Source organism: Salmo salar, chromosome 02, assembly GCF_965601325.2.
Source record: "Salmo salar chromosome 02, fSalSal1, whole genome shotgun sequence".
Classification (NCBI taxonomy): domain Eukaryota; kingdom Metazoa; phylum Chordata; class Actinopteri; order Salmoniformes; family Salmonidae; genus Salmo; species Salmo salar.
The window spans coordinates 91,045,912-91,118,000 of NC_138292.1; the positions used below are offsets into that span (position 1 = coordinate 91,045,912).

At 41.9% G+C, this 72,089-nt stretch overlaps 3 protein-coding genes across 3 annotated transcripts; 1 reads left to right on the plus strand and 2 right to left on the minus strand.

Annotated features, from left to right (window-relative positions):
- Positions 1 to 3,624: 3,624 nt before the first annotated feature.
- LOC145864043 (uncharacterized) lies at positions 3,625 to 11,756 on the minus strand. The gene is made up of 2 exons (XM_082969018.1): positions 11,205 to 11,756; positions 3,625 to 6,915 (listed from the first exon to the last, which is right to left on the minus strand). Exons 1-2 carry the CDS (start codon positions 11,530 to 11,532, stop codon positions 6,095 to 6,097), a joined length of 1,149 nt encoding a protein of 382 aa, XP_082825144.1. The 5' UTR covers positions 11,533 to 11,756; the 3' UTR covers positions 3,625 to 6,094.
- Positions 11,757 to 13,436: 1,680 nt separating this feature from the next.
- LOC123738739 (uncharacterized) lies at positions 13,437 to 30,649 on the plus strand. Its single transcript, XM_082969045.1, has 2 exons — positions 13,437 to 14,047; positions 27,283 to 30,649. Exons 1-2 carry the CDS (start codon positions 13,639 to 13,641, stop codon positions 27,918 to 27,920), a joined length of 1,047 nt encoding a protein of 348 aa, XP_082825171.1. The 5' UTR covers positions 13,437 to 13,638; the 3' UTR covers positions 27,921 to 30,649.
- A 10,713-nt stretch (positions 30,650 to 41,362) lies between these two features.
- LOC145864026 (uncharacterized) lies at positions 41,363 to 54,590 on the minus strand. Its single transcript, XM_082968930.1, has 2 exons — positions 54,080 to 54,590; positions 41,363 to 45,050 (listed from the first exon to the last, which is right to left on the minus strand). The coding sequence occupies exons 1-2, from the start codon at positions 54,333 to 54,335 to the stop codon at positions 43,912 to 43,914; spliced, it is 1,395 nt and encodes a 464-aa protein (XP_082825056.1). The 5' UTR covers positions 54,336 to 54,590; the 3' UTR covers positions 41,363 to 43,911.
- Positions 54,591 to 72,089: the final 17,499 nt, after the last annotated feature.

The window sequence follows — 72,089 nt, forward strand, 5'->3', positions numbered from 1 at the left end:
CTTCAAATGCAGCTGTCCTACAACATATCTGTACCTTCTTCTTGATCCCAATTGCATTGTGTCCATGTTCTGTCCTAAAAGAATTTCAAAGGAAGATAAAATGTGTCAAAGAATAGTCTTACAAGCATTAAACCATATATATATATATATATATATATATTAAATAAATATTGAAAGATAAATGGCATCGACATACAATGTAAAATAGAAGAACATATTGGAGAAAGCACTAGCCAATACAGTACTGCCATACAGTAACAGTACTGCCATACAGGCCTAATATCACATTTCAAGATATCTTTGTACACAAATTGTTCAATATTTTATCAGGCTGACTTGAAAGATTATATGCAACATTTTGCTGCGTGGCAATACTGTGTTTGGATTCTGAAGGGCTTTTATACAAAAGAGGTAGTCTAGACACTGTATTAGTACCATTATGCATTTGAATCCCATCTACAGCTACCATCTAAGATATTAATTTCCCTCCACAAGGGGGCGGACATGTAACGTTTCCAAAATGGGATAGTATTGTACATGTAACGTTTCCAAAATGGGGTAGTATTGTACATGTAACGTTTCCAAAATGGGATAGTATTGTACATGTAACGTTTCCAAAATCTGAGAACAACTCCAGTTGAACCCTTAATTTTTAGAGTGTAGTCGGCTCTATTTACTCTCAGATTCAAACATGATGATTGGTATCAACGATCAAATCAGCTGCTGCTGCTCCAATACAGTATGAGGTGAGACGGTGAACTGATGTTGAACTGGGCAGTCAGCTGCTGCTGCTCCAATACAGTATGAGGTGAGACGGTGAACTGATGTTGAACTGGGCAGTCAGCTGCTGCTGCTCCAATACAGTATGAGGTGAGACGGTGAACTGATGTTGAACTGGGCAGTCAGCTGCTGCTGCTCCAATACAGTATGAGGTGAGACGGTGAACTGATGTTGAACTGGGCAGTCAGCTGCTGCTGCTCCAATACAGTATGAGGTGAGACGGTGAACTGATGTTGAATCATAATGATTAAGTTAATTAAAATTAAATAGTGAAACTGTTAAAAAGTAGTATATGGCATATTAAATATATTAGGCTATTATCATATAGAAACATAATGGAATATTGTACATCATATTAGCATCAACATACATTATTGTTTCATTCAATTTCACATAATAAGGATATTTCATATTTTCAAGTACAGAAGTCAAAATTCATCACCTGCTACAGTGGGGGGAAAAAGTACTTGATCCCCTGCTGATTTTGTATGTTTTCCCACTGGCAAAGAAAGGATCAGTCTATAATTTTAATGGTAGGTTTATTTGAACAGTGAGAGACAGAATAACAACAAAAATATCCAGAAAAACGCATGTCAAAAATGTTATAAATTGATTTTCATTTTAATGAGGGAAATAAGTATTTGACCCCCTCTCAATCAGAAAGATTTCTGGCTCCCAGGTGTCTTTTATACAGGTAACAAACTGAGATTAGGAGCACACTCTTAAAGGGAGTGCTCCTAACCGCAGCTTGTTACCTGTAAAAAAGACACCTGTTCACAGAAGCAATCAATCAATCAGATTCCAAACTCTCCACCATGGCCAAAACCAAAGAGCTGTCCAAGGATGTCAGGGACAAGATTGTAGACCTACACAAGGCTGGAATGGGCTACAAGACCATCGCCAAGCAGCTTGGTGAGAAGGTGACATTTGGTGCGATTATTCGCAAATGGAAGAAACCCAAAAGAACTGTCAATATCCCTCGGCCTGGGGCTCTATGCAAGATCTCACCTCTTGGAGTTGCAATGATCATGAGAACTGTGAGGAATCAGCCCAGAACTACACGGGAGGATCTTGTCAATGATCTCAAGGCAGCTGGGACCATAGTCACCAAGAAAACAATTGGTAACACACTACACCGTGAAGGACTGAAATCCTGCTGCGCCCGCAAGGTCCCCCTGCTGAAGAATACATATACATGCCCGTCTGAAGTTTGCCAATGAACATCTGAATGACTCAGAGGACAACTGGTGAAAGTGTTGTGGTCAGATGAGACCAAAATGGAGCTCTTTGACATCAACTCAACTCGCCATGTTTGGAGGAGGAGGAATGCTGCTTATGACCCCAAGAACACCATCTCCACCGTCAAACATGGAGGTGGAAACATTATGCTTTGGGGGTGTTTTTTGCTAAGGGGACAGGACAACTTCACCGCATCAAAGGGACGATGGACGGGGCCATGTACCGTCAAATCTTGGGTGAAAACCTCCTACCCTCAGCCAGGGCATTGAAAATGGGTTGTGGATGGGTATTCCAGCATGACAATGACCCAAAACACACGGCCAAGGTAACAAAGGAGTGGCTCAAGAAGAAGCACATTAAGGTCCTGGAGTGGCCTAGCCAGTCTCCAGACCTTAATCCCATAAAAAATCTGTGGAGGGAGCTGAAGGTTCGAGTTGCCAAACGTGAGCCTCGAAACCTTAATGACTTGGAGAAGATCTGCAAAGAGGAGTGGGACAAAGTCCCTCCTGAGATGTGTGCAAACCTGGTGGCCAACTACAAGAATCGTCTGACATCTGTGATTGCGTTTTTTATTTAAAATTTTTTTTGTTATTCTGTCTCTCACTGTTCAAATAAACCTACCATTAAAATTATAGACAGATCATTTCTTTGTAAGTGGGCAAACACACAAAATCAGCAGAGGATCAAATACTTTTTTCCCCCCACTGTATAAATGTGTGCAAATGATCTTTTCAGATCTTCTCAGAAATTAATCAAGTCCATGGAATGTATATAGACAAAGAGAATTCAAGGACTATCAGCGGTAGAGAGGCGAGGCAGGGGTGAGGACATCATCCTGCTATTTTGACAGTCCCTGAAGGACAATACAGAAGAGGGATTTGCTCTAATTCCTTCCCTTTCTCTAATGTATTTTGTAATAAAATTAGCAAGTGTAGTAAGATCATTGCTTTACTTTACTAGGACTGGAGACCACAGCAGCGATTCTGCTCTTGCCCTACCTCTTCAATGAGGACCCGAGTGGCCTTTATGTCCATGACAAGGTATGTCTATACACCAATCATCTGTTTCTTCATTAACATAGGTGTGCATGCTTATATAAAACTACAGCTGAACATTTGTTATGTTCTTTGTTAATTGTATGTGTATTAATCTTTTCTTACTTTTGTTGACACAGATTTCACCGCTCTTCACTCCTTTACTGCACATCGTTGGAAATCCATTTCACGTTGAGGCCTTAAGGGCAGTTTTATTTCAAATGTAGTACCCGGATGGAGAAAATCCAATAAGCGTTTTATAGTTACATCGTTAGGGTAACTTACCCTAAAGTGGACACACTCCCATCAGTTTCTGAGACAACTGCCCAGAATTTGTAGACTGTTTATCTTTATCAAATGATCCATTAAAGATACCAACTCAAAGCCTATGTTTGTCTACATATGGGTTGTTTAAATTGTATCTAATTATATTCCCAGTATTACTTTATCAAATCTCTAGTAATCGATTATAGATCCAATTCATCACAATTTATCATATCATACATCCCCAAATGTGGTGGTTAATTTCTTTAATATCAAATGAGAGACAAACTTATCACACAAGTCAGAGTTAATCTTAAACTAAATCTTTATTCACTTATTAATAAGGGAGCAGGTCAATACAACACACACATAAAGTGAATCAATTGAGTGCTCAACGATAATGATGGCTGGTCGACGAATCACCCCCAGATGATTCGTTGAGAGCCACGAGATGTAAAGGCCTTTTACAGCCAAGATACACCCCTTTCATCCTACATGACGAACAGATGTATAGAACGGGTCACAAGGTTAAGATTTGTGTGAAAGATACTTATAATTCTCAGCAGACAGTATCTGCTGTAAAAACAGTACTCTTTGTGTAGAGACCAGGGTCTGGCCCTGGGGTCATCTCTCCCTAGTACCATATAGAACAGAAACATTAACTCATGCTCTGGAATGCAGTCTCTTTAGGTTTTATCACCCAAAAGACATTGTAAATCTCCTGTCAGTGTTTTCTCCCAGAGGCCCATCCTCAGTAGAACACACAGACACAATAGTTATAAGAACCCTCTATTCTGTTGCATAAAACAACCATTTGATGCAATAAAAGTATTATAACATAATCTTGCTCTGTGTCCACTGAAAGTTGACTAGTAACAACAACTGGGACCTAAAAGACACCCACCATGAGACCCACTAAATCTGCCCAAGAAGAGACAAACAAAAGAAAAACCCACACCAAACTTAAAGACAGGAAGCAAACCAAAAAGGTGGCGCAACTAAAGGTGTTGACTCTCCACATGTATCAAGACAACTGGAGCACTGGGCCAGACACTCTTAAATAGAACCTGGACCAGCTCAGGTGAAACACCTTCCCACTAACGAGATGGACAAGCCAGCACAGGTGTAACACATACTAACGAGGTGACACCAATCAGTGCGTCCTACGTGCTAACGAGCTAGACGTGCTAACGAGCTATACGTGCTAACGAGCTATACGTGCTAACGAGCTAACGAGCTATACGTGCTAACGAGCTATACGTGCTAACGAGCTATACGTGCTAACGAGCTATACGTGCTAACGAGCTATACGTGCTAACGAGCTATACGTGCTAACGAGCTATACGTGCTAAAGTCCAACCTCAAAACATAAAATGGAAAAACCAAAGACTAACACCTTAAAGGTTTGCTCACCATCAACAGAAAACAACTTCCATTTCACATTATAATCAACTACAATGCTTCACCTTCACCAATATAAACATGGTGTCTACTGGCTGTCAACAATTAAAAACAAGAAAAAACATTTTCCCCCACTAGCTTCTAAAACTCTCGTCTTCCTAAAACTCACTAGCTTCTAGAACTCTCGTCCCCTTGGAACGAGCCCAAACAAAACTCATCTCCAATAAGGAAAAACGTGCAGTCAAAATAAATTGTGATCCATGGCAACTCAATGGCTAAACGCAAATCAAAACTTTTTGACTGCCCACCCATGTGAGAATTAACCCTGATATTCTAAAAGCAGGGCAACAATGTCAATGTAATTGTACAAAAAAATTGTCAGTTGGTTGCATATATAATTATCATAACTAAATGTTACATGAAATGTCAATATGAAATATTTGGTTGCATAGTCTTATTTTCAAAGTATTTTCAATTACATTTTGCTAGGTGGGATATCCCCAATGTCAAAACACAGTTTTAACGTGTCCAAATCAATAACCAACATGCAGAAACAGTTTGGGATAAATTGAAAACCTAAACATAAAATGTGCAATAAACACAAACATCTGCCACAATAATCATATTACTTGTATTTTTTAAAACAAGTATCTTATAAACTGCACAAGCACCAAAAACGCTGTTGTTTTGACAAGTAGCAATAAATCACTGATATCAATTAGGGGGAAATCAGGTTGTACGTGCTGTTGAAACTAACACAACAAAAAAAAAACACATGGAAATGGGAGATATATTTTACCTCACTGGTTAGAGGACAACCTGCAGAAGACAGTCAGCTACATTTTGGAGTGATACATTTAAATGTAGGGGTCACTAAACAAAGGAATGCAACACTTATTTGTCATAACGCATCGATATCATGTTGAAATCAATTGTGCCGAGAGGAGGGAGATGAGGTTGCACGTCCTGTTAAAACTAACAGCTCAAAAACCACACGGAATCTGGGAATAATGTGTACATCCCTGGTTAGAGGACAATTTGTAGAAAACAGATCGCTACATTTTGAAGTTTTGCATTTTGATTCAAGTGGGTCACCAACATGGTAAGTGTAACACAGCTCTTTTTGAGTTAGTCACTTTTTGTTAAATCACATAAATAGTACTCTTTCAATTCAGAGCCTGGATTTCCCCCCTGAGGCTAATATCCATATCATGTTGAAATAAATAGAACAGGGGGCAAACGTTCTACATTGTGACATCATTAAAATACTCCTACTACAATGTTAAAACATTCTACATTGTGACATTAATTCATTGATATCATGAAACAACTCCTTCATGTATTTTCTGATATTTAACCAGAGATCTTTTATCAGATTATCTCTGGTCACAGCTATGAGGTTTCTCTCCTGTGTGTGTTCTCTGGTGTCTTGTCAGCTGGCCAGACTGAACAAAACTCTTCGCACATTGATCACAGCTATAAGGTTTCTCTCCTGTGTGTGTTCTCTGGTGTTGAGTCAGATGGCCAGATCTACCAAAACTCTTCCCACATTGGTCACAGCTATAAGGTTTCTTTCCTGTGTGTGTTCTCTGGTGTAGAGTCAGATTGCTAGATGCAGCAAAACTCTTTCCACATTGATCACAGCTATAAGGTTTATCACCTGTGTGTGTTCTCTGGTGTAATGTCAGATGGCCAGATTGAACAAAACTCTTCCCACATTGATCACAGCTATAAGATTTCTTTCCTGTGTGTGTTCTCTGGTGTAGAGTCAGATTGCTAGATGCAGCAAAACTCTTTCCACATTGATCACAGCTATAAGGTTTATCACCTGTGTGTGTTCTCTGGTGCACTGTCAGATGGCCAGATTGACCAAAACTCTTCCCACATTGGTCACAGCTATAAGGTTTCTTTCCTGTGTGTGTTCTCTGGTGTGATGTCAGATCCCTAGATTGACCAAAACTCTTCCCACATTCACCACAGCTATAGGGTTTCTCTCCTGTGTGTGTTCTCTGATGAATTGTAATGCCTGATGAGGTGAATCTCTTCCCACAGTCAGAGCAGCAGTGAGTTCTCTTCCCTGTGGATCTCTGCTGGTGTTTCTTGAGGTGTTCTGATCTGGAGAGACTCTTCTCTGCCTCGTCAGCATCATGAGGTTGTTGAGGCTCCCCAGAGGATCCACGACTGTCCGGCCTCTCTCCTGTGTGAACGACAAAGTCAGACAGACGGTTAAAGGCCCACAACAGCAGAAATCCATTGTTTATTTGAGGTAAAAGGTGATGCCCAGAGTGTACCCATGAAGTTGTACAACAATTGACGTCTTAAGTTATTTGACAATTAAGACAGTCAACTTAGCAACAATCATATGTTGTCTTGTTTACACATTAGTAGTAACTAGAAATAAGTTATTCATGTTGTTGACACTCTAAGCAGTGTGCCAGACGACTTCTGATCTCCAATATAGGCCCCTTTCTGTGTTTGCTAAAATTGCAGCACGAGGGCAATGCACACACAATTTGATTGGAGAAACTCCTCCCTGCTAATGAGGAAACCACTAGTTATGGATGTATTATATCTGCTAATGAGGAAACCACTAGTTATGGATGTAGTATATCTGGTAATGAGGAAACCACTAGTTATGGATGTAGTATATCTGGTAATGAGGAAACCACTAGTTATGGATGTAGTATATATGGTAATGAGGAAACCACTAGTTATGGATGTAGTATATCTGCTAATGAGGAAACCACTAGTTATGGATGTAGTATATCTGCTGATGAGGAAACCACTAGTTATGGATGTAGTATATCTGGTAATGAGGAAACCACTAGTTATGGATGTAGTATATCTGGTAATGAGGAAACCACTAGTTATGGATGTAGTATATCTGGTAATGAGGAAACCACTAGTTATGGATGTAGTATATCTGGTAATGAGGAAACCACTAGTTATGGATGTAGTATATCTGGTAATGAGGAAACCACTAGTTATGGATGTAGTATATCTGCGTGGAGCAAAAATGGTGGGCAAAGATTTTAGTTTTTCACGATGTATTCTGAATGTGAATGTTGGAAAACTCAGGGAAGTAACCTCCATTTCCAGGTTGCTTATGAGTACATTTCACACTACTTTGGATTATAATTGTAAGGCTCGCTTGAATGTCCTGCTTAATATAATGTTTGTGTCATCATCGCAAATCAACCGCGTTGTACTTAAAAAACACTTCAACCAGTAAAATGCTCTTTGGCTTTTCCATCAGCCTGACAATGAGGGTTTGTACACTGTTTGCCAAATTGGCCCATAACTTCACCTAACAATAACATAGACCTACTGTAGGACCCATAACATGCCCTAACAATAACATAGACCTACTGTAGGGCCCATAACTTCACCTAACAATAACATAGACCTACTGTAGGACCCACAACTTCACCTAACAATAACATAGACCTACTGTAGGACCCATAACATCACCTAACAATAACATAGACCTACTGTAGGGCCCATAACTTCACCTAACAACATAGACCTACTGTAGGACCCATAACATCACCTAACAACAACATAGACCTAGGATTATAAATAATTTTATATTTCAGGTGAAACATGGAACCTTCATAACCAGATAATTTTGTGAATAATCCCACTAGGCTACTCTGTAATGTGTTGTCATTCTAAATGTCCTGAATAAAGGAAAATAGCTCTGTGTGTTGTACAATAGCCTATCCATCAAGGAACAGTTTTCTACACATTATGAGCTAAGTATCTCTGTGTCCAAACAGACTAACAAGACCCTACAGTTAATCATACAGACAATAACATTGTAAACACCAATTTGTTAGGGATGTTGGATCCAACATGGAGCACGGCATAACTGTCTTTACCAGAGTAATGAATGAAGAAGCACTTTGGTTGTTGTTGCATGTCGTGATGTTTGTCATGTGACTGTCATTCAGAAAATGATTTCCTGGATCAGCTGATGATAGTTGAACATGTGACTGTAACTAAACAGCTACAGTATTAAGTATTATGTGTAATTATTGAAGAACCGTGTTAATGACAGTATCCATTTGGGTGTTGTCAATAAAGTTAACCTGTTAGGGCTAGGGGGCAGTATTTGCACGGCTGGATAAAAAAATGTACCCGATTTAATCTGGTTACTAATCCTACCCAGTAACTAGAATATGCATATACTTATTATATATGGATAGAAAACACTCTAAAGTTTCTAAAACTGTTTGAATGGTGTCTGTGAGTATAACAGAACTCATTTGGCAGGCAAAACCCTGAGACATTTTCTGACAGGAAGTGGATACCTGATGTGTTGTATTACCTTTAAACCTATGCCATTGAAAAACACAGGGGCTGAGGAATATTTTGGCACTTCCTATTGCTTCCACTAGATGTCACCAGCCTTTACAAAGTGTTTTGAGTCTTCTGGAGGGAGATCTGACCGAACAAGAGCCATGGAACGATGATGGCCCATTAGACACCTGGCGCACGAGTTCATGTTGGGTACCCTCGTTCCAATACGTTATAAAAGAGAATGCATTCGTCCACCTTGAATATTATTCATGTTCTGGTTAAAAAAGGCCCTAATGATTTATGCTATACAACGTTTGACATGTTTGAACGAACGTAAATATATTTTTTCCCCTCGTTCATGACGAGAAGTCCGGTTGGCTTAGATCATGTGCTAACAAGACGGAGATTTTTGGACATAAATTATGAGCTTTTTTGAACAAAACTACATTCGTTATGGACCTGTGATACCTGGAAGTGACATCTGATGAAGAGAATCAAAGGTAATGGATTATTTACATAGTATTTTCGATTTTAGATCTCCCCAACATGACGTCTAGTCTGTATCGCAACGCGTATTTTTCTGGGCGCAGTGCTCAGATTATTGCAAAGTGTGATTTCCCAGTAAGGTTATTTTTAAATCTGGCAAGTTGATTGCGTTCAAGAGATGTAAATCTATAATTCTTTAAATGACAATATAATATTTTACAAATGTTTTCTAATTTTAATTATTTAATTTGTGGTGCTGACTTGACTGCCGGTTATTGGAGGGAAACGATTTCCTCAACATCAATGCCATAGTAAAACGCTGTTTTTGGATATAAATATGAACTTGATAGAACTAAAAATGCATGCATTGTCTAACATAATGTCCTAGGAGTGTCATCTGATGGAGATTGTAAAAGGTTAGTGCATCATTTTAGCTGGTTTTATGGTTTTGGTGACCCTGTCTTTGAATCGACAAAACATTACACACAACTCTTGTAAATGTACTGTCCTAACATACTCTAAATTTATGCTTTCGCCGTAAAACCTTTTTGAAATCGTAAAACGTGGTTAGATTAAGGAGATGTTTATCTTTCAAAGGGTGTAAAATAGTTGTATGTTTGAAAAATTGGAATTTTGACATTTATTTGGATTCAAATTTGCCGCTCTTGAAATGCACCTGCTGTTGATGGAGTGCACCACGGGTGGGACTAGCCCATAGAGGTTAAGGTGACTCTTGGTTAGAACCATTGGATTTAGCAAACTCTGAAATGATTTAGGATTTCTGTGCCCATGAAAACTGTTTCCCAGCGTAACATAAGGAAATACTAAATGTTACGTAGGTAGAGTGTATTTCAGAGATCTGAATACAAAAAACTGTACTAACAGGACAATAACCTGAACCACAATAACCTGAACCAAATCTACACTGGAGGAGCTTACCAATATGACATTGAATGTTCCTGAGTGGCCTAGTTACAGTTCGGACTTAAATCATCTTGAAAGTCTATGGCAAGACTTGAAAATTGATTTCTAGCAATGATCAAAAACCAACTTGACAGAGCAGGAAGGATTTAAAAAAGAATAATGAATATTCACATGAAGATCAGTCTCCTATTGGATGACATCACGACTTCCCATCAAGCCAACTCCTTGAGGGCCTTACTATGACATCACTCCTTCTAGTTTGCAGTTGTCTAAAAAAACACTATTTTGTTCAAAACATTTATTTGTTTCCTTTTAGTGTGTTTATACTTCACTGTATTTATATATCACTTTTCAACAGGAAAAGTTTAAAAATCCCTGGAGGACGTCATGAACAATTCACACAGTACAAAAACATATTCAAGTGTAGAATGCCCTTTTAAAAATCACACAGTTCAACAACTGCAGAGTTTGTGCCTGTGTTTTATTAGATAGTACTCACTGTATTTACTGGCGTTAATCAGATCAATGTCCCTGTTTTATTAGATAGTACTCACTATATTTACTGGTGTTAATCAGATCAATGTTCCTGTTTTATAAGATAGTACTCACAGTATTTACTGGTGTTAATCAGATCAATGTCCCTGTTTTATTAGATAGTGCTCACTGTATTTACTGGTGTTAATCAGATCAATGTCCCTGTTTTATTAGAAAGTACTCACTGTATTTACTGGTGTTAATCAGATCAATGTCCCTGTTTTATAAGATAGTACTCACTGTATTTACTGGTGTTAATCAGTTCTCCGGTCTTCTCTTCTTCGTCCTCCTCTAATGTGACAGTAATCTCCCCCTCTTCATCCTTCATTCCAAAAACGTCTTCATCTTCCACTCCAAAAACGGCATATTCTTCCTCTTCTTTCACAGTAACATCCTCCTCCTCTTTCACTTTGAACGTGTCTTCCTCTTCTTTCACTGTAACAGCCTCACCCTCTACTTGTCTTTGTATTGTAACAGCCTCCTCTTCCTCCTCCTCTTTCACCAGTGCTTCTTTCTCCGTCCAGCAGACCTCTTCTTTAGCAGGAGGAGAGTAGCTTTGTGAACTCATGGTCGGGGATAATAGCTAGTTAGCATTAGCGACTAGACTAGTGCTAACTTAACCAGCCAGCTAGCTGACTTACAACGTAAATATTACATAAAATGGGGTAGCTAGTTCTTTCCACATAAGTATGTTTAAAGCAAAGTGGTAAATAAACCACGAAATTGTCTAAAGAACTTGAATGTTCCGACTTTGTCGCCTAGCGAGCTACCGAGGTGGCTGCAGTTGTTGAAGAAGCGTTCCGTCCACTAGATTATACGTCACACTAGAAACATCGGCTGAAAGACACATATCGCCATCTGCTGTCTGGAGGGAGGAAACGCAGTTGAGGAGGGAAAACTATTTTTATTCTTCATTGAATTATAATATTATAAAGCAGTTTAGGGAAACGTTTTTTTCCTCTCCATTAAATATGAATACTATATCAACACGTACAAAGAGCAACAAGTGTTGTTTGATTAGTTCAGATTTTTTATGCGAATTTACAACAATCTCTACATCTACTCCACATCAGTATTCCGGATTCAGTCAAATAACTAGATATCAAAATAAGCACCTAGTTATTGATACCCTTGATAAAGATGAGCTAAAATTACTGTATAAAATAAATAAATAAACTTTACCCACTACCAGGATATTTTAGCCCAAAACCTGGTTACCTCTCTGCTAGGAGGCTGAAACTTGGCCATATGTGGATCTTCCAGCAAGACACATCAACATCCACAAAGAAATGGTTAATTGGGCACAAAAATCAACATTTTCAATGGCCATCTCAGTCTTCGGACTTGAACTCCATTGAAAACCTGTGGTTTGAATTGAACAGGGCAGTCCATAAGACAGACTAAATAAATCAAGGACCTGGAGAGATTCTGTATGGAGGAATGGTCTAAGATCCTTACCAATGTGTTCTCTAATCTCATAAAACATTTCAGTGTCGTTATTCTCCCAAGGGGAGGGTGCTAGAATATTGAAAACATGGGTGGCAATAATTCAGACCCTGCCTATTGAGAATTACATGATGAACTAAATCTCTTTCTCTGAGCAATTGTATTAGTGTCAAATAATATAATTTCCCTTTATTTTACATACAATATAGCTCAGTATTTTAATTCTTTATTTTATAGAGTCGTTTTTGCTCATCTTTATCAAGGGTGTCAACAGTTTTGTCCCCCACTGTACCTCCATACTGCTGCTACATGGTGTAACAATACATCATGTAGATGTATATAATGAACAGACTAGGTCTATACTGCTCCTACATGGTGTAACAATACATCATGTAGATGTATATAATGAACAGACTAGGTCTATACTGCTCCTACATGGTGTAACAATACATCATGTAGATGTATATAATGAACAGACTAGGTCTATACTGCTCCTACATGGTGTAACAATACATCATGTAGATGTATATAATGAACAGACTAGGTCTATACTGCTCCTACATGGTGTAACAATACATCATGTAGATGTATATAATGAACAGACTAGGTCTATACTGCTCCTACATGGTGTAACAATACATCATGTAGATGTATATAATGAACAGACTAGGTCTATACTGCTCCTACATGGTGTAACAATACATCATGTAGATGTATATAATGAACAGACTAGGTCTACACTGCTCCTACATGGTGTAACAATACATCATGTAGATGTATATAATGAACAGACTAGGTCTATACTGCTTCTACAAACAGACTAGGTCTATACTGCTCCTACATGGTGTAACAATACATCATGTAGATGTATATAATGAACAGACTAGGTCTATACTGCTCCTACATGGAGTAACAATACATCATGTAGATGTATATAATGAACAGACTACATCATGTGGGGCTTTAAGGCGATGCTGTTGGTGTGACGTATAATGTAGTGGACGGAACGCTTCTTTCAACATTAGCAACAGTTATTCAGCCACCGCGGTAGCTTGCTAGACAAAATAGCCGAACCAATAAAGCTCTTTAGACGCTTTAGTGTATATTTGCCACTGTGTTTTAAACCCACTTCTGTCGTCTAGTTAGTTATCAGATTTAATTTCATATTTACAGTGGTGTTGTTATTGGTCAGCTAGCGGGCTGGTTAAGTTAGCTAACATTCCCGACCATGAGTTCACTAAGCTACTCTCCTGCTAAAGAAGAGGCCTGCTGGACGGAGAAAGAAGCTCTCGTCAAAGCGGAGGAAGAAGAGGAGGCTGTTTCAATACAAAAACAAGTAGATGGTGAAGCTGTTACTGTGAAAGAAGAAGAGAAAGACGTTACAGTGAAAGAAGAGGAAGATGCGTTCAGAGTGAAAGAAGAGGAGGATGTTACAGTAAAAGGAGAGGGGGAAGCATTTTTTGGAGTGAAAGAGGAGGAGGGGGAGATGACTGTCACATCCAAAAAGGAGGAGGGAGAAGAGGAGGAAACAGGATATCTGGGCCCGGTTTCCCAAGCGCATCTTAAGGCGTCCAATGGTTCTAATGATGAACTTAGCCATAAGATGATTTTGAGAAACCGTTCCCTGATTAACACTAGTAAGTACTGTCTTAAAAACAGAGGTACAAACTCTGCAGTTGTTGAATTGATGTGTGGTGTTAAAGGGGAAATCTGCAATTGCTACATCCATATTTAGACTGTATAATTATTTATTTATAGCCATTGATTCTTGAAGAATATAACGCATGCCTCATGAGCTTAGTTCAACTGTAATACCCCAGGCCTCCCGGGTGGCGCAATGGTCTAAGGCATCGCAGTGCTGGCTGTGCCACCAGAGATTCTGGGTTCGTGCCCAGGCTCTGTCGCAGCTGGCCACTACCGGGAGGCCCATGGGACCAGGTCGCCAGGTGTACGGTGTCCTCCGACACATTGGTGCGGCTGGCTTCCGGGTTGGATGTGCATTGTGTCAAGAAGCATGGCTTTGTTGGGTTGTGTTTCGGAGGAGGCATGGCTCTCGACTTTCGCCTCTCCCGAATCCGTAAGGGAGTTGCAGTGATGAGACAAGACTACTACCAATTGGATACCACGAAAAAGGGGTAAAATCTAAAAATAAAAAAAACTGTCATTCCCCATCAGAACCCCAAATAAGCATTTTTTTACTCCAATGTTTATAAACTGTCGTGGAAATATTCTGTCATTCCCCAAATAGACTTTATTACAAAGTAACAAGCCGAGCTGGTCCGTGGAACAACTGCCGGACTCAGTCTCAGTCCTATTATACAGTTTCATGCTTATACAAGTGTCATAGTCTTTATGCTAATAACCATATCCCTTCAGCTTTACTCCACCATTGTTTCCAAATCTAAGTTCGTCACTGTGGTCCCGTGTGGCTCAGTTGTTTGCAACGCCAGGGTTGTGGGTTGGATTCCCACGGGGGACCAGTACGGGGAAAAATGTATACATTCACTACTGTAAATCGCTCTGGATAAGAGCGTCTGCTAAATGACTAAAATGTAAAAAAAATAAAAATAAATGTAAATGTTTCCTCTAGGGGGGGGGGGGGGGGGGGGTTCCTTGGATCTAGTTCCTTGGATCAATTATATTGGTGGCCTATACATTATTTACAGAAAATAGTAAGTACAGATTACTATAGCCCATTATAATATTAGTACAGATTACTATAGGCCATTATAATATTAATACAGATTACTATAGGCCATTATAGGATTAAGTACAGATTACTATAGGCCATTATAAGATTGCTACATGCCATTATCAGACTAATATTACTACGGGCTATTATAGGGTTAAGTACAGATTACTATAGGCCATTATAGGATTAATACAGATTAATGTAGGCTATTATAATAATACAGATTACTATAGGCCATTATAATATGAATACAGATTACTGTAGGCCATTCTTGGATTAATACAGATGACTATTGGCTATTATAATATGAATACAGATGACTATAGGCCATTATAATATTAATACAGATTACTATAGGCCAATTATAGGATTAAATTGGGTCCTACAGTTGGTCTATGTTGATTTTTGATGAGGTTATGGGTCCTACAGTAGGTTTATGTTGTTAGGTGAAGATATGGGTCCTACAGTAGGTTTATGTTGTTAGTTGAAGTTATTGGTCCAACAGTCGGTCTGTGTTATTACTAGGTGAAGTTATGGGTCATACAGTAGGTCTATGTTGTTGTTAAATCAAATTTCATATCCAATCAAATGTATTTATGTAGCCCTTCTTACATCAGCTGATATCTCAAAGTGCTGTACAGAAACCCAGCCTAAATCCCCAAACAACAAGCAATGCAGGTGTAGAAGCACGGTGGCTAGCAAAAACTCCCGAGAAAGGCCAAAACCTAGGAAGAAACCTAGAGAGGAACCAGGGGTGGCCAGTCCTCTTCTGGCTGTGCCGGGTGGAGATTATAACAGAACATGGCCAAGATGTTCAAATGTTCATAAATGACCAGCATGGTCAAATAATAATAATCACAGTAGTTGTCGAGGTTGCAACAGGTCAGCACCTCAGGAGTAAATGTCAGTTGGCTTTTCATAGCCGATCATTGAGAGTATCTCTACCACTCCTGCTGTCTCTAGAGAGTTGAAAACAGCAGGTCTGGGACAGGTTGCACATCCGGTGAACAGGTCAGGATTCCATAGCCGCAGGCAGAACAGTTGAAACTGGAGCAGCAGCACAGCCATGTGGACTGGGGACAGCAAGGAGTCATCATGCCAGGTAGTCCTGAGGCATGGTCCCAGGGCTCAGGTCCTCTGAGAGAGAAAGAAAGAGAATTAGAGAGACCATACTTAAATTCACACAGGACACCGGATAAGACAGGAGAAATACTCCAGATATAACAGACTCATCCTAGCCCCCCGACACAAACTACTGCAGCATAAATACTGGAGGCTGAGACAGGAGGGATCAGGAGACACTGTGGCCCCATCCGATGATACCCCCGGAAAGGGTCAAACAGGCAGGATATAACCCCATCCACTTTGCCAAAGTACAGCCCCCACACCACTAGAGGAATATCTTCAACCACCAACTTACCATCCTGAGACAAGGCCGAGTATAGCCCACAAAGATCTCCGCCACGGCACAACCCAAGGGGGGGCGCCAACCCAGACAGGAAGACCACGTCAGTGACTCAACCCACTGAAGTGATGCACCCCTCCTAGGGACGGCATGGAAGAGCACCAGTAAGCCAGTGACTCAGCCCCTGTAATAGGGTTAGAGGCAGAGAATCCCAGAGGAGAGAGGGGAACCTGTCAGGCAGAGACAGCAAGGGTGGTTCGTTGCTCCAGTGCCTTTCCGTTCACCTTCACACTCCTGGGCCAGACTACACTCAATCATAGGACCTACTGAAGAGATGAGTCTTCAATAAAGACTTAAAGGTTGAGATCGAGTCTACGTCTCTCACATGGGTAGGCAGACCATTCCATAAAAATGGAGCTCTATAGGAGAAAGCCCTGCCTCCAGCTGTTTGCTTAGAAATTCTAGGGACAATTAGGAGGCCTGCGTCTTGTGACCGTAGTGTACGTGTAGGAATGTACGGCAGGACCAAATCGGAAAGATAGGTAGGAGCAAGCCCATGGAATGCTTTGTAGGTTCGCAGTAAAATCTTGAAAGCAGCCCTTGCCTTAACAGGAAGCCAGTGTAGAGAGGCTAGAACTGGAGTAATATGATCACATTTTTTGGTTCTAGTCAAGATTCTAGCAGCCGTATTTAGCACTAACTGAAGCCGGAAAGTAGAGCATTGCAGTAGTCTAACCTAGAAGTGACAAAGCATGGATTAATTTTTCTGCATCATTTTTGGACAGAACATTTCTGATTTTTGCAATGTTACGTAGATGGAAAAAAGCGGTCCTTGAAACAGTCTTTATGTTCGTCAAAAGAGAGATCAGGGTCCAGAGTAACGCCGAGGTCCTTCTGTCACGAGAATGTTGCCATCTCAATGGTTGAACTCAACCATCACTCAAGCTTTGACCAATTCCCAGAGGTTGTAAGGCTCTGGTTAATGAAGAATTAGACAAAGTCTCAGTCTGCAATAGATCAGTCCTTTATTCAGAGAGCTCTCTGAAAATCATACAATGCACATAGCCTTTTATACCTCACATTTGGTCATATCATACACTTTATAAATGCCCCTCCTCACTATCTCTGTCGCAATGTTCTACTTTGATAGCTCCTTCTGTCTAACCGGGTTCCTCTATCTATATGTCGGCAACTGACAAGTCTAGCTCAAAACAGGAAACCTCTGTGGTTTCGCAGCGCCTGGCTTACTTCCCTTCTCAGAGCTCAGTCTTCAGAGAAATAGATCAACTTGTTTCAAACCCACACAGACATGTTCCCTCCTAACCGTCAATATTTCTCTAACCTACTTTGAAACACACAAATAAATGTTGAATGTTCCCTTCTATTATTCAACATTAACTCAATAAATGAATACTATTTACAAGTCTTCTCCAACACACACATCATCATCAGATTATAGTCTTATGATCTTAACACGTCATACAGTTCTACAGTTTTCAGGGTGGAATACTTTAGTCATTACTTTAAACATAAATTCTTCTATCAACAGTAGGTCTATGTTGTTGGGTTAAGTTATGTGTCCTACTGTAGGTCTATGTTAAGTGAAGTTATGGGTTCTACAGTAGGTCTATGTTGTTTGATGAAGTTACGGGTCCTACAGTTGGCTTATCTTTTTAGGTGAAGTTATGGGTCCTACAGTAGGTCTATGTTGTTGTTGTGTGAAGTTATGGGTCCTACAGTAGGTCTATGTTAGGTGCAGTTATGCATCCTACAGTAGGTCTATGTTGCTGTTCGGTGATGTTTTGGGTCCTACAGTTGGTCTATGTTGTTGTTAGGTGAAGTTATGGTCCTACAGTAGGTCTATGTTAGGTGAAGTTATGGGACCTACAGTAGGTCTATGTTATTGTTAGGTGAAGTTATGGGTCCTACAGTAGGTCTATGTTATTGTTAGGTGAAGTTATGGGTCCTACAGTAGGTCTGTTGTTAGGTGAAGTAATGGGTCCCACAGTAGATCTATGTTGTTGTTTGGTGAAGTTATGGGTCCTACAGTAGGTCTATGTTTTGTTAGGTGAAGTTATGGGCCAAATGGTTAAAAACTTTGTGTACAAACCCTTGTCAGGCTGATGGCAAAGATAGCCAAAGAGCATTTTACTGGTTGAAGTGTTTAACCTGTTATGGATAGGGGGCAGTATTTTCACGGCCGGATAAAAAACGTACCCGATTTAATCTGATTATTACTCCTGCCCAGAAACTAGAATATGCATATAATTATTAGCTTTGGATAGAAAACACTCCAAAGTTTCTAAAACTGTTAGAATGGTGTCTGTGAGTATAACAGAACTTATTTGGCAGGCCAAAACCTGAGAAGATTCCAAACAGGAAGCGCCCTCTCTGACCATTTCTTGGCCTTCTTGATCATCTCTAACCAAAACAGGGGATCTCTGGCATGACATGACATTTTCTAACGCTCTCAGAAGGTGGCAAAAAGCTGAATGGTGGCTTTGCAGGACCTGGCTGAAAAACATTAGCACATTTTGTAAGTGGTCGATCTGAGAACAATGAGACTGGAGGCGCGTGCCCGAGTCGACTCCATGTTTACTTTCTCTCTCTTTGAACGAAAACAACCACTCCCGGTCGGAATATTATCGCTTTTTTACGAGAAAAATGGCATAAAATTTGATTTTAAACAGCGGTTGACATGCTTCGAAGTACGGTAATGGAATATTTTGAAATTTTGTGTCACGAAACGCGTCGGGCGCGTCACCCTTCTTTACCCATCGGATAGTGTCTTGAACACATGAACAAAACGCCGCTATTTGTATACAACTATGGATTATTTTGAACCAAACCAACATTTGTTATTGAAGTAGAAGTCCTGGGAGTGCATTCTGACGAAGACAGCAAAGGTAATCAAACTTTTCTAATAGTAAATCGGAGTTTGGTGAGTACCACACTTGGTGGGTGTCAAAATAGCTAGCCTGTGATGGCCGGGCTATCTACTCAGAATATTGCAAAATGTGCTTTCACCGAAAAGCTATTTTAAAATCGGACATAGCGAGTGCATAAAGGAGTTCTGTATCTATAATTCTTAAAATAATTGTTATGTTTTTTGTGAATGTTTATCGTGAGTAATTTAGTAAATTCACCGGAAGTGTTCGGTGGGAATGCTAGTCACATGCTAGTCACATGCTAATGTAAAAAGCTGGTTTTTGATATAAATATGAACTTGATTGAACAAAACATGCATGTATTGTATAACATAATGTCCTAGGAATGTCATCTGATGAAGATCAAAGGTTAGTGCTGCATTTAGCTGTGGTTTGGGTTTATGTGACATTATATGCTAGCTTGAAAAATGGGTGTCTGATTATTTCTGGCTGGGTACTCTGCTGACATAATATAATGTTTTGCTTTCGTTGTAAAGCCTTTTTGAAATCGGACAGTGTGGTTAGATTAACGAGAGTCTTGTCTTTAAAATGGTGTAAAATAGTCATATGTTTGAGAAATTGAAGTAATAGCATTTCTAAGGTATTTGAATATCGCGCCACGGGATTACACTGGCTGTTGAGTAGGTGGGACGCAAGCGTCCCACCTAGCCCATAGCTAGGTGGGACGCGGGCGTCCCACCCGTGGTGCACTCCATCAACAGCAGGTGCATTTCAAGAGCGGCAAATTTGAATCCAAATAAATGTCAAAATTCAAATTTTTCAAACATACAACTATTTTACACCCTTTGAAAGATAAACATCTCCTTAATCTAACCACGTTTTATGATTTCAAAAAGGTTTTACGGCGAAAGCATAAATTTAGAGTATGTTAGGACAGTACATTTACAAGAGTTGTGTGTAATGTTTTGTCAATTCAAAGACAGGGTCACCAAAACCATAAAACCAGCTAAAATGATGCACTAACCTTTTACAATCTCCATCAGATGACACTCCTAGGACATTATGTTAGACAATGCATGCATTTTTAGTTCTATCAAGTTCATATTTATATCCAAAAACAGCGTTTTACTATGGCATTGATGTTGAGGAAATCGTTTCCCTCCAATAACCGGCAGTCAAGTCAGCACCACAAATTAAATAATTAAAATTAGAAAACATTGGTAAAATATTATATTGTCATTTAAAGAATTATAGATTTACATCTCTTGAACGCAATCAACTTGCCAGATTTAAAAATAACCTTACTGGGAAAATCACACTTTGCAATAATCTGAGCACTGCGCCCAGAAAAATACGCGTTGCAATACAGACTAGTCGTCATGTTGGGGAGATCTAAAATACTATGTAAATAATCCATTACCTTTGATTCTCTTCATCAGATGTCACTTCCAGGTATCACAGGTCCATAACGAATGTAGTTTTGTTCAAAAAAGCTCATCATTTATGTCCAAAAATCTCCGTCTTGTTAGCACATGATCTAAGCCCGCCGGACTTCACTTCATGAACGAGGGGAAAAAATATATTTACGTTCGTTCAAACATGTCAAACGTTGTATAGCATAAATCATTAGGGCCTTTTTTAACCAGAACATGAATAATATTCAAGGTGGACGAATGCATACTCTTTTATAACGTATTGGAACGAGGGTACCCAACATGAACTCGCGCGCCAGGTGTCTAATGGGCCATCATCGTTCCATGGCTCTTGTTCGGTCAGATCTCCCTCCAGAAGACTCAAAACACTTTGTAAAGGCTGGTGACATCTAGTGGAAGCAATAGGAAGTGCCAAAATATTCCTCAGCCCCTGTGTTTTTCAATGGCATAGGTTTAAAGGTAATACAACACATCAGGTATCCACTTCCTGTCAGAAAATGTCTCAGGGTTTTGCCTGCCAAATGAGTTCTGTTATACTCACAGACACCATTCAAACAGTTTTAGAAACTTTAGAGTGTTTTCTATCCATATATAATAAGTATATGCATATTCTAGTTACTGGGTAGGATTAGTAACCAGATTAAATCGGGTACATTTTTTTTATCCAGCCGTGCAAATACTGCCCCCTAGCCCTAACAGGTTAACTAGCCGCTGAAAAGTAGCAGGTGCATTATACATTCCAAAGGGCATCACAGTATATTGTACGAAGTTCTGGCGTAATGAAAGCCGAGATGTCAGAAGCACCTGTCAATAACCTTTTAGCAAATCTAATTTACTAACGTAAGCAGCAGAGCCAATTCTATCAATGCAGTCATCTAAGCGAGGTAGAGGAAAAGAATCAGACTTTGTAACGGCATTTACTCGACGATTGTCCGTACATAAGCGAGACGTACCGTCAGGCTTAGGAACAAGAATACACGGGGAACTCCAGGAGCTGTTACTGGGTTTTGCCATGTCATTCTGTAATAAATAAGCTACCTCACTTTTCATTACCTCCCTTTTCTTTGCATTAACCCGGTACGGATGCTGACTTATAGGAACAGCGTTATCCACATCATGTTCCAAGATGGACGTGCGACTTGGAACATTCTGAAACACAGTGAGAAAACTGTTTATCAATAAGATAAGATCCTTAGTTTGATCTTTATCCAAATGTTCCATTTGAGAGGGTAACTTTTTCAGCATCTCTGAATTACATAAACATTCACACTGCTGTAACGTATGGCGCAACTCCAACCCGTCCTCCTTATCCTCCTCTAGATCCCAGCCAGGCTTCAGCACCACCGCAGCCACACTGGAGACGGCGTACTGGACCGGCTTACTTGAGGAGCTGTTGGGAGACTCACGCACATAATATGCTTTCAGCATGTTAACATGACACACTCGGGAAGAACGCCTCCGATCTGGGGTCTTTATCACATAATTGGTGTCACTGAGTTTCTTTTCCACAAGATATGGTCCAGAAAAACGTGCTGACAGAGATGAGCCAGGGATTGGCAACAAAACTAAAACTTGATCCCCTGGTGCAAAAGAACGGCCAACAGCCTTTTTGTCATAATGCAACTTCATGCGTTTTTGAGTAGAGGAGAGAGACTTTTGGGCTAACGCACATGCAACGTGCAGTCTTTCCGGCATCTTACTGACATAATCCAACACATTTTTAGGGGCGCTACTGGGTGTAGGAGATAAGATATGCTCCTTCAAAACTTTTAGCGGACCCCGTGGGGTGTGTCCAAACACAAGGTCAGCAGGGCTGAACCCTAAGGACTCTTGTATTGTTTCCCTAATAGCAAATAGGACAAAGGGCACCCCCTCATCCCAATCGGTACTGGTATCCATGCAATACTTGCGTAGCATTGTCTTCAGCGTCTGATGCCAGCGTTCGAGAGCCCCTTGACTCTCCGGATGATACGAACTGGAGACCTGATGGGAAATACAGTGTCTTTAACACATTAGAGAACAGCTTTGACATAAAGTTGGATCCCTGATCAGTTTGGATTACTTTAGGGAGTCCAAACGTAGAGAAGAACTTCACTAGTGCCTTCACCACAGTCTTAGCCGTTATTGTACGGAGAGGAATAGCCTCTGGGTATCGAGTAGCACTGCACATTATTGTTAGTAAGAACTTGTTACCTGACCTGGTTTTCGGCAACGGACCTACACAATCAATTATCACTTTTTCAAACGGTTCCCCCACCACAGGAATCGGGCAGAGCGGCGCACGAGGAACTGTTTGATTCGTTTTCCCAGTGAGTTGACATACGTGGCATGTTTTACAGAATTGGACAACGTCAGACTTCAAACCTGGCCAAAAAAAAGTGTTGAAGGACTCGGTTATAAGTCTTCGTGATCCCTAAGTGTCCGGACCACGCCTGGTCATGGGCGAGTGACAACACCTGCTGTCGGAACGGTGTAGGAACAACCACCTGACACACTTCACTCCAGTCACTAACGGTGTCATGAGCTGCCCATTTACACATCAAAACTCCTGCTTCCATAAAGTAGGCAGTCTCTTTAGTTTTAGCTTCCTCAATGGAAATTACCGAAGCAAAACACTTGCGAAGACTGATGTCTCCCTTTTGACATTCAATCACCTTCTCGGGGGTGACAGACAAAAGAATGTCATGTAATTGGGGCGCGATTTCGCTTTCCCCTGCCTTAGTTTTACGGGGGTAAAAACTGTCGGCATTTCAGAAGGAATACTCAGTGCATTGTCTTCTACCTCAACCTTCTCAAAAATGGAACTAGCCAAATCCACCACATCTCCTAGCTTGCGAGATTGCGCCCTCGTTAACACACAAGCTGGAAAAACATGTGGAAATGCTTGAACCAATTTCTCATCTGTAGTTCTGATTTCTGGGTTGTCTACTACCTCTAACACAGGAGTGACATTACCACCAGCGATATCATTCCCTAGTAACAATGTGACTCCTTTTACTGGCAGTGTAGACACTACACCAACACGGAAACGTACTGATACCAAGTCTGACACTAAGTGGACCCAGTGTAATGGTACAGGTACTGTTTTTGTCTCTATCCCCTGTAATATGACATGAGAGCCACAATACGTTTCAGAGGACCAGGGTAAAGCATCAGTAACGATTACTGACTGCGCCGCTCCGGTGTCTCGTAAGATTCGTATAGGCTTTCCATCAGCTTGTTCTCCAGTTAAGGAAACACAACCGGCAGATATAAACGGAGCATAGACAGGATCTGGTTTCTCAAATGCTGAATCAATATCTCGGTCCAACGGACGAGCCATAGACTTGACTAAACCCACACTTTTCATTTTTGGGGACGGTGACAGGGACTGTGTCGATTTATTTTTCAAAACCGGGCAGTCCGCAATCACATGACCCTTTTGGTGACAGTAAAAACATTCACGGATCTCATGAAAAGTCTTAGGGTTATCAGTGGAAAAGCAACCTGAACGAGGCACTGATGACGTAATCGTTTGGCCTTCAAAACGAGGTGCACCAAAGACAGTCTTGTGTGTCAAAGCGTACTCATCTGCCAACACTGCTGCCTGGGCCAACGTCACCACTTTCTGTTCATTTAAATGAACAATTCTATCAGGGAGGTTGCTTTTAAAATCCTCCAACAGCATCAACTCCCGAATATCAGCAAAGGTGTTAGCTTTGCTGGCTGAACACCAGCGATTAAACAGAGACTCTTTGTCCCTTGCAAACTCAACAAAAGTACGTTGAGATGTTTTTTTGTGGTTCCTGAAGCGTTGTCTATAAGCTTCAGGCACTAACTCATAAGCCCGCAACACGGTAGTTTTAACTATATCATACTGTAAACTGTCTTCCAGGGAGAGAGCTACTACTTCCTGGGCTTTCCCAGACAATTTACATTGTAACAGGAGTGGCCAAACCTCAAGTGGCCAATGTAGCGCAGCGGCCACACGCTCAAAAGCAGAGAAATAGGTATCAACTTCCGACTCTCGGAATGGAGGGACTAAAGCTATATTTTTACTTACATCAAAGTGGGCTTGATGATAAGCAGCTTGTGGAGTCGCACTGGAGCCAGCGTCAAGCTCCAGTTGTCGGATCCTCACCTCCTTGTCAATTTCCATTCTCGTAATTTCAAGATCAAAATTCATCTGTCTCTATCTTTTTGCTCCATTTCTAACCGGGCCAGCCTCACCTTCAGCCTAGCGGTCCCGCCTGAATGACCTGAAGCAGAAGATAAAGGATCGAATCGGGGCAATGTAAAGGGGGTACGAGCAACCCCTTCCTCCGCCCTGTCCGCCGACTTGGCATCGGAAGGTCTACCCGTCTCCTCTCCTGAAGCCTCCCTCTCATCATCTTTCAATGAAAGAATGTGTTCTCTCACTAAACCCTCCCTGACTAGCACCAAAAGCTCAGCCTTTAGGGCTTTCTCAGGGATAACAAATCCATAATGGTCAGCGACAGCTAAAAGGTCTGCTTTCCAAAACCTCACCAAAGAATCAATAGAGGGCGCTTCAAAAAACTTGGAGATGGCTGAGGCAGCCATCTTGTACACAGAAGTCCACTGAACACACACAAACTAAACTAGTCACCCAAACTCACAACCTACCATCACACCTCAATCACAAATCACAGAGAGCTCAGTGCAGCAGGGTTCGGTGGGTTTAATGGAATCCCGGATGAGCCCCCATTATGTTACGCACGCCTCTAGAAAGAGGGAACGCAACACCCTGCTACAACTTAACTCTCCGTGGTGTGACAAAGGTATGGAAGTGTAGGTGTGAGCAAGGATGACCAAAAAGGCAGAGAATACCGTTTACTGGGAATTTATTCCTTCACATGGTAAGTTTGGGGAAAAAGGGCTGGACAGAACCAAAGCAAAGAAAGTAAATATCAAAGCCCCCGCTCCTACCTTACCTGCCTACCCACTACTTACCTAACTAGCACCACCTGGTGCACAAACCAAAATACAGGGGATAGTCCGCCCAGGTCTTTCCTAGTGTGCATAGACAAATTACTACAAGTATATGTATGCCCGCGGGCCTCTTGCCTAAGCACTCCCTAGGTGCCTTCCCCTTCCTCCCTGGGAAACAAAGGAAACAGAATAACAAACAATTTCACAACTAAACTGAGAAAAACTCAGGACATTAAAGAAGCTCTCTCTCTCTGAGCAACAAATGAACACAGAACATAATAAGGTTTCTCAGCAACAACTAACTAAGTACATACCAAATTCTCTTTGAGAAACAACCAACATATATCACCCTCTGCCATCAACCTCCTCTCTCATAAATTTCTCCCTGCAATGATCTCTCTCTTTCAACAGAACACTGGCTTATATAGCTTTAGGTGGGGTTGTTAATTGGAGACAGCTGCGTCTTGACGAGGGGGCGGGGTCAGCTCTCCAATCAGCAATGGGGCCGACCAATCAGCTGCTTGGAGAACTTCAGGAAGCCATTACCTGAAACACAAACTACAACACAGAAACTGGGGAACGTAACACTACATCCATAACCAGTGGTTTCCTCATTACCAGATATACTACATCCATAACTAGTGGTTTCCTCATTACCAGATATACTATATTCATAACTAGCGGTTTCCTCATTACCAGATATACTACATCCATAACTAGTGGTTTCCTCATTACCAGATATACTACATCCATAACTAGTGGTTTCCTCATGACCAGATATACTACATCCATAACTAGTGGTTTCCTCATTACCAGATATACTACATCCATAACTAGTGGTTTCCTCATTACCAGATATACTACATCCATAACTAGCGGTTTCCTCATTACCAGATATACTACATCCATAACTAGTGGTTTCCTCATTACAAGATATACTACATCCCTAACTAGTGGTTTCCTCATTACCAGATATACTACATCCATAACTATCGGTTTCCTCATTAGCAGGGAGGAGTTTCTACAACCAAATTGCCCTCGTGCCGCAATTTTAGCAAACACAGAAAGGGGCCTATATTGGAGACCAAAAGTCGTCTGGCACACTGCTTAGGGTTTCAACAACTTTAACTTATTTCTAGCCTGCAATCATCGATGTTACTAATAATGTGAAAACAAGACTAAATATGACTATTGTTGCTCATGTTAAGACAATAGTGGAGGTGTTTCTGCAATCAAATTGTGTGTGCATTGCCCTCGTGCTGCAATTTTAGCAAACACAGAAAGGGGCCTATTTTGGAGACCAAAAGTCATCTGGCACACTGCTTAGAGTTTCAATAACTTTAATAACTTATTTCTAGTTATTACTAATGTGAAAACAAGACAAAATATGATTGTTGCTAAGTTGACTGTCTTAATTGTCAAATAATTTCACAGACGTCAATTGTTGTACAACTTCATGGGTACGATCTGGGCATCACCTTTTACCTCAAATAAACAGTGGATTTGTCTGACTTTGTTCACACAGGAGAGAGACGGGACTATCGCGGATCCTCTGGGGAGCCTCAACAACCTCATGATGCTGACAAGACAGAGAAGAGTCTCTCCAGATCAGAACACCTCAAGAAACACCAGCAGAGATCCACAGGGAAGAGAACTCACCGCTGCTCTGATTGTGGGAAGAGATTCACCTCATCAGCAGGCATTAAAATTCATCAGAGAATCCACACAGGAGAGAAACCTTATAGCTGTGCTCAATGTGGGAAGAGCTTTACTGCTTCTAGCTGTCTGACTAAGCATCAGAGAACACACACAGGAGAGAAACCTTATAGCTGTACTCAATGTGGGAAGAGCTTTACTGCGTCTAGCCATCTGACTGTACACCAGAGAACACACACAGGAGAGAAATCGTATAGCTGTGATGAATGTGGCAAGAGTTTTGCTACATCTAGCAGTCTGACTATACACCAGAGAACACACACAGGAGATAAACCTTATAGCTGTGCTCAATGTGGGAAGAGCTTTACTGCATCAAGCTGTCTGACTAAACACCAGAGAACACACACAGGAGATAAACCTTTTAGCTGTACTCAATGTGGGAAGAGTTTTACTAAGTCTAGCTATCTAACTATACACCAGAGAACACACAGGATTGAAACCTTATAGCTGTACTCAATGTGGGAAGAGTTTTACTCAGTCAACCATCCTGATGTCACACCAGAGAAAACACACACAGGAGAGAAATCTTATAGCTGTGCTCAAAGTGGGAAGAGTTTTACTATGTCTAGCAAGCAGACTACACACCATTTAACACATACAGAGAAACCTCAGCTGTGATCAGCGTGACCAGAGATAATCTGATAAAAGATCTCTGAATAAACATCAGAAAATACATGGAGTTGTTTCATGATATCAATGAATTAATGTCACAATCTAGAATGTTTTAACATTGTAGTAGCAGTATTTTAATGATGTCACAATGTAGAACCCTAAACGTTTGCCCCTGTTCTATTGATTTCAGCATGATATGGATATTAGCCTCAGGGGGAAAATCCAGGCTCTGAAATGGAAGAGTACTATTTATGTGATTTAACAAAAAGTGACTAACAAAAATAGTGTTTCGTTACACTTACCACATTGATGACCAACTTGAATCAAAATGCAACACTTCAATATGTAGCGATCTGTTTTCTACAAGTTGTCCTCTAACCAGTGATGTACACATTATTCCCAGATTCCGTGTGGTTTTTGAGCTGTTAGTTTTAACGGGACGTGCAACCTCATCTCCCCTCTGCAATTGATTTCAACATGATATTAATGAGTGATGACAAATAACTGTTGTGTTCCTTTGTTCAGCGACCCCTACATTTAAATGCATCACTCCATAATGTAGCTGACTGTCTTCTGCAGGTTGTCCTCTAACCAGTGAGGTAAAATATATCTCCCATTTCCATGTGTTTCGTTGTGCTAGTTTCAACAGCACGTACAACCTGATTTCCACCCTAATGGATATCAGTGATTTATTGCTACTCGTTAAAACAAGTGTTTTTGGTGCTTGTGCAGTTTATAAGGTGCTTGTTTAAAAAATTACAAGTAATATGATTATTGTGGCAGATGTTTGTGTTCATAGCACATTTTATGTTTAGGTTTTCACTATATCACAAACAGTTTCTGCATATTGGTTATTGATTTGGACATGTTAAAACTGTGTTTTGACATTGGGGCTATCCCACCTAGCAACATGTCATTGAAAAGCTGTTGAAAGTAGACTATGCAACCAAATATTTCATATTTACATTTCATGTAACATTTAGTAATGATTATTATTAATGCAACCAACGGACAGTTTTTTGGTACAATTATATTGACATTGTTGCCCTGCTTTTAGAATATCAGGGTTCATTCTCAGATGTGCCAAACCAAATGTACTAGAGCATGACATTGGAGACTGGGCCCCAATCCAACAACATGCCTATCTAGTGAACCCTGAAAAGAGAGAGAAGCTCTGCAGTGAGGTGGAAAGTTACTACGGATATTGCAGGAGTTTCCTCTTGAAATCAGACATGTCCGTGGTGAGGACAACTTGGTTTCTGATTGTCTCAAGGGTGGGCAGTCAAGAAGTTTTGTGTTTTGCGTTTAGCCAGTGCATTGCCATGATCACAGTTTATTTTGACGGCATGTTTTTCGTAATGGAGCTGAGTTTCGTTTGGGCTCGTTCCAAGGGGACGAGAGTTCTAGAAGCTAGTGAGTTTTAATAAGACGAGAGTTCTAGAAGCTAGTGGGGGGAAAAAAATGTTCTTGTTTTTATTTGTTGACAGCCAGTAGACACCATGTTTATATTGGTGAAGGTGAAGCATTGTAGTTGATTTTAATGTGAAATGGAAGTTGTTTTCTGTTGATGGTAAGCATTCTCTTAAGGTGTTAGTCGTTTTGGTTTTTCCATCTTATGTTTTGAGGTTGGACTTTAGCACGTCTAGCTCGTTAGCACGTCTAGCTCGTTAGCACGTCTAGCTCGTTAGCACGTAGGACGCACTGATTGGAGTCACCTCGTTAGTCAGTATGTGTTACACCTGTGCTGGCTTGTCCATCTCGTTAGTGGGAAGGTGTTTCACCTGAGCTGGTCCAGGTTCTATTTAAGAGTGTCTGGCCCAGTGCTCCAGTTGTCTTGATGGATGTGGAGAGTCAACACCTTTAGTTGCTCCACTTCCTGTCTTTAAGTTTGTTGTGGGTTTTTCTTTTGTTTGCCTCTTTTTGGGCAGATTTAGTGGGTCTCATGGTGGGTGTCTTTTAGGTCCCAGTTGTTGTTACTAGTCAACTTTCAGTGGACACTGTGAGAGCAAAATTGCAAGATTATGTTATTATACTTTTATTGCATCAAATGGTTGTTTTATGCAACAGAATAGAGGGTTCTTATAACTATTGTGTCTGTGTTCTACTGAGGATGGGCCTCTGGGAGAAAACACTGACAGGAGATTTACAATGTCTTTTGGGTGATAAAACCCAAAGAGACTGCATTCCAGAGCATGAGTTAATGTTTCTGTTCTATATGGTACCAGGGAGAGATGACCCAAGGGCCAGACCCTGGTCTCTACACAAAGAGTACTGTTTTTACAGCAGATACTGTCTGCTGAGAATTATAACTATCTTTCATACAAATCTTAACCTTGTTACCCGTTCTATTCATCTGTTGTTTGTCATGTAGGTTGAAAGGGGTGTATCTTGGCTTTAAAATACCTTTGTACTTTTGTCTCGGGGCTCTCAACGAATCATCTGGGGGTGATTCGTCGACCAGCCATCATTTATCATAGAGCACTCAATTGATTCACTTTATATGTGTACGTTGTATTGACCTGCTGCCTTATAAGTGAATAAAGATAGTTTAAGAATAACTCTGACTTGTGTGATAAGTTTGTCTCACCTCATTGGATATTAATGAAAATAACAACCACATTTGGGGATGTGAATCTTCACTTGGTGACTGCTCCTGACGACCCGGGTAAATGGTGCACCAGGGATCCCTCTAACTTGGGATCACAGGGAGATCACACTTCGGGAACGGAGCAGATGGACCAACCTTTGATCTGAGAGGCAGCGAGCCGAGTGGATACCACATCTCGAACGTTGTTAAAAAAGAAAGAGGTGAGCGAAGCACGCAAAGTGGAGTTTTTAGAAAATCCTCGTAGGCTCTGAGTGTGTATTCCTGTGTGGAGGTGTAAACAGGGCCCAGTCAGTAGGCTCTGAGTGTGTATTCCTGTGTGGAGGTTGTTTTGTTTTGTACACTTTGTACAAAATAATAAAACGCAGAACCACAGGATGTTTCTTAACATAACTCTTTATTAACTAGTTACAACTCCATGTTAGCCTATCTCCAACCACGATCAACTGCCCACGACCCAACCGTCTGGGTGGTCCCAACCAATCACCGCACAGTATGACACGGCGGCAAAATGCATCCAACCATAACTCAGCATGTATTCACATATGAATATTACATCCCCCTTCTTTTAAACAAAATACAAATGTTTTACATATTCTAAGCTTTTCTTTTGGATACATGCTCTGTAGTTTGAACTCAAGGTAAGTAACCATTTATATTGCATACTACACCAACTGAATCAACATAGACTCTGAAACAATGATCCAACATACTGTTACTTTTCAAACAAGGGATTCTCAGCAACTCAGCTTCACTGTAGAAATTACATCTTAACATTTCAAACAAATACAATACCAAAGCATGTCAAGTCAACTTTCAATAACAAGTTTACAGTCTGGAACTCTTTTAGGGCAGCGATCCGCCTACACCCTTTGACATTTCATAGGTCGAGGACAGCTCTGGGCTTGACCTCTCTTCCTGACCTTGTGCGATATGATGTTGAGCATGCTTCTGTGTCAGTCAACAGCTCTTGTGGTGTTGCAGGTAAGTGTGGTGTATGTTGTGCTGTGTGTGTGTTTAGTCCATCACGTTCTCTTTCAGGGGAACAGTTCATCTCATCAGTGTGTTGTTCTTTTGTGTTCAGTAAGTGACGACGATTGCGGCGGTACACTGCTCCTTCTGCTGTGCGGACGTGATATGAACGTTCAGTGTCAGCTGGCTGGATGACGACTGCTGGTTTCCAGAGGCCATGCTCCTGGATTCTAACTGACTCTCCGCCGATCAGTGGTGGCAGTGGTCTAGCTGACCTGTCGTAGTATCGCTTTTGTTGTTGTTGTCTCTGTGCACGTTTTTCATGCATTTCCTTGTAGCTGACGACCTCAGGTTGCAGCTGCTGGTTGGTGCTGGGAAGGGTTGAGCGAAGTCTGCGGCTCATCAACAGCTGGGCTGGTGATTTGAAATTGTCAACTGGAGTGTTGCGGTATTCAAGGAGACTGAGGTAGGGGTCTCTCTTGTCTGCTTTTGCTTTGTCCATGAGTGATTTAGCAATCTGCACAGATTTTTCAGCAAGGCCATTACTTTGAGGGTAATGTGGGCTTGTGGTGACATGTGTGAACTCCCATGCTTTTGTGAAGGATTCAAACTCATTTGATTTGTAACAGGGCCCATTGTCAGATATTAAAGTCTCTACAATGCCATGCCTGGCGAAGGCTGCTTTCAGCTTGTGTATCACAGCTGCAGATGTGGTGCTGTGAAGCTTGTCGAGTTCGAAGTATCTGCTGTAGTAGTCCACTGTTACGATGTAGTCCTCGTTGTTCCAGGTGAACAGATCGGTTGCCACAACCTGCCAGGGTCGGTCTGGGATACAGTGAGGTAACATTGGCTCTTTGGTGTTTGAGGGGCGTCTTTCAAGACAGATGGTGCATCTACCAACAATGTCCTCTATTTGTTTGCACATTCCAGGCCAAAACAAAATGTCCCGTGCTCTCTGTTTGCACTTTTCCATGCCCATGTGTCCAGCATGGATCTTTGTCAAAATCTCTTCTCTGAGACTGGTAGGAATAATGATTTTCTCTCCTTTGAAAATGATTCCGTTGATCTGTGATAGTTCATCACGATGGTTCCAGAATTCTGAGACGCTCTGAGGGCATTTTCTCCTCTCCTCAGGCCATCCATCCTGTATGACTTTCCTCAGCTGTGTGAGTTGTGAGTCCTTGTCTGTTTCAGCTTGGATCTCCTTCAGTTTCGTGTCACTAACTGGTAAGTTGCTGTACACAGTGTGCACTTGCATGTCCATGCCCTCACTGAGGCTGCTGTCCTTGTAGGTAAGAAACTTCCTGGAGAGTGTGTCTGCGACAGGGATGTCTTTGCCTGGACGGTGAGTGATTGTGAAGTCGTATTTTTGTAGTTGAAGGATCATTCTCTGTAGCCTTGGCGGGGCTGCAGCTAGTGGTTTCCTCATGATTGACTCAAGGGGCTTGTGGTCGGATTCCACAATGACTTGTCGTCCATATACGTACTGATGGAAACGTTTACATCCGAACAGAATGGCATAGAGCTCCTTTTCGATTTGGGCGTAGTTGATTTCACAGTCTGTGAGAGATTTGGAAGCGTAGCCGATGGGCTTTCCTTCTTGCAGTAGCACTGCACCTAGTCCATACTTCGACGCGTCCACTTGGAGTCTGAGCTCTTTGTTTGGGTCGTAGTAGGCAAGGATTGGTCCTGGTTCTCTCGTGATCAAGTCTTTCACATTCTGGAAAGCAATGTCGTGTTGCTTGTCCCAAAGAAACTCACTGGACTGCTTTAGCAGTTGACGCAGGGGTGCATTAGCATTGGAGAGGCTGGGTGCGAACTTGGCTAAGTAGTTGACCATGCCAAGCACTGTTTCCAGCTCTGCACGGTTCTTTGGTGGCTCCATTTCTTTTATGGCTGAGATCTTCTGTGGATCTGGCTTGATTCCATTCGCTGTGAGAAGATGTCCGAAGTAGCTGACCTCTGTAGCGCTGACTGTGCTCTTCTCGGGGTTGAGCCGGACTCCTCTCTCGCGGGACCTTTGCAGCATCGCGCGGAGGTTTCGGTCGTGCTCCTCTTTGGTTCGACCATAAACAAGGATGTCGTCCACAATTGCCACAACTCCGTCGAGGCCTTCATATACTTCGTCAATCTTTCGCTGAAACTCGTCTTGGGCTGAGATAATCCCAAAAGGCAGGCGACGGAACCTGTAGCGTCCAAACGGTGTGTTGAATGTTGTGAGCTTAGATGACTCTTCTGTGAGCTTGATAGCCCAGTAGCCTGATCTAGCGTCCATGACACTGAAGTAGCGTGCTCCCGCTAGCTTGTGCGTGATACCATCTAGCGTCGGTAAAGGGTAATGGGGCCGTTTGATAGCCTTGTTCAAGTCTCTTGGGTCGAGGCATACTCGGAGCTTGCCTGTGCGTGGTTTCTCCACCACCACTAACGCGTTTACCCAGTCAGTCGGTTCTGTAACCTTGGTGACTATGTCAGATTGCTCCATGCTCTCCAACTCTTTCTTCAGACAGGCACGGAGAGCAAGGGGAATCTTTCTCGGTGGGTAGACCACAGGGGTTGCGTCTGGGTCAAGGTGAATGGTACATTCTCCTGGGAATAATCCTATTCCTGTAAAGACATCAGCAAACTCCTCCAGTACATTTTCTGTCTCTACTGGTGCTGTTACTGATAAAACTAGCTTGATGAGGTCCATGTCTAAACATGCTTTAAGACCTAGCACTGCAGGTGCTCTAGTGTCAACAACGTAAAAGTCCAACATCATGTCACTTTCTTTGTATTTGCATTTGAAAGTGCATGTGCCTTTTACTGGGAGCTGTTCACCACCATAACCAGTCAGTCTGCGCATGGTGGGCTGTAGCTCGCACTCAGATGTCAAGCTGAGGTGTAAACAGGGCCCAGTCAGTAGGCTCTGAGTGTGTATTCCTGTGTGGAGGTGTAAACAGGGCCCAGTCAGAATCTGAGGCTGAGTCAGCTATCTGTGCAAACTGGATGAAAACTAGAATCTGTGTTTACTAGTTAAGACCATTTATGATATAGTATAAGATAGTAAGGTGCATCTGTAATTGTTTTAAACCTGTACCCCATTTTAGAAGTATTGAAAGATGTAAATGTATTTGTTTCATTATCCTAGGAACTATGAGATAGAAATGAGAAAATATTCCTGCGGGTTAAAATATTGTTGAAAAACAACTAATTGATTAGGTATGTTTGGGAATAGCATTGTGTGACTGTGATATGAGAGTTGTGTGACTGTGTCTTAATCTGAAGTTTGGATAGTAACAGAGATCTGTAGTTCCTCACAGAGATCTATAGTTCCTCCTAGAGATCTATAGTTCCTCCTAGAGATCTATAGTTCCTCCTAGAGATCTATAGTTCCTCCTAGAGATCTATAGTTCCTCCTAGAGATCTATAGTTTCTCCTAGAGATCTATAGTTCCTCACAGAAATCTATAGTTCATCACAGAGATCTATAGTTCCTCCTAGAGATCTATAGTTCCTCACAGAGATCTATAGTTCCACACAGAGATCTATAGTTTCTCCTAGAGATCTATAGTTTCTCCTAGAGATCTATAGTTTCTCCTAGAGATCTATAGTTTCTCCTAGAGATCTATAGTTTCTCCTAGAGATCTATAGTTACTCACAGAGATCTGTAGTTCCTCATAGATATCTATAGTTCCTCCTAGAGATCTATAGTTTCTCACAGAGATCTATAGTTCCTCATTGAGATAGATCTATAGTTCCTCATTGAGATAGATCTATAGTTCCTCATAGCGATAGATCTATAGTTCCTCATAGCGATAGATCTATAGTTCCTCATAGAGATAGATCTATAGTTCCTCATAGAGATAGATCTATAGTTCCTCATAGAGATAGATCTATAGTTCCTCATAGAGATAGATCTATCGTTCCTCATAGAAATAGATCTATCGTTCCTCATAGAGATAGATCTATCGTTCCTCATAGAGATAGATCTATAGTTCCTCATATAGAAATATGCTTAATCAGATGATTGACATTTGGATAATTATCTTTGATATAACGTTATCTTGAGGTTCCGTTCCTTCACTGCCAATCATAGAATATCGCGGGGTGGTATTGAGAGCGGGATGATAATTTAGAAAGCAGCGGAAGGTCTATAATTCCTGGGAGGCTTGATTTTGCTGTGGTCTCTGGGAGGTTAGAGAACCGTTGACGATCCGGTCATTGTCCGGGAAACAAACGTATATGTTTTGGTTCCGCTGGGAGGATGTTTGGAGAGCTGCTTCGTAGCTGTGGAGAGTCCTTGAAAAAGCAAATGGAATAGTTGTTGTGAGTACCTGAGAATTTCTTACGTTTTATATGGATTCTGTAAATATATGAAAATATGATGAATTGTATGTGTGTATAATGATTACTCGAGATTTGATGAAGTAATACTGGAAATATAATTAGATACAATTTAAACAACCCATATGTAGATGAACGTAGGTTTTGAGTTGGAATCTTTAATGGATAATTTGATAAAGATGAGGTTTAAGCATTATTAAACAGTCTACAAAGTCTGGGCAGTTGGATGAAACTATAAAACGCTTATTGGACTTTCTCCATCCGGGTACTACATTTGAAATAAAACTGCCCTTAAGGCCTGGGGGGGTTCTTCCCAGTATGAGAGGAGTTGCTAGATTTATTGAATAAACTTTTTTCCATAAAGTTAGAGTGAGCCAAGGTAACTATGTAAATGTCTCTCGGACAAGGTGACTTTTATCAATATAGACTCTAAAAAGTCAAGGTTCCTGGAGTATCCTGTAGGGGTTCTTCAAATTGAAACTGTGGGGGAACCCCTAAAAGTTATTTGAAGAACATTTTGTGGGAACCTCTAAGTTCTTTGAAGAACCCCTTATCATGGTTCCTCAAAGAACCTTTTGGGGTTAATTTTTTTAACTCCCTGTCCACCCTCCATGCATTATAAAAACACATTTTAATAATAACAATATTGACAATATTGATTTAAATAATTCATTGTTTATTTTGTGGCACCACAAATGTGAATTAATATTAACAAAACAATTTATCAAACAAAACACATTACCAAATTGCAACATTTCTGTAGACATGTCAGACCATAATAAATAATACATTTACTTTGTATGGTGATTTTCATGACATTTAAAAACAAATAATAATAATGATGTACAATAAAAACATAATTAAAAATGAATCATAGGTAAACTAACAACATTGTAGACTGATGCTAAATACAGATTTTTCAGCTTTAGTGTGTATATCGTATCCGCTTAGTTATGTTAGGAAGTTTTCCATCTTTATGACCGGCCCTGGTAACTTCGGCCCAACTTCTATTATCCCCAGAACACAGTAACTTAACAACATAATTGTTCTTCTGGCATTTTGGGGAAATTTTACAGAAAATAAAAATCCAGTCATAGCAGAGCCCCAAGTCCCATGGGGACGTCCTCGAGGGCCTGGATGTTCTCCCCATCAAAGGCCAGCGGGATTTCAATCTCTTGGTGAAATGGATTTCCACCGATGTGCAGTAAAGGAGTGAAGAGCCGTGAAATCTGTGTCAACAAAAGTAAGAAAAGATTAATAAACAAACAATTAACAAAGAACATAACAAATGTTCAGCTGTAGTTGTATATAAGCATGTACACCTATGTTAATGAAGAAACAGATGATTGGTGTATAGACATACCTTGTCACGGACATAAAGGCCACTCGGGTCCTCATTGAAGAGGTAGGGCAAGAGCAGAATCGCTGCTGTGGTCTCCAGTCCTAGTAAAGTAAAGCAATGATCTTACTACACTTGCCAATTTTATTACAAAAGACATTAGAGAAAGGGAAGGAATAAGAGCAAATCCCTCTTCTGTATTGTCCTTCAGGGACTGTCAAAATAGCAGGATGATGTCCTCACCCCTGCCTTGATTCTCTACCTCTGATAGTCTTTATTCTCTTGTCTATATCCATTCCATGGACTTGATTCATTTCTGAGAAGATAATTTGCACACATTTGTACGCTAATAGATTTCAGTTTGTATTGACTGCTATGTAGGTTAAATGTACACTTCAAATGCAGCTGTCCTACAACATATCTGTACATTCTTCTTGATCCCAATTGCATTGTGTCCATGTTCTGTCCTATAAGAATTTCAAAGGAAGAGAAAATGTGTCAAAGAATAGTCTTACAAGCATTAATATATATATATTAAATAAATATTGAAAGATAAATGGCATCGACATTCAATGTAAAATAGAATAACATATTGGAGAAAGCACTAGCCAATACAGTACTGCCATACAGTAACAGTACTGCCATACAGGCCTAATATCACATTTCAAGATATCTTTGTACATAAATTGTTCAATAATTTCTCAGGCTGGCTTGAAAGATTATATGCAACATTTTGCTGCGTGGCAATACTGTGTTGGGATTCTGAAGGGCATTTATACAAAAGAGGTAGTCTAGACACTGTATTAGTACCATTATGCATTTGAATCCCATCTACAGCTACCATCTAAGATATTAATTTCCCTCCACAAGGGGGCGGACATGTAACGTTTCCAAAATTGGATAGTATTGTACATGTAACGTTTCCAAAATGGGGTAGTATTGTACATGTAACGTTTCCAAAATGGGGTAGTATTGTTCATGTAACGTTTCCAAAATGGGATAGTATTGTACATGTATCGTTTCCAAAATTGGATAGTATTGTACATGTAACGTTTCCAAAATGGGATAGTATTGTCCATGTAACGTTATGCCCCCTTGTGAGTTAATAGTATTGCATGCTGTAGCAGGCTATATAAAGAGGAAGACCTCCATTGACGATTCAGTTCGTTGTAACATCTCGTCTGGACAGGTCACCGTCCTTAGTTAGTTAGTTAGTTAGTTAACGAAGCTAACGTTAGCTAGTTCATTATCACAAAAGTGAGAACTGCTCTAGATTGGAAACTTACATTAATGAGTGTAAAGCCATGTTGTCTTCATGGAAACGATATACAATATATGGGAAAGAATATAGTTGAGGAAATAATCCAAACCTAGTTGTGCCTAGTTAGGACATAACGTTAGCTAGCTAGCTAACGGTACTGTACTGTAGCTCATACAACGCCGACGGTCAAACCCGGCTTTCTAATTTTTACGTTAATTAGCTATAGTAACGTTATGGAAGATATTCACAGAAAACCATCATTGTCTTCGTTATTCATTATTAGTATGTTATATTATTATAATAAATGATTTCGAGACATATTCAGAGCCAAACATCAACCCAACTAACTGTTGTCGCATCCAAACTTGTCACCATCGCTTTCAGTTGTAATTGCGAAGTTTCCGGAAGAAGTCCAGCAACAACGGAGGTTCCTCGATGAACCCACCTTCTAACAAGTTCTTTGAAGAACCTTTTGGGGCTGTTTTTCATTGACCAAGAACCCTACGGTTCTTAGGGGATCTGAGAACAACTCCAGTTGAACCCTTCATTTTTAGAGTGTAGTCGGCTCAATTTACTCTCAGATTCAAACATGATGATTCGCATCAACGATCAAGTCAGCTACTGCTGCTCCAATTCAGTATGAGGTGAGACGGTGAACTGATGTTGAACCGGGCAGTCAGCTGCTGCTGCTCCAATACAGTATGAGGTGAGACGGTGAACTGATGTTGAACCGGGCAGTCAGCTGCTGCTGCTCCAATACAGTATGAGGTGAGACGGTGAACTGATGTTGAACCGGGCAGTCAGCTGCTGCTGCTCCAATACAGTATGAGGTGAGACGGTGAACTGATGTTGAACCGGGCAGTCAGCTGCTGCTGCTCCAATACAGTATGAGGTGAGACGGTGAACTGATGTTGAACTGGGCAGTCAGTCATTCATTCTGTACTATGAGTCTGGTCTAACATTGTTGGAATTGAAAAAGCCTACTGCACATTGTGGTGGAAATTCTAACCAATAAGGAGAGACTTTGTCATTTCTTCAAACAATCAATTATTTGATAAGAATTGCAATAATGTAGCTGGTCAGCCCTACACTCTGAGGTGGAAGGCCGAGAGCTCGATGACACAAGGAGTTCAGAAGCCTTATATAGTCAAACTATCTTGTGCATAAATCAGACCCAGCCTGAACTGTGTGATGTAGTAGAGAGTTGTAGTTTCTCTAGAGATAAATCAGACCCAGACTGAACTGTGTGATGTAGTAGGGAGTTGTAGTTTCTCTAGAGATAAATCCGATCCAGACAGAACTGTGTGATGTAGTAGGGAGTTGTAGTTTCTCTAGAGATAAATCAGATCCAGGCAGAACTGTGTGATGTAGTAGGGAGTTGTAGTTTCTCTAGAGATAAATCAGATCCAGACTGAACTGTGTGATGTAGTAGGGAGTTGTAGTTTCTCTAGAGATAAATCAGATCCAGCCTGAACTGTGTGATGTAGTAGGGAGTTGTAGTTTCTCTAGAGATAAATCAGATCCAGACTGAACTGTGTGATGTAGTAGGGAGTTGTAGTTTCTCTAGAGATAAATCAGACCAAGCCTGAAATGTGTGATGTAGTAGGGAGTTGTAGTTTCTCTAGAGATAAATAAGATCCAGACTGAACTGTGTGATGTAGTAGGGAGTTGTAGTTTCCAACAGGACAATATTCTACATAGTTTAGCGCATAAAACGTAATTAACTACAATGAGCATAATCCATTGCGTGCCGACTTGTCTTGTCTGTGTTTCTTTTACACCTGCTATGTAAAAGAGACAGAAGAATGCACAATGGTCAATGCTATCTGGGATCCTTGGGACATCCCTACCCTAAACCCTAACCTTAACCCCTACCTTAACCATTTTAAATGTCAACTTCAAAGGTCTAGGGGCATCCCAAGGATGTATCTCTACCTGAAAATACATAATCTAAGTGATTGATAGTTGGTATTCAGCAGTCATAAAGCCTTATTTACTTTAATGAACTACTAAAATAGTGATTTTGTCAGACAGCAGCTCTACACTTTATTGACTGACTGATCCATTCATCCTTCCATCCCTCCTCAGTCTTCCTCTCCTCTGAAGACCCAGTGAGGGTGGAGCTCAGTCAGAGAGCTGTTGAGGGACTGGTTAGGAAGAACACTTCTACAGCCAGAGAGGTGAGAGGTCACACATGGTTTAGATGGTAAATATTTACGTCCCCTTAGCAGTTCATCACATCAGCAAAAGGGAATATGTTCCATCATCTATATTTATTTACATTAGTGCAAATCGTCCACTGATATTGGTGTAATTTCTCACCCCTTCTGGCTGTATGAACGTTAATTTGCATATTTGGTGGCCAGACTCAAATTCCGAACACAATGCCCATCCTGGCAGATCTAAACCTAATGCAGCACATTGTGACTTTTGTGCATCCAGACCTAATGCAGTTTGGAGTGATCAGATGACAGAAGTCACATTTAGGTGCCAGGTGTAACTGAGGCCATAGATGCTCCATATCCATTACTTTGAGTGTTTTATATAATATGACTAAATGTGTTTCTGTGTTGCAGGGGCAGTCAAGAAATGGAACAGCAAGGCCACAGAACATGACATAAGCAGAGCTGTGGGAGACCACCTCAAGTCCCTGGTAGAGCCGGGGGTGGTGTTTACCACTCCACCACGCCTTCAGCAGGCTGGAAAAGTGGGATTGATACTGTTTATCATACTAAGATGGACATGGTCAGTCATCGGGTTCATTTGTTTTACAATATGTTTAAATCAAATCAAGCTTTATTTATACAGCACATTTCAGACATGGATGCAACGCAATGGCTTCACAGGGGAAAAAAAACTGAAATATTTAGTACATTTACATTTTAATCATTTAGCAGACGCTCTCATCCAGAGCAACTTGAATGCATACATTTCATGCAAAAAATGTGTACTGGCCTCCTGTGGGAATCGAACCCACAACCCTGGCGTTGCACACGCCATGCTGGCATTGCAAACACCATGCTCTACCAACTGAGCCACAGGGAAGACTTTAGTACACAACAAACATAAGAGGATAAAAAAGACTAACAACTGAAAGACAAATGAACATTCTAAGGAAATGCCATTGATTCAAATATTAATTGGATGCAACATCCAACCCAAAATATAAGTTTGTTTTACTACATTGTTTGTTGTTACGTTCCCCAGCAAGAAAAATCTCAAATGTTGCTCAAATAGAAGAGGGAACTAACAAAGAGTCACTGACAACAACCACAACTAAACAGGTGAGGTTTTAGGAGGGGTTCTGAAAGACACTATGGGGGTGTCCACTGAAAGTTGACTAGTAACAACAACTGGGACCTAAAAGACACCCACCATGAGACCCCACTAAATCTGCCCAAGAAGAGACAAACAAAAGAAAAACCCACACCAAACTTAAAGACAGGAAGCAAACCAAAAAGGTGGAGCAACTAAAAGTGTTGACTCTCCACATGTATCAAGACCACTGGAGCACTGGGCCAGACACTCTTAAATAGAACCTGGACCAGCTCAGGTGAAACACCTTCCCACTAACGAGATGGACAAGCCAGCACAGCTGTAACACATACTGACTAACGAGGTGACACCAATCAGTGCGTCCTACGTGCTAACAAGCTAGACGTGCTAACGGAGCTAGACGTGCTAACGAGCTATACCTGCTAAAGTCCAACCTCAAAACATAAATGGAAAAACCAAAGCCTGTAACACCTTCCCCTTTAAGACAACAAATATATCCTATATTTTTGATGGACAAGTTTGCTCACCACCAACAGAAAACAACTTCCATTTCACATTATGATCATCTACAATGCTTCACCTTCACCAATATAATCATGGTGTCTACTGGCTGTCAACAATTAAAAACAAGAAAAACACATATTTCTAAACAATAATATACAATCGTTTTATTTTCTCTCCTTTTTCTTTCTATAGAATCCTAAAACTCACTAGCTTCTAGAACTCTCATCCCCTTGGAACGAGCCCAAACAAAACTGATCTCCAATAGGTAAAAGCATGTAGTCAAAATAAATTGTGATCCATGGCAATGCACTGGCTAAACGCAAAACACAAATCTTTTTGACTGCCCATCCTTGAGACAATTAGCAACCAAGTTGTCCTTACCACGGACATGTCTGATTTCAAGAGGAAACTCCTGCAATATCCGTAGTAACTTTCCACCTCACTGCAGAGCTTCTCTCTCTTTTCAGGGTTCACTAGATAGGTATCTTGTTGGATCGGGGACCAGTCTCCAATGTCATGCTCTAGTACATTTGGGTTGGCACATCTGAGAATTAACCCTGATATTCATAAAAACAGGGCAACAATGTGAATATATTTGTACCAAAAAAATGGTCAGTTGGTTGCATAAATAATTATCATTACTAAATGTTACATGAATTGTAAATATGAAATATTTGATTGCATAGTCTTATTTTCGACGTCTTTTCAATGACATTTTGCTAGGTGGGATAGCCCCAATGTCAAAACACAGTTTTAAAGTGTCCAAATCAATAACCAACATGCAGAAACAGTTTGTGATAAATTGAAAACCTAAACATAAAATGTGCTATGTACACAAACATCTGCCACAATAATCATATTACTTGTATTTTTTTAAACAAGCTCCTTATAAACTGCAGAAGCACCAAAAACGCTGTTGTTTTGACAAGTAGCAATAAATCACTGATATCGATTGGGGGGAAATCAGGTTGTACGTGCTGTTGAAACTAACAACTAAACAAAAACACATGAAAATGGGAGATATATTTCACCTCACTGGTTAGAGGACAACCTGCATAAGACAGTCAGCTACATTTTGGAGTGATGCATTTAAATGTAGGGGTTGCTAAACAAAGGAACACAACACTTATTCATCGATATCATGCTAAAATCATTTGTGTGACAGGAGGGAGATGAAGTTGCACGTCCTGTTAAAACAAACAGCTCAAAAACCACATGGAATCTGGGAATAATGTGTACATCACTGGTTAGAGGACAATTTGTAGAAAGCAGCTAGCTACATTTTGAAGTGTTGCATTTTGATTCAAGTGCGTCACCAACGTGGTAAGTGTAACACAGCTCTTTTTTTGTTAGTCACTTTTTGTTAAATCTCATAAATAGTACTCTTTCAATTCAGAGCCTGGATTTTCCCCCTGAGGCTAATATCCATATCATGTTGAAATCAATAGAACAGGGGACAAACGTTTAGGGTTCTACATTGTGACATCATTAAAATACTCCTACTACAATGTTAAAACATTCTACATTGTGACATTATTTCATTGATATCATGAAACAACTCCTTCATGTATTTTCTGATGTTTAATCAGAGATCTTTTATCAGAGTATCTCTTCCCACATTGATCACAGCTAGGAGGTTTCTCTCCTGTGTGTGTTCTCTGATGTGATACTAGGCTGGTTAGCCAAGCAAATCTTATCCCACATTGACTACAGCTATATTGTTTCTCTCCTGTGTGTGTTCTCTGGTGTATAGTGAGATAGCTAGACGTAGAAAAACTCTTCCCACATTGAGTACAGCTATATGGTTTCTCTCCTGTATGAGTTCTCTGGTGTTTAGTGAGAACTCTAGATGTAGAAAAACTATTCCCACATTGGTTACAGCTATAAGGTTTCTCTCCTGTGTGTGTTCTCTGGTGTAATTTTAGGCTGTCTGGCCGAGTAAAACTCTTCCCACATTGATTACAGCTATAAGGTTTCTCTCCTGTGTGTGTTTTCTGGTGCTTCTTCATATTCTGTGAAGATGAGAATCTTTTTCCACAATCTGAACAGTGGAATGGCTTCTCTCCTGTGTGTACTCGCTGGTGTCTAGTCAGATGGCAAGATGAAATATAAGTCTTCCCACATTGATCACAGCAATAAGGTTTCTCTCCTGTGTGTGTTCTCTGGTGTACAGTCAATTCACTAGATGTAATAAAACATTTCACACATTGATTACAACTAAAAGATTTCTCTCCTGTGTGTGTCCTCTGGTGTGATAACAGGTTGCTTGACTGAGTAAAACTCTTCCCACATTGAGTACAGCTGTATGGTTTCTCTCCTGTATGTGTTCTCTGGTGTATAATCAGATAGCTAGATGTAGTAAAACTCTTCCCACATTGATCACAGCTGTAAGGTTTCTCTCCAGTGTGAATTCTCAGGTGTACTTTTAGTGATTTTAATCTTAAGTAACTCTTCCCACAATCAAAACAGTGGTGAGATTTCTCTCCTGTGTGTACTCGCTGGTGTATTTTAAGTTCTGATGAAGATTTGCAACGTTTTCCACAGTCAGAGCAGCAGATATATTTCTTTCCTGTGGGTCTCTGCTGGTGTTTCTTGAGGTGATAGAATCTGGACAGACTCGTCTCTGCCTCGTCAGCATCATGATGTTGAGGCTCCCCAGAGGATCCATGATAGTCACGTCTCTCGCCTGTGTGAACAAGTCAGACAGATGGTTAAAGGCCCACAACAGCAGAAATCCACTGAAAAAGGTGATGCCAACAGCGTAGCCATGATACTGTACAACAATTGACGTCTGTAATGAATGTTAAAATTACTTGACAATTGTCTTAAGACAGTCAAGTGAGCAACAATAGTCATATTTAGTGTTGTTTTCACATTAGTAGTAACTAGAAATAAGTAAAAGGTGTTGAACTCCTAAGCAGTGTGCCAGGCAACTTTTGGTATCCAATATAGGCCCCTTTCTGTGTTTGCTAAAATTGCGACAAGGGCGATGCGCACACAATTTGATTGCAGAAACACCTCCCTGCTAATGCAGAAACCGCTAGTTATGGATGTAGTATATCTGCCTGGAGCAAAAATGGTGAGCAAGTGGCCTAAGCTGTGCCATTAGAGATTCTGGGTTCCAGTCCAAGCTCTGTTGCAGCCGGCCGCGACCGGGAGGCCCATGGGGCGACGCACAATTGGCCCACCGTCGTCCGGGTTAGGGGAGGGTTTGGCCGGCAGGGATATCCTTGTCTCATCGCGCACTAGCGACTCCTGTGGCGGGCCGGACGCAGTGCACGCTGACCAGGTTGCCAGGTGTACAGTGTTTCCTCCGACACATTGGTGCTGCTGGCTTCTGGGTTGGATGGGCATTGTGTCAAGAAGCATCGCGGCTAGGTTGGGTTGTGTTTCGGAGGACGCATGGCTCTCGACCTTCGCCTCTCCAGAGTCCGTATGGGAGTTGCAGCGATGAGACAAGACTAAGTACCAATTGGGGAGAAAAAAGGGGTGAAAAAAAATAAATATATTTAACAAATGGTGAGCAAAGATTAGTTTTCACAATGTATTCTGAATATTACAGCAATAGATCAGGAGTGCTACTCAAGGAAACTCACATTAAGCTCTGTGTCTATTCACTAATTCACCACCGTGGGGGAAAACTCAGGGGAGTTCTCATAGGCTGACAGCAAATATAGCTTCCATTTCCAGGTTGATTATGATTATTATTATCATTTGACACTACTTTGGGTTATAATTGTAAAGCTCGTTTGAATGTCCTGATTTAATATAATGTTTGTGTTATTGTCGAAAATGTACTACTTTATATTTAAAAACGACTTCAACCATTAAAATGATCATTGGCTAGTTTTCCATCAGCCTGACATCAGCCTGACAATGAGGTTTTGTCCACTAAGTGTATGCCAAAATGGTCTATAATGTCACCTAACAACAACATAGACCTCCTGTAGGACACATAACATAACCTAACAACAACATAGACCTACTGTAGGACCCATAACTTCACCTAACAACAACATAGACCTAGGACTATAAATCATTTAATATTTCAGGTGAAACAAGGAGACTAAAATGTCTTTGTCATGACAATTCATAACCTGATCACCAGATAATTTTGTGAATAATCCCACTAGGCTACTCTGTAATGTGTTGTCATTCTAAAATGTCCTGAATAAAGGAAAATAGCTCTGTGTGTTGTACAATAGCCTATCCATCAAGGAACAGTTCTCTACACATTATGAGCTAAGTATCTCCGTTTCCAAACGGACTAACGAGACCCTACTGTAAATCAAGTAAACAATAACACATAAATATCGATTTGTTTGGGATGTTGGATCCAACGTGGAGCACGGCATAACTGTCTTTACTGGTGTAATGAATGAAGAACTACATTTGACTGGCATGCAGAAAATGATTTCCTGGATCAGCTGATGATAGTTGAACATGTGACTGTAACTAAACAGCTACAGTATTAAGTATTATGTGTAATTATTGAAGAACCGCATTAATGACAGTATCCATTTGGGAGTTGTCAATAAAGTTAAGGTAACTCTCGGTTAGAACCATTAAATTTAGTAAACTGAAATGATTTAGGATTTCTGTGCCCATGAAAACTGTTTTCCCAGCGTAACATAAGGAGACAGTAAATGTTACGTAGTTAGAGAGCATTTCAGAGATCTGAATACAAAAAACAGTCCGACAGCAAGATCCAGTATTTAAGTTAAAGTTCATCATATGACAAGCTTAACGTTATGACTATAACTACTGTTCCCTGAAGGAGGGAAACTAGGTACAACATACTATTAAATCCACCAGGGAGGGGTGCGTCACTTGAGTGGGTTGAGTCACTGACGTGGTCTTCCTGTCTGGGTTGGCGCCCCCCCTTGGGCTGTGCCGTGGCGGAGATCTTTGTGGGCTATACTCGGCCTTGTCCCGGGATGGTATGTTGGTGGTTGGAGATATCCCTCCAGTGGTGTGGAGGCTGAGCTTTGGCAAAGTGGGTGGGGTAATATCCTACCTGTTTGGCCCTGTCCTGGGGTTTCATCGGATGGGGCCACAGTGTCTCCTGACCCCTCCTGTCTCAGCCTCCAGTATTTATGCTGCAGTAGTTTATGTGTCGGGGGCCTAGGGTCAGTCTGTCACATCTGGAGTATTTCTCTTGTCTTTTCCGGTGTCCTGTGTGAATTTAAATATGCTCTCTCTAATTCTCTCTTTCTCTCTCTCGGAGGACCTGAGCCCTAGGACCATGCCTCAGGACTACCTGGCTTGATGACTCCTTGCTGTCCCCAGTCCACCTGGCCATGCTGCTGCTCCAGTTCAAACTATTCTGCCTGCAGCTATGGAACCCTGACCTGTTCACCGGACGTGCTACCTGTCCCAGACCTGTTGTCCCAGACCTGCTGGAACCCTGACCTATTCACCGGACGTGCTACCTGTCCCAGACCTGCTGTTTTCAACTCTCTAGAGAGCAGGAGCGGTAGAGATACTCTCAAAGATCGGCTATGAAAAAGCCAACTGACACTTACTCTTGTGTTACTGACTTGTTGCACCCTCGACAACTACTATGATTATTATTATTTGACAATGCTGGTCATTTATGAACATTTGAACATCTTGGCCATGTTCTGTTATAATCGCCACCCGGCACAGCCAGAAGAGGACTGGCCACCCCTCATAGCCTGGTTCCTCTCTAGGTTTCTTCCTAGGTTTTGGCCTTTCTCGGGAGTTTTTGCTAGGCACCGTGCTTCTACACCTGCATTGCTTGCTGTTTGGGGTTTTAGGCTGGGTTTCTGTACAGCACTTTGAAATCAGCTGATGTAAGAAGGGCTATATAAATACATTTGATTTGATTAGTGCCTATAATTACTGTTCCCTGAAGGAGGGAAACTAGGTACAACATACTATTAAATCCACACCTCGCTGGAAGCCCCACATTCCACAGGTGATGAGCGTGAAACTCGGATATATTCCTTAAATGATTTAATCCTTAAATGTAATACCTCACTTCACCGACCCAGGAAGTTCCGGAGCCAAACAGGTGTTGTAACTCGTTCATAACTGGCACGCAGATCGGTAGAAATGGTAAGATAAATTGGCACTTCAAACAGAAATGGAAAAAGTTTGCCTATTTTACCAGAAACTTCAGGAGCATAACGTCAGAATTAACGAAGGCCAGCAGCAGGTGGGGAATTGGTTATTTTCTTCTGGTTATATTGACCTCTGGCTTCCTCAAGTCATTTGTGTGTGTTAATTATTTAATCAAACGCTTGAAGCATCAGTTCAGTTCAAGTTCTGCACATACAGTTGATTTTATTAAACACATGGGATGTGTCTATATGAACAAATACACATCATAAAATTTCAACCAATCAAGTGGTAGAAAGAATATACTTTTTTTTATTTTTTTTTTTTTTTATTTTTAAATCTGCCCTAGAACATACATGCATTCAGACCCCTTCCCTTTTTACACATTTGGTTATTATAATTTTATTTTTATTTTTTCAATTATCAATTTTCAGACAATACCCCATAAAAGTGAGAGAAAAAAAGTTTAGAAATGCTTGTATGTATGTATGTATGTATGTATGTATGTATGTATATATACACACACACACACATACATACATACATACATATATATATATATATCATGCCAGTAGGTTACAGTAGGTTGTATCTCTCTAGGTCATGCCAGTAAGCTACAGTAGGTTGTAACTCTCTAGGTCATGCCAGTAGGTTACAGTAGGTTGTATCTCTCTAGGTCATGCCAGTAGGTTACAGTAGGTTGTATCTCTCTAGGTCATGCCAGTAGGTTACATCTACATTTACATTTAAGTCATTTAGCAGACGCTCTTATCCAGAGCGACTTACAAATTGGTGCATTCACCTTATGATATCCAGTGGAACAACCACTTTACAATAGTGCATCTAAATCTTTTAGGGGGGGGGGGGGGGGGGGGGTTAGAAGGATTACTTTATCCTATCCTAGGTATTCCTTAAAGAGGTGGGGTTTCAGGTGTCTCGGGAAGGTGGTGATTGACTCCGCTGTCCTGGCGTCGTGAGGGAGCTTGTTCCACCATAGGGGTGCCAGAGCAGCGAACAGTTTTGACTGGGCTGAGCGGGAACTGTGCTTCCTCAGAGGTAGGGGGGCCAGCAGGCCAGCGGTAGATGAGCGCAGTGCCCTCGTTTGGGTGTAGGGACTGATCAGAGCCTGAAGGTACGGAGGTGCCGTTCCCCTCACGGCTCCGTAGGCAAGCACCATGGTCTTGTAGCGGATGCGAGCTTCAACTGGAAGCCAGTGGAGAGAGCGGAGGAGCGGGGTGACGTGAGAGAACTTGGGAAGGTTGAACACCAGACGGGCTGCGGCGTTCTGGATGAGTTGTAGGGGTTTAATGGCACAGGCAGGGAGCCCAGCCAACAGCGAGATGCAGTAATCCAGACGGGAGATGACAAGTGCCTGGATTAGGACCTGCGCCGCTTCCTGTGTGAGGCAGGGTCGTACTTTGCGAATGTTGTAGAGCATGAACCTACAGGATCGGGTCACCGCCTTGATGTTAGTGGAGAACGACAGGGTGTTGTCCAGGGTCACGCCAAGGTTCTTAGCACTCTGGGAGGAGGACACAATGGAGTTGTCAACCGTGATGGCGAGATCATGGAACGGGCAGTCCTTCCCTGGGAGGAAAAGCAGCTCCGTCTTGCCGAGGTTCAGCTTGAGGTGGTGATCCGTCATCCACACTGATATGTCTGCCAGACATGCAGATATGCGATTCGCCACCTGGTTATCAGAAGGGGGAAAGGAGAAGATGAATTGTGTGTCGTCTGCATAGCAATGATATGAGAGACCATGTGAGGATATGACAGAGCCAAGTGACTTGGTATATAGCGAGAATAGGAGAGGGCCTAGAACAGAGCCCTGGGGGACACCAGTGATAAGAGCACGTGGTGCGGAGACAGATTCTCGCCACGCCACCTGGTAGGAGCGACCTGTCAGATAGGACGCAATCCAAGCGTGGGCCGCGCCGGAGATGCCCAACTCGGAGAGGGTGGAGAGGAGGATCTGGTGGTTCACAGTATCAAAGGCAGCAGATAGGTCTAGAAGGATGAGAGCAGAGGAGAGAGAGTTAGCTTTAGCAGTGCGGAGAGCCTCCGTGACACAGAGAAGAGCAGTCTCAGTTGAGTGACCAGTCTTGAAACCTGACTGATTTGGATCAAGAAGGTCATTCTGAGAGAGATAGCAAGAGAGCTGGCCAAGGACGGCACGTTCAAGAGTTTTGGAAAGAAAAGAAAGAAGGGATACTGGTCTGTAGTTGTTGACATTGGAGGGATCGAGTGTAGGTTTTTTCAGAAGGGATGCAACTCTCGCCCTCTTGAAGACAGAAGGGACGTAGCCAGCGGTCAAGGATGAGTTGATGAGCGAGGTGAGGTAAGGGAGAAGGTCTCCGGAAATGGTCTGGAGAAGAGAGGAGGGGATAGGGTCAAGCGGGCAGGTTGTTGGGCGGCCGGCCATCACAAGACGCGAGATTTCATCTGGAGAGAGAGGGGAGAAAGAGGTCAAAGCACAGGGTAGGGCAGTGTGAGCAGGACCAGCGGTGTCGTTTGACTTAACAGATGAGGATCGGATGTCGTCGACCTTCTTTTCAAAATGGTTGACGAAGTCATCCGCAGAGGGGGGGGGGAGGATTCAGGAGGGAGGAGAAGGTGGCAAAGAGCTTCCTAGGGTTAGAGGCAGATGCTTGGAATTTAGAGTGGTAGAAAGTGTCTTTAGCAGCAGAAACAGAAGAGGAAAATGTAGAGAGGAGGGAGTGAAAGGATGCCAGGTCCGCAGGGAGGCGAGTTTTCCTCCATTTCCGCTCGGCTGCCCGGAGCCCTGTTCTGTGAGCTCGCAATGAGTCGTCGAGCCACGGAGCAGGAGGGGAGGACCGAGCCGGCCTGGAGGATAGGGGACATAGAGAGTCAAAGGATGCAGAAAGGGAGGAGAGGAGGGTTGAGGAGGCAGAATCAGGAGATAGGTTGGAGAAGGTTTGAGCAGAGGGAAGAGATGATAGGATGGAAGAGGAGAGAGTAGCGGGAGAGAGAGAGCAAAGGTTGCGACGGCGCAATACCATCCGAGTAGGGGCAGAGTGAGAAGTGTTGGAGGAGAGCGAGAGGGAAAAGGATACAAGGTAGTGGTCGGAGATTTGGAGGGGAGTTGCAATGAGATTAGTGGAAGAACAGCATCTAGTAAAGATGAGGTCAAGCATATTGCCTGCCTTGTGAGTAGGGGGGGAAGGTGAGAGGGTGAGGTCAAAAGAGGAGAGGAGGGGAAAGAAGGAGGCAGAGAGGAATGAGTCAAAGGTAGACGTGGGGAGGTTAAAGTCACCCAGAACTGTGAGAGGTGAGCCATCCTCCGGAAAGGAACTTATCAAGGCGTCAAGCTCATTGATGAACTCTCCAAGGGAACCTGGAGGGCGATAAATGATAAGGATGTTAAGCTTGAAACTGCTGGTAACTGTGACAGCATGGAATTCAAAGGAGGCGATAGACAGATGGGTCAGGGGAGAAAGAGAGAAAGTCCACTTGGGAGAGATGAGGATTCCAGTGCCACCACCCCACTGGCCAGATGCTCTCGGGGTGTGCGAGAACACGTGGGCAGACGAGGAGAGAGCAGTAGGAGTAGCAGTGTTATCTGTGGTAATCCATGTTTCCGTCAGCGCCAAGAAGTCGAGGGACTGGAGGGTAGCATAGGCTGAGATGAACTCTGCCTTGTTGGCCGCAGACCGGCAGTTCCAGAGGCTGCCGGAGACCTGGAACTCCACGTGGGTTGTGCGCGCTGGGACCACCAGGTTAGAGTGGCAGCGGCCACGCGGTGTGAAGCGTTTGTATGGGCTGTGCAGTGGGGAGAGAACAGGGATAGACAGACACATAGTTGACAGGCTACAGAAGAGGCTACGCTAATGCAAAGGAGATTGGAATGACAAGTGGACTACACGTCTCGAATGTTCAGAAAGTTAAGCTTACGCTGCAAAAATCTTATTGACCAAAATGACTAAAATGATACAGTACTGCTGGCTGGTGAAGTAGGCTAGCTAGCAGTGGCTGCGTTGTTGACTTTGTTTGAAAGTGTAGCTGGCTAGGTAACCTCGATTGTATCATGATAAGGTGTAGTACTGAAACTATGGCAACTATGTAGCTAGCTAACATAACACTAATCAAGACGTTCCTTTGTAATGTATTTAGTTTCTACAATGCTGCTCGTCGGTAATAGTTGGCTAGGTTTGGAAAGTGGCGTCGCGGGGGACGAAAATAGCTGGCTAGCTAACCTCGATAATTAATCTAAACTACACAATTATCAAACTATGACAAAGACAACTATGTAGCTAGCTAAAACTACACTAATCAAATCGTTCCGTTGTAATGTATTAGTTTCTACAGTGCTGCTAGTCGGTAGAAGTTGGCTAGCTAGCAGTGTTGACTAAGTTTTGGAGAACGGCGTCACGGAGGACGAAAATAGCTGGCTAGCTAACCTCGATAATTACTCTAAACTACACAATTATCTTTGATACAAAGACAGCTATGTAGCTAGCAAAAAAATTGCTCAGATCAAACAAATCAAACCGTTGTAATGTAATGAAATGTAATATTACCTGCGGAGCGAAGTGCAGCACGACTACCTATCTCTCTAGGTCATGCCATTAGGCTACAGTAGGTTGTAACTCTCTAGGTCATGCCAGTAGGCTACAGTAGGTTGTATCTCTCTAGGTCATGCCAGTAGACTACAGTAGGTTGTATCTCTTTAGGTCATGCCAGTAGGTTACAGTAGGTTGTATCTCTCTAGGTCATGCCAGTAGGTTACAGTAGGTTGTACCTCTCTAGGTCATGCCAGTAGGTTACAGTAGGTTGTATCTCTCTAGGTCATGCCAGTAGGTTACAGTAGGTTGTACCCCTCTAGGTCATGCCAGTAGGTTACAGTAGGTTGTATCTCTCTAGGTCATGCCAGTAGGTTACAGTAGGTTGTACCCCTTTAGGTCATGCCAGTAGGTTACAGTAGGCTGTATCCAAGTGGAAACAATTGCCATCCCAATGTGGAAAGTGTCGAATTTGGTCAACAACAAAATGAATGGCTTATTTGCTACGTGAGGTTTACTTGATCTAACATAAGTTTCGTAATTCTTAAGTTGTTATGTGGACACGTGACATACCGACAACTTTGATAGAAACACTATAGGATTTGTCTCCAGATTGCTATGCATATTCATGCTAGTAGCTTAGCATCTCTCTCCATTGAATACAGGCGGTTGACGTCAACAACCCTCATAGAATATAAACAATAGATTACAATAATAAGATGTATCAACCAATCCAAAGACAGGATAGGTGGGAGCGAGACAACCCACAGTGCAGCTTTGTGGACAACGACTCCACTTGTTAGGGCGGAGAGACATCTTGTCAGTATATCCATAATCTTTGGTGTAGCCAACCCAACTCTCACATGGCTCTATTGGGGGTCACGGTGTGTAGTAAAACATCACTACATTAAAATCAGCAGATAGACCCTTCTCAAATATATATGTTAAGTCACTTTTTGGAAACGGAACGGAGAAAACAAGGGGTAGTTTGTTCTCTACGTCGTCTGATTCTAGACATATCAGTCATCATCCCAGGGCCCACCGTTAAAGAGGTATTGACGAGCCAACTCCAAATATCCCAAGTTAAAAACTAATTGAAGGTGGTACTTACTGGTGTTAATCAGATCTCCCATCTCCTCCTCTTCATCTTTCAATGTGACAGTAATCTCTCCATCCTCCTCTTTCACTCTGAACACGTCTTCCTCTTCTTCTTTCACTGTAACAGCCTCACCCTCTACTTCTTGTTTTACTGTAACAGCCTCCTCTTCCTTCTCCTCTTTTATGACAATGTTCAGCCCCAGAGCTTCTTTCTCCGTCCAGCAGACCTCCTCTTCTTTAACAGGAGGGGAGTAGTTTAGGGAGCTCATGTTCGGGGATGTTAGCTAGCTAGCTATCATTAGCGACTAGGCAAATGCTAACTTAACCAGCCAGCTACTATAGCTGACTAATAAAAAATAACGTAATATTAAATTAAATAGGTTAACAAGTAGATACGACAGAAGTGTGTCTAAAACACAGTAGGTAATATACACCGAAAGCGTATAAATAGCTTGAATCTTTCGGCTATGTTGGCTAGCAAGCTACCGAGGTGGTTGACGAGCTGTTTATGAAGAACCGTCCACTAGATTATACGTCACGCTGGCAGCATCGCCTGAAAGACGCACATCGCCGTCTGCTGACTGGAGGGAAACGCAGTTGAGGATCAGATTTTATTTTCAGACAAAGATTATTTTACATGGATTTAATTTACTTTTTTTTAAACTTTAGTTTACAGCGCATTCGGAAAGTATTCAGACCCCATGACTTTTTCCACATTTTGTCACGTTACAGCGTTATTCTAAAATGTATTAAATAGAAAATGTTGCTCATCAATCTACACACAATACCCCATAATGACAAAGCGAAAGCAGATTTTTAGAAATTATCGGAAATGTATTTCAAATAAAAAACAAAAATTCCGTATTCAGACCCTTTGCTCCACTAACCTCTCTGTGGCTGTCTCCTCGCTGAGCTTCTGGCTCGCTTGGCTTGCTCTCTCTCTCCCTGCGCCTCCTCCAGGTATGATCTGGTTTCGTTTGTTACTTTGTTGGTTTAGTTAGTTTCCATTCAGTCATGTTTACACACACATATTCACGCATCCATGCATCCATGCACCTTACATTATGACATTTCCACACCTCATTCCTTTTTCTTTGTTTATAGTTAATAGTTTATTTTTATAATAAAGAATGTTTTGAATTGGCCTATACCAGTTGTTGATGTCCTCTCATTTTTGCCACAGGCTATGAGCCGGCCTGTGACAAGTGGGGGCTCATCCGTAAGTTGTGACAAGTGGGGGCTCATCCGTAAGTTGTGACAAGTGGGGGCTCATCTGTAAGTTGTGACAAGTGGGGGCTCATCCGTAAGTTGTGACAAGTGGGAGCTCATCCGTAAGTTGTGACAATTGGGAGCTCATCCGTAAGTTGTGACAAGTGGGAGCTCATCCGTAAGTTAAGGTTAGTTGTACATATAGTTGGGTTAGTTTAGTTCAGGTTGCCAAGTTTTTGTTTGAGAGGGATGTTTTGGTTTGGCCAATATTGTTGGAGAGAGCATTGAGAGCCATGTTCTTTTGGTTCAGTTAGCTTGGTAGCTAAATTTGGTTAGCAATTCACTTGGTTTTTGTTCAAGTGGGAGTCCTCTCCTGTTCAGGCTTATCAGCGAGTGTCAATAGGAGGCTCGTGGTGTTTTTGTTTTAGGTGGCAGTGAACGTGGGTAGAGCTTCCCTTTTCCTTTTCCCCTACATCGGCTCGGGAGCACCTCCGTGGTTATGGGGGGGCCGCCAGTTTCTGGTTGTCTTTTCCACTCTGCTGGTTTTGTGTGCATAAAACCCCACCACATGTGACTGCACGAAGACCAGGGCCAGTTAGTTAGTTGTTTTTGGAGGATAGTGGGGTGTGGCTCCTGTCCTTGAACCCAGAATAACAGCAGGTGAGTTTTTTTTTTTTTTAGCATTTGTAATAGTTGTATTGGTTGAGGGAAATGTCTTCCATTCTGAGTGGTTTTGTTCAAGCTCCTTCAGAGGTAGCCTTAGAGTTGTGTACTAAGGAACAGTTAAAACCTGTTGGGGATAGGGGGCAGTATTGACACGGCTGGATAAAAAACGTACCCGATTTAATCTGGTTACTACTCCTGCCCAGTAACTAGAATATGCATATAATTATTGGCTTTGGATAGAAAACACCCTAAAGTTTCTAAAACTGTTTGAATGGTGTCTGTGTATAACAGAACTCCTATGGCAGGCCAAAACCTGAGAAGATTTCAAGCAGGAAGTGGCCTGTCTAAGAAGTAGTGTTTCATCTTGGCTCTTTTTATTGAAGACTCAGGATCTGTGCAATAACGTGACTCTTCCTACGTCTTCCATAGGGTCTCAGAGCCCGGGAAAACGTTGAACGATATCGAGGCAGGCTCTGGCTGAAACACTTTATCGCTTTTGGCAAGTGGCCACTCAGAGTACTATGGGCTTAGGCGCGTGCCCGCTTCGACCGAATGGTTTCTTTTCCTTTGTCTGTTAATCTAAACGCAGATTCCCGGTCGGAATATTATCGCTTTTTTATGAGAAAAATGGCATAAAAATTTATTTTAAACAGCGGTTGACATGCTTCGAAGTACGGTAATGGAATATTTAGAATTCTTTTGTCACGAATTGCGCCATGCTCGTCACCCTTATTTAGCCTTTAGGATAGTGTCTAGAACGCACGAACAAAACGCCGCTGTTTGGATATAACGATGGATTATTTTGGACCAAACCAACATTTGTTATTGAAGTAGAAGTCCTGGGAGTGCATTCTGACGAAGACAACAAAGGTAAGAACATTTTTCTTATAGTAAATCTGACTTTGATGAGTGCTAAACCTGCTGGGTGTCTAAATAGCTAGCCCTGTGATGCCGGGCTATCTACTGAGAATATTGCAAAATGTGCTTTCACCGAAAAAAGCTATTTTAAAATCGGACATAGCGAGTGCATAGAGGAGTTCTGTATCTATAATTCTTAAAATAATTGTTATGCTTTTTGTGAACGTTTATCGTGAGTAATTTAGTAAATTCACCGGCAGTGTTCGGTGGGAATGCTAGTCACATGCTAGTCACATGCTAATGTAAAAAGCTGGTTTTTGATATAAATATGAACTTGATTGAACAAAACATGCATGTATTGTATAACATAATGTCCTAGGGTTGTCATCTGATGAAGATCATCAAAGGTTAGTGCTACATTTAGCTGTGGTTTGGGTTTATGTGACATTATATGCTAGCTTGAAAAATGGGTGTCTGATTATTTCTGGCTCGGTACTCTGCTGACATAATCTAATGTTTTGCTTTCGTTTTAAGGAGGGGGGGTGTCACAGCTCCTCTGCAGTGCAGGGGTGGTTCCCCCTGCAGGCAGAGGAGGGTCATTAGTGATTACAGCTGGTGTGATTGGAGCCACCTGGGCTCAGGGTATTTAACAAACTGCTCCACTAACCTCTCTGTGGCTGTCTCCTTGCTGAGCTTCTGGCTCGCTTGGCTTGCTCTCTCTCTCCTGCTCCTCCAGGTATGATCCGGTTTCGTTTGTTACTTTGTTGGTTTAGTTAGTTTCCATTCAGTCATGTTTACACACACATATTCACGCATCCATGTACCTTACATACACCTTACATTATGACATTTCCACACCTCATTCCCTTTTCTTTGTTTATAGTTAATAGTTTTGTTTTATAATAAAGAACGTTTTGAATTGGCCTAAACCAGTTGATGTCCTCTAATTTTTGCCACAGGCTATGAGCCGGCCTGTGACAGGAGCTAAATAAATACAGTAGGGGAAGAGGTAGTTGTTTGGGCTAAATTATAGATGGGCTATGTACAGGTGCAGTGATCTGTGAGCTGCTCTGACAGCTGGTGCTTAAAGCTAGTGAGGAAGATAAGTGTTTCCAGTTTCAGAGATTTTTGTAGTTCGTTCCAGTCATTGGCAGCAGAGAACTGGAAGGAGAGGTGGCCGAAGGGGGAATTGGCTTTGGGGGTGACCAGAGATATACCTGCTGGAGCGCGTGCTACAGATGGGTGCTGCTATGGTGACCAGCGAGCTGAGATAAGGGGGAACTTTACCTAGCAGGGTCTTGTAGATGACCTGGAGCCAGTGGGTTTGGCGACGATTATGAAGCGAGGGCCAGCCAACGAGAGCGTACAGGTCGCAGTGGTGGGTAGTATATGGGGCTTTGGTGACAAAAGATGGCACTGTGATAGACTGCATCCAATTTATTGAGTAGGGTATTGGAGGCTATTTTGTAAATGACGTCGCCGAAGTCGAGGATCGGTAGGATGGTCAGTTTTACGAGGGTATGTTTGGCAGCATGAGTAAAATATGCTTTGTTGCGGAATAGGAAGACAATTCTAGATTTAACTTTGGATTGGAGATGTTTGACAGTCTAACCAGACACCTAGGTATTTGTAGTTGTCCACATATTTTAAGTCATAACCGTCCAGAGTAGTGATGCTGGACGGGCGGGCAGGTGCAGGCAGCGATCGTTTGAAGAGCATGGATTTAGTTTTACTTGTATTTAAGAGCAGTTGGTGGCCACGGAAGGAGAGTTGTATGGCATTGAAGCTCGTCTGGAGGGTTGTTAAGTGTCCAAAGAAGGGCCAGAAGTATACAGAATGGTGTCGTCTGCGTAGAGCTGGATCAGAGACTCACCAGCAGCAAGAGGGACATCATTGATGTATACAGAGAAGAGAGTCGGCCCAAGAATTGAACCCTGTGGCACCCCCATAGAGACTGCCAGAGGTCCGGACAACAGGCGCTCCGATTTGACACACTGAACTCTATCAGAGAAGTAGTTGGTGAACCAGGCAAGGAAATCATTTGAGAAACCAAGGCTAATGAGTCTGCCGATGTGGTGATTGACAGTCGCAAGCCTTGGCCAGGTCAATGAATACGGCTGCACAGTATTGTTTCTTATCGATGGCGGTTGAAATATCGTTTAGGACCTTGAGCATAGCTGAGGTGCAGTTGCTGTTTGAGGTGAAGAAACATTTATTTTGAGAAGCTCCACAACTCATTAGTGGTGGTGCATTAAGACAATCAGAAATACTATCAGACATCCCCAAATGGGCACATTTTATAGGCCTACATTTGCACACAGGCCAGGTAGACTAGTCCTACTTCTATATGCGTAATTAGGTGTGCGTCCTTAATCAACATTGACAGGAGTGTTTCAAACAAAAGACAATTAATGAATTCAAAATTAATAAATTGACAACTGACGCATCTTGCGGGGTCAGGTCTGGGTGGTCTGCCAGGGGCCATTTCATTTAGTGTCCGTTTGGGTCGGCATGGGGAATGATTGTATTTTCCCATAGTATGTTGTATCGAAGTTGACCGACTGAAAGGGAGTGTAACTTTGACTATTGTTGGATTCGGGCTGAACTTTGAACATTGATATATTAAAGACATGATAGATCAGACGCGGAGTATATAAAGGACTGGGATCTGTAGAAAGACAGTGGCTGTGGAATGTGCTGGGTGGATGGGAGGAGATCACAGGATTGCTTTAGGGGAAGCGGATGGACATCTGTGGATTAGGCGAAGGAGGGGTTGAGGTCAGGAGGTCAGGTCAGATCCCCTGAAGGGAGTAATAAGGGTTTTGTATCCTGTTACCCTCTTCCTGTCGAACCAGAAGATGTAAGGATTGGAGAGGAGTGTCCAAAGTGGGGAATATATACTTGTGATGGTGAGAACATGTTTTTGTCTGAATTACAGCTGAAATGACCCTTTGGGAAGAATTAAACTTGGTTAAGCTTCTCTAGTGTCTGTGTTATTTACTCTGAAAAATTAGAGCCTAACACTATAATTACTGTTCCCTGAAGGAGGGAAACGAGGTACAACACCTGTTTGGCCCCACCCCTTCCTGGGTCGGTGAAGAGTGGTATTCAATTTAAGGAATAAACCCGAGCCTCACGCTCATCACCTGTGGAAGGCAGGGCTTCCAGTGAGGGCTGAATGAAAATGCACTCGACCTTATCATTTAGTGGCTCCTGATGTTATGCTGGGAAAACAGTTTGTGGGCACAGAAATACTAAATCATTTCAGAGTTTGCTGTATCCAATGTTTTTTAACTGAGTCATCTTCTAATCCAACATGGCGTAGCAGTATGACGTGTTTGTTGTTGTAAATGTTATGTTTCGTCTTTTTTTTGTATATATTGCAAAATATTTCACTCTTTTTCCATGTTTAAATTAAATATACCTTCCGGCAACCCGCCTCACCCAATGTGATACGGATCTGCTATTTTTTAGGCCTTATAGCTAGAACCTCCATCAGAACCTAGCCATCAGAAGCTAACCAGCTAATTAGCTACTAGCTATTTAGTCATTGTTAGCCACTGCTTTACCTTTTTAGCTCAGACACCAGCCGCTTTTTGCCTGGATAATACCTGCCAGTCTGCACAGCGCGATATCAACCCTGAGCATATCGGACTTTTTCTCCACTACATCACCGTATTCCTGCCGTAAGCTCTGGACCATTACACCAGATAATCGCAGCTAGCTAGCTGCTACCGAGTGGCCCAGCCTCGAAGCTACCCTTGAGCCAGGCCCATCTCCCGGCCTGCTCAGTGGACCCTATGATCACTCGGCAACACAGATGACGCCTCCCGGACTCTTCACTAAGACGACTAGAAGCCACTACATCACCGGATTCCTGCCGTAAGCTCTGGACCTTTGCACCGGAGTGGCTAATGCCCTTGTCCCGAAGCTAGCACCAGTTATCCTCGAGCCGGGTGTATCTCCCGGCTAGCAAACAAAATTACTCCAGCTACAATACCTCTTTTGCGTATTGGCCTGGACCCATTGTCGACACATAGCACCGCCGATCCATCACGACTGGTCTGCCGACGCAATTCCGTCCGATGTGCCCTCAACCGGCCTTTGCCAGACGTTGATGATGCCTTTGTCCCGAAGCTAGCACCAGTTATCCTCAAGCCAGGCGCATCTCCTGGCTAGCGTAGTAATGACTACCTAACGGCTTCCCTGTTTCATATATTGCTGTTCACTGGACCCTATGATCACTTGGCTACATAGCTGATGCCTGCTGGACTGTTCATTAATCACGGTACTCCATTTTGTTTATTTTGTTTATCTGTCGGCCCCAGCCTCGAACTCAGGCCCTGTGTGTAGTTAACTGACCCTCTGCCCATTCATCACCATTTTACCTGTTGTTGTTGTCTTAGCTGATTAACTGTTGTCTTACCCGTTGTTGTCTTAGCTAGCTCTCCCAACCTTTATGCCTCGCTTTATGTCTCTCTAATGTCAATATGCCCTGTATACTGTTGTTTAGGGTAGTTATCATTGTTTTATTTTACTGCGAAGCCCCTAGTCCCACTCAGCATGCCTCAGAACTCTTTTGTCCCACCTCCCACACATGCGGTGACCTCACCTAGCATAACTGGTGCCTCCAGAGATGCAACCTCTCTTATCGTCACTCAATGCCTAGGTTTACCTCCACTGTACTTGCACCCTACCATACCCCTGTCTGTACATTATGCCTTGAATCTATCCTACCAAGCCCAGAAATCTGCTCCTTTTGTTCTCTGTTCCCAACTCACTAGAAGATCAGTTCTGATAGCCTTTAGCCTTACCCTCATCCTACTCCTCTGTTCCTCGGGTGATGTAGAGGTTAACCCAGGCCCTGTGTGTCCCCAGGCGCTCTCATTTGCTGACTTCTGTAACCGTAGAAGCCTTGGTTTCATGCATGTTAACATCAGAAGCCTCCTCCCTAAGTTTGTTTTACTCACTGCTTTAGCACACTCCGCCAACCTTGATGTCCTTGCCGTGTCTGAATCCTGGCTTTGGAAGGCCACCAAAAATTCTGAAATTTCCATCCCCAACTACAACATTTTCCGTCAAAATGAGGAGTTGCAATCTACTGCAGAGATGGCCTGCAAAGTTCTCTCATACTTTCCAGGTCTAAGCCCAAACAGTTCGAGCTTCTAATTTAAAAAATGTATCTCTCCAGAAATAAGTCTCTCACTGTTGCCGCCTGTTATAGACCCCCCCTCAGCTCCCAGCTGTGCCCTGGACACCATATGTGAATTGATTGCCCCCCCCCCTCTATCTTCAGAGTTCGTTCTGTTAGGTGACCTAAACTGGGATATGCTTAACACCCCGGCCGTCCTACAATCCAAGCTAGATGCCCTCAATCTCACACAAATTATCAAGGAACCCACCAGGTACAACCCTAAATCCGTAAACATGGGCACCCTCTTAGATATTATCCTGACCAACTTGCCCTCCAAATACACCTCTGCTGTTTTCAATCAGGATCTCAGCGATCACTGCCTCATTGCCTGCATCTGTTATGGGTCCGTGGTCAAAAGATCACCCCTCATCACTGTCAAACGCTCACTACAACACTTCTGCAAGCAGGCCTTTCTTATCGACCTGGCCCAGGTATCCTGGAAGGATATTGACCTCATCCCGTCAGTAGAGGATGCCTGGTTGTTCTTTAAAAGTAATTCCCTCACCACCTTAAATAAGCATGCCCCTTTCAAAAAATGTAGAACTAAGAACAGATATAGCTCTTGGTTCACTCCAGACCTGACTGCCCTCGACCAGCACAAAAACATCCTGTGGCGTACTGCACTAGCATTGAATAGTCCCCGCGATATGCAACTTTTCAGAGAAGTCAGGAACCAATACACGCAGTCAGTTTGGAAAGCAAAGGCTTGCTTTAACAAACAGAAATTTGCATCCTGTAGCTCTAACTCCAAAAAGTTTTGGGACACTAAAGTCCATGGAGAATAAGAGCACCTCCGCCCAGCTGCCCACTGCACTGAGGCTAGGAAACACGATAATTTCAATTAGCATTTCTCTACGGCTGGCTACGCTTTCCTCCTGGCTACCCCAACCCCGGCCAACAGCTCCCCACCCCCAGCAGCTACTTGCCCAAGCCTCCCCAGCTTCTCCTTCACCCAAATCTAGATAGCTGATGTTCTGAAAGAGTTGCAAAACCTGGACCCGTGTAAATCAGCTGGGCTAGGCAATCTGGACCCTCTTTCTAAAATTATCCGCCGCCATTGTTACAACCCCTATTGCTAGTCTGTTCAACCTCTCTTTAGTATCGTCCGAGATTCCTAAAGATTGGAACCCTTACGTGTGCGTCCCCTTTTCTAACCTCTATGGGCTAGGTGGGACGCGCCCCACCTACTCAACAGCCAGTGTAATCCCGTGGCGCGATATTCAAATACCTTAGAAATGCTATTACTTCAATTTCTCAAACATATGACTATTTCACACCATTTTAAAGACAAGACTCTCGTTAATCTAACCACACTGTCCGATTTCAAAAAGGCTTTACAACGAAAGCAAAACATTAGATTATGTCAGCAGAGTACCCAGCCAGAAATAATCAGACAGCCATTTTTCAAGCTAGCATATGTCACATAAACCCAAACCACAGCTAAATGCAGCACTAACCTTTGATCTTCATCAAATGACATTATGTTATACAATACATGCATGTTTTGTTCAATCAAGTTCATATTTATATCAAAAACCAGCTTTTTACATTAGCATGTGACTAGCATTCCCACCCAACACTTCCGGTGAATTTACTAAATTACTCACGATAAACGTTCACAAAAAAAATAATTATTTTAAGAATTATAGATACAGAACTCCTCTATGCACTCGCAATGTCCGATTTTAAAATGGCTTTTCGGTGAAAGCACATTTTGCAATATTCTAAGTAGATAGGCTAGCTATTTTGACACCAACCAAGTTTGGCCCTCACCAAACCCCGATTTACTATTAGAAAAGTTTGATTACCTTTGGTGTTCTTCGTCAGAATGCACTCCCAGGACTTCTACTTCAATAACAAATGTTGGTTTGGTCCCAAATAATCCATAGTTATATCCAAATAGCGGTGTTTTGTTCGTGCGTTTAAGACACTATCTGAAGGGTAAATAAGGGTCACACGCCCGACGCGTTTCGTGACAAAAAATTCTAAATATTCCATTACCGTACTTCGAAGCATGTCAACCGCTGTTTAAAATCAATTTTTATGCCATTTATCTCGTAAAAAAGCGATAATATTCCGACCGGGAAAGAGTGTTTACGTTCAAAGAGAGAAAATAAAAACATCTCGTGCACGAGCCCCAGTCTGCTGGTCCTCTGACAGGCCACTATCCAAACACGCTAATGTGTTTCAGCCTGGGGCTGCCTCGATATCATTCAGCATTTTCCCGGGTTCTGAGAGCCTATGGGAGCCGTAGGAAGTGTCACGTCACAGCAAAGATCCTCAGTCTTCAATAAACAGAGCCAAGATGAACAAGAACTTGTCAGACAGGCCACTTCCTGTAAGGCATCTTATCAGGTTTTTGCCTGCCTTATGAGTTCTGTTATACTCACAGACACCATTCAAACAGTTTTAGAAACTTTAGGGTGTTTTCTATCCAAAGCCAATAATGATATGCATATTCTAGTTACTGGGCAGGAGTAGTAACCAGATTAAATCGGGTACGTTTTTTATCCGGCCGTGCAAATACTGCCCCCTATCCCCAACAGGGTAAGGGGGTGACACTCTAGACCCAAACTGTTACAGACCTATATCCATCATGCCCTGCCTTTCTAAAGTCTTCGAAAGCCAAGTTAACAAACGGATCACTGCCTTCTCTGCTGTGCAATCCGGTTTCCGAGCTGGTCACGGGTGCACCTCAGCCACACTCAAGGTACTAAACAATTTCATAACTTCCATTGATAAAAGACAGTACTGTGCAGCCGTCTTCATCGACCTGATTCCTTGATCCACCTCTACACAGACGCCACCATTCTGTATACATCTGGCCCTTCTTTGGACACTGTTAACAAACTTCCAAACAAGCTGCAATGCCATTCATTGCAAAACCAAACTCCTTCTGTGGCCAACAACTGCTCTTAAACGCTAGTAAAATTAAACGCATGCTCTTCAACCGATCTTACCTGCACCCGCTGCCTGACTAGCATCACTACTCTGGACGATTCTGACTTAGGTATTTGTTGTTGTCCACATTGTAAGTGTCTGGTTAGACTGTAAACTCTCCTTCCAGACTCATATTAAGCATCTCCAACCCAAAATTAAATCTAGAATCGGATTCCTATTTTGCAACAAAGCCTCCTTCACTCACGCTGCCAAACATACCCTCTTAAAACTGACTATCCTACCGATCCTTGACTTCTGCGATGTCATTTTCAAAATAGCCTCCAACACTCTACTCAGCTAACTGGATGCAGTCTATCTGTTTTGTCACCAAAGCTCTAATACCACTGCGACCTGTATGCTCTCGTCAGCTGGCCCTCGCTACATATTCGTCGCCAAACCCACTGACTCCAGGTCATCTATAAGTCTTTGCTAGGGCGCCTTCACTCAGCTCACTGGTCACCATAGCAACACCCACCCATAGCATGTGCTCCAGGAGGTATATCTCACTGGTCATCCCCAAAGCCAACACCTACTTTGGCCGCCTCTCCTTCCAGTTCTCTGCTGCCAATGACTGGAACGAATTGCAAAAATTGCAGAAGTTGGAGACTTATCTCCCTCACTAACTTTAAGCATCAGCTACCTGAGCAGCTTATCGATCGCTGCAGCTGTACATAGTCCATCTGTAAATAGCCCATCCAACTGCCTACCTCATCCCCATGTTTTTATTTACTTCTTTGCTCTTTTTGCACACCAGTATTTCTACTTGCACATCATCATCTGCACATCTATCACTCCAGTGTTCATTTGCTAAATTGTAATTACTCTGCTACTATGGCCTATTTCTTGCCTTACCTCCGTACTCCATTTGCAGACACTGTATATAGATTTTTCTATTGTATTATTGACTGTACGTTTGTTTTTCCCACGTGTAACTCTGTTTGTTTTTTTTTGTCGCACTGCTTTGCTTTATCTTGGCCAGGTCGCATTTGTAAATGACAACTTGTTCTGAACTGGCCTACCTGCTTAAATAAAGGTTAAAAAAATAAAATCTTACTTTTATTGACAAATGGATACTGTCATTAACGCGGTTCTATATTATTGTTAGGTGAAGTTATGGGCCAATTTGGCAAACACTTACTGTACAAACCCTCATTGTCACGCTGATGGAAAAGCTAGCCAAAAAGCATTTTACTGATTGAAGTGTTTAGGTATAAAGCAGTTGATTTGCGATGATGACACAACCATTATATTAAGCAGAACATTCAAACGAGCCTTACAATTATAATCCAAAGTAGTGTGAAATGCACTCATAAGCTTCCTGGAAATGGAGGTTACTCCCCTGAGTTTTCCCCCATTCACATTCAGAATACATTGTGGAAAAACTTAAATCTTTGCTCACCATTTTTGTTCCAGGCAGATATACTACATCCATAACTATCGGTTTCCTCATTAGCAGGGAGGAGTTTCTGCAATCAAATTGCATGTGCATCGCCCTCGTGCTGCAATTTTAGCAAACACAGAAAGGGGCCTATATTGGAGACAAAGTCTTCTGGCACAGTGCTTAGAGTTTCAACAACATGAATAACTTAATTTCTAGCCTACAATCATTGATGTTACTACTAATGTGAAAACAAGACTAAATATGACTATTCATTTTAAGGCGAATGTCAAATAATCTTAACATTCATTACAGACGTCAATTGTTGTACAACATTATGGCTACAGTGTTGGCATCATCCTTTTATAGGGATTACTGCTGTTGTGGGCCTTTAACCATCTGTCTGACTTTGTTGTTCACACAGGAGAGAGACGTGATTATCGTGGATCCTCTGGGGAGCCTCAACAGCCTCATGATGCTGACGAGGCAGAGAAGAGTCTCTCCAGATCAGAACACCTCAATAAACACCTGCAGAGATCCACAGGGAAGAGAACTCACTGCTGCTCTGACTGTGGGAAGAGATTAACCTCCTCATCGGGCATTAAAATTCATCAGAGAATTCACACAGGAGAGAAATCTTATAGCTGTACTCAATGTGGGAAGAGATGTACTACATCTGGCTCTCTGACTCTACACCAGTGAACACACACAGGAGAGAAATCTTATAGCTGTGGTCAATGTGGGAAGAGTTTTGGTCGATCTTGCCATCTGACTCTACACAAGAGAACACACACAGGAGAGAAATCTTATAGCTGTGACAAGAGATACTCTAGTAAAAGATCTCTGATCAAACATCAGAAACTACATACATGAAGGAATTGTTTCATGATATCAATGAAATGTAATCTCACAATGTAGAATGTTTTAACATTGTAGTAGGAGTATTTTAATGATGTCACAATGTAGAACCCTAAACGTTTGCCCCATTCAATTGATTTCAACATGATATGGATATTAGCCTCGGGGGGAAAATCCAGGCTCTGAATTGAAAGAGTACTATTTATGTGATTTAACAAAAAGTGACTAACAAGAAAAGAGTTGTGTTACACTTAACACGTTGTTGACTCACTTGAATCAAAATGTATCTGGCTGTTTTCTATAAATTGTCCTCTAACCAGTGATGTACACATTACTTCCATATTCTGTGTGGTTTTGGAGCTGTTCGTTTTAACAGGACGTGTAATCTTATCTTCCTCCTTTTGCACAATTGATTGCCAGCAGCATACCACCCTGCATCCCACTGCTGACTTGCTTCTGAAGCTAAGCAGGGTTGGTCCTTGTCAGTCCCTGGATGGGAGACCAGATGCTGCTGGAAGTGGTTTTGGAGGGCCAGTAGGAGGCACTCTTTCCTCTAGTCTAAACAATATCTGAATGCCCCAGGGCAGTGATTGGGGACAGTGCCCTGTGTAGGGTGCTGTCTTTTGGATGCGAAGTTAACACCCCTACTCACACTTATTGTAAGAGAAGGGGTGTTAACCCCAGTGTCCTGGCTAAATTCCCAATCTGACCCTCATACCATCACAGCCACCTAATCATCCCCAGCTTACAATTGGCTCATTCATCCCTCTCCCCTGTAACTATTCCCCAGGTCGTTGCTGTAAATGAGAACGTATTCTCAGTCAATTTACCTGGTAAAATAAAAAATATATATAAATTCCACATGATATCGATGAGTTATGAGAAATAAGTGTTGCGTTCCTTTGTTTAGCGACCCCTAAATTTAAATGTATCACTCAAATGTAGCTCACTGTCTTCTGCAGGTTGTCCTCTAATCAGTGAGGTAAAAGATATCTCCCATTTCCATGTGTTTATTTTAGTTGTTAGTTTCAACAGCACGTACAACCTGATTTCCCTAATCGATATCAGTGATTTATTGCTACTTGTCAAAACAACAGTGTTTTTGGTGCTTTTGCAGTTTATAAGATGCTTGTTTAAAAAAAATACAAGTAATATGATTATTGTGGCAGATGTTTGTGTATATAGCACATGTTATGTTTAGGTTTTCAATATATCACAAACTGTTTCTGCATATTGGTTATTGATTTAGACATGTTAAAACTGTGTTTTGACATTGGGCTATCCCACCTAGTAAAATGTCATTGAAAAGACGTTGAAAATAAGGCTATGCAACCAAATATGTTTAATATTTACATTTCATGTAACATTTAGTAATGATAATTATTTATGTAACCAAATGACCATTCTATTGACATTGTTGCCCTGCTTTTAGAATATCAGGGTTCATTCTCAGATGTGCCAACCCAAATGTACTAGAGCATGACATTGGGGACTGGACCCCGATCCAACAACATGCCTATCTAGTGAACCCTGAAAAGAGAGAGAAGATCCGCAGTGAGGTGGAAAGTTACTACGGATATTGCAGGAGTTTCCTCTTGAAATCAGACATGTCTGTGGCAAGGACAACTTGGTTGCTGATTGTCTCAAGGGTGGGCAGTCAAAAAGATTTGTGTTTTGTGTTTAGCCAGTGCGTTGCCATGCATCACAATTTATTTTAACTGCATGTTTTTCCGTTTTGGAGATGAGTTTTGTTTGGGCTCGTTCCAAGGGGACAAGAGTTCTAGAAGTTAGTGAGTTTTAGGAGGACGAAAGTTTTTAGGTTTTAGGATTCTATAGTAAGAAAAAGGAGAGAAAAAAATTATACGATTGTATATTATTATTTAGAATTTTTTTTTTTTATTGTTGACAGCCAGTTGACACCATGTTTATATTGTAGAAGGTGAAGCATTGTAGTTGATTATAATGTGAAAAGGAAGTTGTTTTCTATTGGTGGTGAGCAAACTTGTCCAACATAAATATAGGATATATTTGTTGTCTTTAAGGGGGAAGGTGTTACAGGCTTTGGTTTTTCCATTTATGTTTTGAGGTTGGACTTTAGCACGTCTAGCTCGTTAGCACGTCTAGCTCGTTAGCACGTCTAGCTCGTTAGCACGTCTAGCTCGTTAGCACGTCTAGCTAATAGCTCGTTAGCACGTAGGACGCACTGATTGGTGTCACCTCGTTAGTCAGTATGTGTTACACCTGTGCTGGCTTGTCCATCTCGTTAGTGGGAAGGTGTTTCACCTGAGCTGGTCCAGGTTCTATTTAAGTGCCCAGTGCTCCAGTTGTCTTGATACATGTGGAGAGTCAACACCTTTAGTTGCTCCACCTTTTTGGTTTGCTTCCTGTCTTTAAGTTTGGTGTGGGTTTTTCTTTTGTTTTCCTCTTCTTGGGCAGATTTAGTGGGTCTCATGGTGGGTGTCTTTTAGGTCCCAGTTGTTGTTACTTGTCAACTTTCAGTGGACATCCCCATAGTGTCTATCAGAACCCCTCCTAAAACCTCACCTGTTTAGTTGTGGTTGTTGTCAATGATTCTTTGTTAGTTCTCTTATCTATTTAAGTGACATTACTGTTTGTGTTTTTTGCTTTTTCCTCTTCTGTTTGAGCAAGATTTTAGATTTTTCTTGCTGGAAAACAACAAACAATGTAGTAAAACAAGCTTATATTTTGGGTTGGATATTGCATCCAATTGTTAATATTTTAATCAATGGCATTTCTTTAGGGTGCTCATTAGTCTTTCAGTTGTTAATCTTGTTTTTTATCCTCTGTTTGTTGTGTACTAAATATTCCTGTTTATTTTAATATTTTTTTCCCCCTGTGAAACCATTGCGTTGCATCCATGTCTGAAATGTGCTGTATAAATAAAGCTTGATTTGATTTAAACATATTGTAAAACAAATGAATCCAATGACTGACCAATCAAGACTATTTCCAAACCAATGAACAAATATGTGTAAAAGCAACACATTTCCTGGTTCATCTTAGTATGAAAAACAGTATCAATCCCACTTTTCCAACCTGCTGAAGGCGTGGTGGAGTGGTAAACACCACCCCCGGCTCTACCAGGGGCTTGAGGTGGTCTCCCACAGCTCTGCTTATGTCATGTTCTGTGGCCTTGCCGTTCCATTTCTTGACTGCAACACAGAAATAAACACATTTAGTCATATTATATAAAACACTCAGGGCTGGTTTCACAGACAAGGCTTAAGCTTAGTCCCAGACTAAAATGCTTGTTTGAGCTGTCTTAAGTCTGTGCAAGTCGCTTTGAGTTATCTTAAAATAGTGGTAGATTTAACCTGTCTGATCGCAAGAGTGAGGATTAGAGCTACTCCAGGACTAAATGGAAGATTAAATGAATCTTTCAAAGAGGCAGGTTTAACTTCTGCTTAGTGCTGTTTGTGAGGGAGCCTGGACTATGTGGAATGTCTAAATGAAGACCAACATGCACTACAGAGGCCAGCCAGACCAGTACTTGTGGATAGGAGGAATCCATTACATTACTTTGAACCGCTTTCGTATGTACAAAGAAAATGCATTGGAGATTATATCTCTGCTTGAGCCTAGACTTTCCTCTCTGTCTCAAAGAGGAAGGCCTTCACCCAAGTACCGTAACCATAACAACTGGTTTTCCATCAATGTTCAGGGTGGATGAACTCCTCATTTACAGTTGTCAAACATTGTTGCCCGTTGGAAAGGTGCAACTCAGGATGGAAGGATTTCCCTCAACTCTTCATTGGTCTCAGTTTCAGAGAGGACAACATAGTGGACAACTACTTGGTGACAGTGGATATTAGGGTGAAAAACATGGTCTACTAATAGTTACTACATAGTAATATGGTCTACTAATAGTTACTACATAGTAACACGGTCTACTAATAGTTACTACATAGTATCATGGTCTACTAATAGTTACTACATAGTGACACGGTCTACTAATAGTTACTACATAGTAACATGGTCTACTAATAGTTACTACATAGTAATATGGTCTACTAATAGTTACTACATAGTAACATGGTCTACTAATAGTTACTACATAGTAATATGGTCTACTAATAGTTACTACATTGTAATATGGTCTACTAATAGTTACTATATAGTAACATGGTCAGAGTAACTTTTTATTCACTCCAGACATAAATCCCACAACAGCTGAGCAGCAAAGATACAACAGAGCTCATATCCACACGAGAGGGATGGTCCAGCGTATGTTTGGACTATGGAAAAATAGATTCCAGTGTTTTCGCAATACATTTGGTTTCAAGCCAAGAAGATGCTGCAAGGTGATCATTGCTACAGCTGTGATGCACAACTACCTGAAGCAGCATTGCTGTCATGATCCTCCCATGATCAGCATCAAGCAGATGTACCCATGACTGAAACAGATGTATCCATGACTGTCCTGATCCTCCCATGATCAGCATCAAGCAGATGTACCCATGACTGAGGCAGATGTGATTGAGGCAGATGACTGAGGCAGGCAATGACCAACGAGGACTTGCACAGTTGCACAGAGTTGCTTCACATTGCAGCACTTCAACTAGATGAGATGCATTTAAATATGGAATGTATTCATTATGGCTTATTTTTGCTTTGATAATGTATGTTCTGTACAAAATTCAAATAGTGTGCAGCAAAATGAAATGAGTGACTAAACCAAGGCTGGTTTAAAATGTAGTTTGTGGTGATTAAAATACTCTCACTCATGAATATCCAAATGACAAAACATGTATTGTTTTACATAACATATTGTTCACCATGGCTGGTCATCACTTTTGTCTCATTACTGTCTCTTTTTAGGATCATACCTCTCTCTTCCAACTTCATATCCAATTCAACCTGGACAATTCTCATCTCATGTTCTTCCTTCAGATATTTCAT

Coding starts and splice junctions, on each gene's coding strand:
- LOC145864043 (XM_082969018.1), bottom strand. CDS start 11,532: ATGAGTTCACAAAGCTACTCTCCTCCTGCTAAAGAAGAGGTCTGCTGG. Junction 6,916..11,204: donor GATTAACACCAGTAAATACA/GTGAGTACTATC, acceptor TCGTTCACACAG/GAGAGAGGCCGGACAGTCGT.
- LOC123738739 (XM_082969045.1), top strand. CDS start 13,639: ATGAGTTCACTAAGCTACTCTCCTGCTAAAGAAGAGGCCTGCTGGACG. Junction 14,048..27,282: donor CCGTTCCCTGATTAACACTA/GTAAGTACTGTC, acceptor TTGTTCACACAG/GAGAGAGACGGGACTATCGC.
- LOC145864026 (XM_082968930.1), bottom strand. CDS start 54,335: ATGAGCTCCCTAAACTACTCCCCTCCTGTTAAAGAAGAGGAGGTCTGC. Junction 45,051..54,079: donor GGGAGATCTGATTAACACCA/GTAAGTACCACC, acceptor TTGTTCACACAG/GCGAGAGACGTGACTATCAT.